General features: G+C 33.8%; 3 protein-coding genes across 6 annotated transcripts; 1 reads left to right on the top strand and 2 right to left on the bottom strand.

Moving 5' to 3' along the window:
- Window positions 1-21,221: 21,221 nt before the first annotated feature.
- Window positions 21,222-24,438, top strand: LOC142629609 (calcium-transporting ATPase 12, plasma membrane-type-like). The gene has a single exon (XM_075803620.1). The coding sequence runs from the start codon at window positions 21,222-21,224 to the stop codon at window positions 24,267-24,269; it is 3,048 nt and encodes a 1,015-aa protein (XP_075659735.1). The 3' UTR covers window positions 24,270-24,438.
- A 9,851-nt stretch (window positions 24,439-34,289) lies between these two features.
- Window positions 34,290-40,318, bottom strand: LOC142628574 (disease resistance protein Roq1-like). The gene is made up of 8 exons (XM_075802644.1): window positions 40,244-40,318; window positions 40,080-40,159; window positions 39,865-39,984; window positions 36,462-37,575; window positions 36,146-36,291; window positions 34,833-35,397; window positions 34,480-34,662; window positions 34,290-34,394 (listed from the first exon to the last, which is right to left on the bottom strand). The coding sequence occupies exons 1-8, from the start codon at window positions 40,316-40,318 to the stop codon at window positions 34,290-34,292; spliced, it is 2,388 nt and encodes a 795-aa protein (XP_075658759.1).
- Window positions 39,568-50,646, bottom strand: LOC142629660 (TMV resistance protein N-like). 4 transcript variants are annotated; one of them, XM_075803689.1, is made up of 9 exons: window positions 50,040-50,646; window positions 45,795-46,914; window positions 45,369-45,629; window positions 44,603-45,247; window positions 43,694-44,462; window positions 43,260-43,548; window positions 40,117-40,258; window positions 39,887-39,984; window positions 39,568-39,802 (listed from the first exon to the last, which is right to left on the bottom strand). In XM_075803689.1, the coding sequence occupies exons 1-5, from the start codon at window positions 50,531-50,533 to the stop codon at window positions 43,719-43,721; spliced, it is 3,264 nt and encodes a 1,087-aa protein (XP_075659804.1). In that variant the 5' UTR covers window positions 50,534-50,646; the 3' UTR covers window positions 39,568-39,802; window positions 39,887-39,984; window positions 40,117-40,258; window positions 43,260-43,548; window positions 43,694-43,718. The 4 variants fall into 4 exon arrangements, with proteins under 4 accessions (XP_075659804.1, XP_075659802.1, XP_075659805.1 ...); XM_075803687.1 differs by having other exon boundaries at window positions 39,568-39,984; XM_075803690.1 differs by lacking the exon at window positions 40,117-40,258.
- Window positions 50,647-72,089: the final 21,443 nt, after the last annotated feature.

Genomic DNA, 72,089 nt, shown 5'->3' with positions numbered 1-72,089 from the left:
CTAGACTTGAACCTTGAAACACGCACATTTAAGCATTGCCTAAACACTTATACTAGACATATTTTGTTCTCAGTTTGCCAACACAATACAATAATGATTCTAAATATTTAAATCTAAATCTTTAGAACCTAACAATCTCTCCCTCTGGCAATCCGTGATAAAACACACATACAACATGTAATGCTTAAATCAAATACTAGCCCAAATACAAAATATTGCCTTAATACAATTCTTACACAACCACTAACTATTAGTTGCTAGTATAGACAGTAGCTATAGAAAGAATTAACCTGTAAATTCCTGAAACACTGAAAACAAACCATAAATACATATGTGAAAAATACAGTATAACAATTTAAATCAAAATCTAAACTTTGAATTCACAAAACATATAAATGGACAGTGAACACATCAATATGAATAACCTCATCATCATCAACTATCATAATCAATAACGACATCACATCAATGTTTGTGAATCAAAGACATAAACAACAAATATAAAGATAGACAAATAAACACAAAACCAAAAAAAAAATATATATATATATATATATATATATAATCAAAATACATCAAACTCCCCCTAAATACAATAAATCTATTCCCCTTATGTACAAAAACTCCTAAACTCTACTATCCCTTTTCGTTACGAATTGCCAAAGGCAAAATCAGTCCTCAAAGGGTGGAGGGGGTGGAAAAGCACTCCTATACTCCACAAAATCCGCTCTCAAAGAGGTAACCTTTGTCAATAACTCATCAAAAAGCTGACCATGAGCAACTTGTATAGTTATGATGGACTGCATCATAGCACAGAGTGATAGAGAAGAAGCAACTGTAGGATCAACATCCTCAGCACCACCAACAGGATCCATAGTAGCCGTTAGATCCACAAACATCTCCTCAGTAGCAGGCATAGCACTAGAGGTAGTAGAAGCATCTCCTTGTGGTCTCTTAGAAGTCCCAGTGCTTGGCTCAACACTCTTCATCTATGCTTGTCACTGTCTAAGGTAGGTGGCTCTTATAGGGGCAGTAATATGCACTTACTCTAAGGGAGGAAAGTTCGACAAACTTAAAAACCCCAAAATCCTAAAGATAAAGATAGGAAAAAACAACTTTTGACTCTTACTAGTACTCCTAGAGACATTAACAATGGTTTGTATAAACATGGATGGAAAACACATAGAACCATCAGTAATAAAAGCATAAAGGAAAACACATTTGTCTATGGGAACAGTATGAACATGAGAAATGGGATAGATGTTATGACAAGTAATCCGTATATACAAATAATTAATCTCAGTGAATTCACATGAGTTAATTCTTGGATCAGTACCCCAAGTAACAGGAAGACCACAAAAAAGAGACATCATGTCATCAACAGTAGGAAACTCAATGTATGAGTAAGTGGGTTTACGAACTAAAGGTACACCTAAGGCTTCAAAGACATTTTGTTTAGTGATTGTAAAATCTTGACCTCTAATCTAGGAAGTTAGGTAATAACTACCTGTGACCTCAGAATATACAGAGAGATTAGAGTAAAACTCTCTAATCAAGGTAGCAGGAGGAGGATCAGACACCTCACACAATGAAACCCAGTTCCTAGACACAAAGTTCCTACGAATAGAAGGATCTAGCTCACTCAAAACTATTTCCCTCTCACCCCAAATAGACCTTTACTTAGTTAAGGTCTTATACGTTTCCTCACACTTGGCAGACAGAAAATGATCTCTATCACCTAGGGCTGAACCTTAAAAGGAAGACCCAGGGTTCTTATTGGCTCTAGTTTTGAACTTCCTACCAACCTTAGGATCCATGACTAAGAACCAGAAACAAAGAAAACAACAAAAACCAAGGGTAGACTGCATAAGATAGGTTAGAGACAAGATAACATGCAATTTGAAAAACTATATGATGCATGACATTTAAACTCATATGATGCATGATTTAATGCTTTTAAACAGTCTAATTTCATCACAATTTTGAAAATTGAAAAAGGAAAATTAAGAATTTTAGAAAATTCCCAATTTTGAAAAATCTAATTCTCAAAAATCCTTATATTGACCTATTGAACAACACAACAAGTATAAAACAAGTTATAATTACTCAATCCATTAACAACATAAGCCAATTTTGCCCAATTTCACAAAATCCCCAATTTCTCAAGAACTAAGAACCATAATTAGAGGTGTGCAGAAAACCCACCAACCCGCCAAACCTGACCCAACCTACCGGGTTGGATCGGTTTTAAGGCTTGGTGGGTTGGGTTGGGTTATAAATTTTTTTTTTTTGTAGTGGGTTGGATTGGGTTTGGGTCATAAAATTACAAACCCGACCTGACCGACCCATATTTTAATATATATTTAAAATATATTATATATTTAAATATATACTTTATAGATATTCTTTTAAGTTAAATATATTATATTTAAATATATATTTAATAAATATATTTCATCAATTCTTACAAATATATATAATATAAAATCCTATTACTTTCTTTAATATATATTTAAATATATTATATAATTAATAAAAAAAATATATGGGTTCAATTTAATAATAATAATAAAATATCAAACCCATGGGTTCAACCCGACCCATGTGGGTTGGGTTGGACATATGTGATGGGTCGGGTTGGGTCGAATTTTTTTTGACCCACCATGGTGGTTTGGGTCAAAAAATTCTCTCAACTCGACCCAATCCGACCCATGCACACCCCTAACCATAATTTTGAAATTTTCAATTAATAACAAAAATTTTAAAACTAAAGCATGTGAAACATGTTTATATGATGCATGAACAAAAACCCCATAAACATCAAAAACCTCAAATTTGAAAAAATGTGAAAATCTCTAAAAATGCATGGAAAATGTATGTAAACATGCAAAAAGATGAAAAATAAAGGTAAAAAATGTCTTACCTTAAGTGTATGATGAAAACCTTTGAATCTTTGACCAAGAAAACGACAAAATTTTTTTTTGAGAGAAGGGATCGAGAGAGAAATCGAAGAGATAGACAAAAAGCTTCTTTGAAAAAGTCAGATCTGATTCCTTTTTTTTTTTTAAATTTGAAATCCAATCAGTTGAGAGTAATCGAGTAGGAATCAAATTTCACATGAAAACAGGTTCGACTGATTGAAAGGAATCGGGTAGGAATCAAAGGAACTCGAAACTTTTAAAAGAAAAAGTTGTTTTTCTTCTTCACATTTCGATCGGTCAAAAAATAGACTTGATCGGTTGAATTACAAAGAACTAGAAATTTTGAAAAATCTTGGAAAATTTTTCTGCAAAATCATTTGAAAAAACTATTTTTATGATATGACATGAATGTTCATGACTTCAAATGATATTAAAAACCAAAATTTTCAAAGAAAAATTCAACTTTATCAAATTTCCTTACTCTTTTCTTTTCTCACTCCCCAAAAATGCATTAAACACATCAAGAAGTATAATTTTGGAAGGCCACAAAACTTAACACACAATCACATGTACCAAATTTAACAAGGTCTTGCAGATACTTACAAGGTGATATGTAAACAGTGAATAAACACACTTTATACATTATTCATCACATAAGTTTGAAAGTGACTATCACCTAAAGAGTTACATCATATAACTTCCACATCTCCTAGAAATCACTCTTGCAACCATGCAACTTTTTTTTTTTTTTGCTTTTTCTTTTTCTTTTGAAGCATATTTTTCTTTGCTTTTCATTTTTCTTTTTGCTTCTTTTAACTAATGTACAATAACACCTTAAGTATTTTGCTGTGCAAATGCTACACCTTATCGAGCACAGCTTTTATGATTTACACATAGGTATTCATGATTGGCCAGCAACAGTGGTGAGATGGTTATTTATGCTTTTCTCCTAGAATATTTTAGTCCTTAAAATCAAAAGAATGTGACTTCAAAATCAAGAGTATGTGATTAAAAACCATAAAAAAAAAAGACTCACACAACATAAGCACTATATAGCACAAACTAGCAAAGTGCAGGAAAAATAAAGCTCATCAAAGCTAAACAAGGTACATAGTCATGAAATGTAAATTTCATAGGCCAACCTTAATTACACATCTTGAAGATATATAATACAATTTTTTTTTCTGCTTTTTTTTAAAAAGAAAAAAACTAAAAAACAACACAAAACAAACCTAGAATGCAATGTATGAATGTTATGCAAATGCAATCCTAAAGAAAAACAATTTTGGTCACAAGAGATAGAAAGAATTAACGCAAGGACCATGTCAGATAGACTCACTAAGGCTGAGTCTTTTGCATCCAGACTCTGTTAGATGCAAACTTGGAGTCAGGATTTCTATTGGAATTCGCCCTAATTTCAGCTCTAGTATTGGTATGAAGATTAAGAACCTTTACCAGTTCATGAATAAGTGCCACAGGATCTTGTGCTTTTGGCACATGTACTTTTTTTTTTTTTGAAAGATTGCTTTAAAGCTTGCAACTTAAGGCAATTTGGTTTGGTATGTCCATCTCTACCACAAAAGTGACAAAACCACTAGGATTTGTGGCTTTTCTTACTTCCAGATTGATTGGATTCTTAGATTTAGACTCACTCAGATCTATCCTATTTCTCTCAGAAGTTGGAGCTACTTCCTTTTGAACCTTAACTTCAAAAAGAGTTGGATGAACAACAAAAGATGATGTAGCAGGAATAAACTTAGGAGGATTCACCACAGAAGTAGATCCACACTTAACAAACCCTAAACCTGTCTTATCAGAAACAGACTTTTGAACATGTAACATCTCATCTAGTTTAGAAGTAGAAGTTCTATCTATTTGTTCTCTAGAAACAAATTATTCTAATTCTAAACTTTTAACTTTTTCAAGCAAAGACATGTTCTCAATCTTAACAGAGTTCAAGAGTTCATTAGCATCAAACAATTTTAACAACAAATTCTTCTTTTCTTGTTCAAGAGTGTTTATCTTTTTCAACCTTGATTCAACACTCATAGCGTCTTTAGCTGCTATCTTGCAAATCTTGTTGTAAGCTTCCTGCAAATCTGCATTCATAGAGAGTTCCCCATCAGAAGGATTCTCATCAGCAGTTTCAATTTCACTTACTACAGCAGTAGCAGTGAAAGCCATGAAGTTTTCTTCTTGATCACTTTCAGACTCTTGATCAGAAATTTCATTATCACTCAAAATAACAATCATAGATTTACCTTTTGATCTCAAGAAAGTTGGACTCTCAGATTTCAAATGACCAGAATCCTGATAACCATAACACTGTTGTCCTAAAGAACTTTTGGAAGATTGACCTACTTTATCTTTTGATTTTTCAGCATTGTTGTTTTGGGCAGTGTCATTCTTCTTTACATTCTTAGTATCAATATTGTTTATATTTCTTGCCCTCCTATTATTATTTCTCAGAAAATTTTTAAAGTTTTTGGCAAGATAAGCAATCTCAGTAGATGAGAGTTCATCATCAAATCCATAATGATCAACAGATTTTAAAGCCATAGATTTGGATTTATTAGTCTTTGGTAAATCAGATTCATAGGACTGGAGAGATCTTACAAGTTCATCTATGGGGATAGAATCAACATCTTTACTTTTAGTTATGGTAGTCACTTTAGATCTAAAATCCTCAGTTAATGATCTAAGAATTTTCCTAACGATTTTAGGTTGATCACAAACTTCACCCAAATTAAAAACAGAGTTGACAATATCATTCAACTTAGCATAGAATTCATCAAAAGGTTCATCATTAGACATTCTAATACTTTCAAACTTATAAGTCAACTACTATAATTTATTGATTTTTACAACCTTAGTGCCTTCATGCACTGTTTGCAAGATGTTCCATGCAGTGTGAGCAACCTTAACATTTGAGATTCTTTTAAATTCCTCCATAGAAATAGCATTGAATATTGCATTCATAACCTTATTATTAAAGCTTGCTGCTTCCTTTTGGGTAGTAGTCCATTCACTAATAGCAGCGGTTGGTCTTTCCCAACCTTTCTCAACAGACAACCACACTCTCTCATCAATGGATTTCAAGAAGGCTTTCATTCTACTAACCTTCTAGTAAGCATAGTTTTTTCCATCAAAGCGGGGGAGGGGGGATCACAAGAGAGTGACCGTGTTCCATGACAGCAGGGGTCAAGGATCAACTCTAGGTTAAGAAACCTAAAAACAAGAGCTAACTTGCTCTGATACCAATTTTTTGTAGGTTTAGACCCCCCAAACTAGATTGTTTAACCTAATTTATTACCCAAGTGATTACTTAGAGTAATTTTCAGATCTAGGTTAAATACAAATAAATCATATCATGCAAAGATGCAGAAAAGTAAATAACACTCAATATTATGACCCAGGAAAACTAATGAAACGAACCGTTTCAAGGTAAAAACCTAGAAAGGATTTGACTTGCTATCCTCAAGGTAAATCAAATCCACTATAAGAGAATTGAAGTTTTTACAAAAGATTTAACTCTAAATCAAATGCTACCTCCAGTAGTAACTTACTGACACGACCACGTGCAAGTTCCGAATTCTCGGACTCCTTATCTTCTTGGATTTACAACAACACAAGCTGTCTTGCTTGTGACTTTGAGATCCCACTCAAAGGTTTCAGATCACCTTCAGTAATGATCTTGATGCAGCAACTATGTTATACCAATGATTGATTGTAGTTTTAGCTCCGGTAGATTCTTGTATAGTTAGAAGGTATAAAACCTCTCAAATCTCACAAAGAGTAACATACAAGACTTCTCCAGCACCTTCAAAACGTGGCTAGGGTTTCCTTTTTATATTTAGAGAAGTTTATATGAAACCCTAAATGTTTTCACGGGCTTAGGCCTGTTTAAAAATCTACAGAAAAAAAAACTATGCCTACGATTTTCAATCGGTCGAGTCTAATTCTCAATTGGTCGAGCAAGGTAGAACCACACTTCTTTTCCTGAACTCAGCTGGACTTGAACCTTGAAACACGCACATTTAAGCATTACCTAAACACTTAGACTAGACATGTTTTGTTCTCGGTTTGCCAACACAATAGAACAATGATTCTAAATATTTAAATCTAAATCTTTAGAACCTAACACACCCTTCAGCAAACCTTTAAATAATTTTACTTATAAGCTCAACATTATTGCAAAATTAATGCACCACTTAATCGACAACTTCAACTTTCATTTAATGTATGACATATTTTTTAAGGGAAAAATTTCATGTCACCCCTTGAACTTTAGGGTAGTAACCATTACACCTTATAACTCCTATTTTAGCCAATTTGCTTCTTAAACTTCACACACATGCCATATTAGAAAAGTACTGAAACCAATTTACAAAGAAACCGATGAGAGAAGAAAGGGAAATCTTACTTAAGAGAGAGAGAGAGAGAGAGAGAGAGGTAGAGTGCAATTACTGAAGAATAAAATGGAAAACTCATAAAATGAGATTGTGAATCTTATTTAATTAGAAGCTTTCACCCTCCAACAAAGTTTTAAATAAATTTCATTCTAAAGAGAGAACCATTTTTTTCAAAGTAAATGCACCAATTTGACTCGCAGTTTCAGCTTTCGCTTATATATATAGTCTATGACATATTTTTAACACATAACCAAAGAGCCATACAATGGGTAATAGAAGCCTTTATAATGTACCAATTGTATTTTGGTCCTTATTGACCTTGCTTGTTCACATATGCTCATTTGTCTTGGAACAAATGGCTTTAGCCTCAAGCTTATCCCAAGATATTCCATTGATTCAGTGCTCTTGCCCAAAAATTTAAGTCAACATGAAAAGTACAAATAGAATAATTGAAATTTCTAAAGATTGAGCTTTTCATTTTCAATCCATGAATTTTGCGAATGCAACAAAGCAACGCATTAAAGCACTAGAACCGACAATAGTGTATCATCCCGAAAATTTCTATATAGCTCTAATGAACATTGGCACAACATCATATTCTGCACTATTGCTAGTGGATATTGGTTCCGATACTACATGGGTTCAAGGTGAAGGATGCATTAATTGTTTCCCCCTAAGTGTTGGAAATTTCAAGTATGCAGAGTCTAGGATAAATAGTCTTGTATCTTGTGATGATCCTCATTGTTTTCTTAGAATGTGTCAAGATAACTTATGCGTTTTTGAAAACAACTATAATGATAAAAGTCACTCTAGTGGTTTTCTTTCATCTGACACATTCACTTTCCCTACACATTGGGGGGGAGAGGGGACATGTAAGCTACCAAAATGTAGTTTTTGGGGTTGGCTTAGAGCATCCACAGCAGTGGAGCTAAAATTTTAGCAATTTAGCTCTACAAAAAGTTACTTTATCTATTTTACTTATTCATTTTACAAAACATGTTGCAGCAGTGGATCTATTTTAGCTTTCAACACAATAAAATAATATAAACATCACAATAAAATAATATATCTACTACAATAAAATAATATATCCCACTACCCAAAAAATATTCAACCACAATTTAATTGGAAAGGTGAATAAATTTTTTTTTTTTTTTTTTTTTTATAGCTCTCAGCTACAGTGCTCATGTATTGATACATGAGCACTGTAGCACTTTAGCTAAATTTTTTTGCTTTACCTCAGCTGCTGCAGGAAGATTTTTTGTGTTTGAGTGGAGCTAAAATAGCTATATAGCTATTTAGCTCTACTGCTGCAATTGCTCTTAGGCAACCAAAATATAGCATTTAGTAAAATTAGGAAATCTGAAAATACAGTAGCAGGGGTGCTTGGTCTAGCATGCGGATATCGATCAATCCTAAAGCAACTATAAGCTAACACCGACCTACGTTTCTCATATTGCCTTTCTTATTGGACCGATAGATAGCATACCCACACATATTTACATTTTTGCAAAGATGCACAAATTGGAAGAACTGGTCAAGCAATAGTACAAACAACACCATTATTACCCAACCAAAATAGGTACTATGTGGAAGTGTTGGGTATTAGCATGGAGGGGAAGGAGCTTCCGGTAGATCCAGTAGAGTTTCAATTAAGAAGTGATTCTGTGGGTGGGTTTGCTATTGATTCAAGATTTGCATTAGCTTATCTTGTTCAAAATGCATATAATGTTGTCAGAGCTGAGATAGTTAAATACTTACAGGCATATAACCAGAATCCTATGGAGCATCCAGAACTACCTCAACAACTTTGTATGATGTCCAGCTAGCTGAAAATCAACCATTTCCATCATTAACAATTCATTTTCTCGGAGCAAAACTTGAGCTTGGTAGTTATCGAGTCTTCCAATTATTTTATGATAATATTTATTGTATGTTTATCATGCCTACTTCTCAACGGGGGACAAATATTCTAGGCGCATGTCAACAAGCAGATTTTCGATTCTCATTTGATGTTGGAACAAGTTAGATGAATTTAATTAAGAGAAATGTCATTTTAATTAGAATGACTCAAATAAATAGAACAAAATAAAATAAGAAGTTTTAAGTCCTTTTCTCATTGGGGTTATGGTGTTATGGCATGATCTGGCTCCAATATTCATTCTTGTTTTCTTTTTTATTTAATGAGAGTTTCCCAAGTTCTTTGAGCACCAAAATATTCCTATAGCATAAGGAAATTGTCCTCAATATCATACTGACATGAATACCAAACACTACTACACATTACCTTTGTTATTTGGTTTTAGATAATTCGATAGATTAAGAAGGAAGATTTGAATCCTAAATATTTTCGTTATAAACATACAGAGATATCTTTTGAGAGTTGGTTCTAAGATTGTATTTCATATTGTCATGGTTGATAGCTCACAGCTGTTAGCTCCCCATATTTAATAGCTAGAGTCGCCCAACAGAACCGCAGAGTGGTAAAAAGACATTCATTAGTCATTACTGGATTCATGACCAGCAAAAAAAAAAAAAAATCTAATTGTTACATTGCTGAAAATTTATTGCCTTAAACGTGGAGCCGAAGACGGCAATTACGGGGATTCTAGCCTTTTGCCCCTATTTTTCAAAATATTTGGCAATATGCCCCTGTTTCAAAACTCAATTTTATTAAAATCGAGTTTCAATCAAAAAACTCTGTTGGTAAAAATTTGAGTATAGAGTGATCAAACTTATAAAAATAAAAATTGCATGGAACTCAAGTTCATTAAGCTCAAGTTCCATACCTATAGCTGCGTTTTATAAAACCTATAGCGGCGTTTTATATGGAACTTGAGTTCCATGAACTCGAGTTCCATGCAAATTTTTTTTTTTTTTTTTTAGTTTGATTGTGCATAACTCGATTTTAAACCAATCGAGTTTTTCATTGAAACTCGATTTTGAGAAAATCGAGTTTCAAAACAGGGATACGAACCTAAATAGTTTGGAAACAGTGGCATATTGCTAAATAGTTTGAAAAATAGGGGTAAAAGGCTAGAATCCCCCGGGAATTACTGCTGTACTATTTGTGTGGGCTTTACTAAGCCCAAACTCATTAACAATAATAGACGAGAACAACATTGGGTCTCCAAATCCAATAACACTTATGGGACCAAATGATACACATTCGGTTAAAGATTTGATAAGAATGGCAGACTAACCACATGGTATTTTAGGCCTCAAAACCCAACAAAATTCAAAGTCTCTAGTGGACATTATTAGGCTTTTCTGGCCCAAAATATTGACAGGCTACTCAAGGCCCATGTGTAGCCCTTGAAGCGAGTTCTAGCATAAGCCCTAAGCTTCCTTTTTGATATGCGATTTGCAGAGTAGAGCAGACTGAGCTTCCAATACATCCAACTCAACTTTCAAATCTCGGTACTATAGTTCAACTCTTAATACAACTTATAACGTATAAGGATACCATTTAATCTAAAGCATCACTAAAAGAAAATACCACTAAGTTTGGTCCAACTAAACTAAGATTAAAGATTGGTGCAATTTTATCTGTGATTAATTATTAAAGATCATAATGGGAAGTGGTGGCTGGCAAGGTCATCAAAATCATAGCTGTCTCAGTGTTAGTGGCAAAAACATTGGCAATGAGAGAAGCCGGTTAATTATCTACTACATACTTGCACTTGTTTTTTTTTTTTTGTAAAAGATAAAGATTAGATTAGGTGAGGGGCGAGGCTATTCTCTATACCAAGATAGACTTATAGATTACCCAGCAAAGAGAATTGTTGGTAGAGGGACTCGAACCTAGGCCTTTTGGGCGAAGTGTTCGAGCCTAGCCAACTAAACCATCTCTCATTGACTGTACTTACACTATTTACATTATATATAAAGAAATAATGTCTCTCAAAGTATTTTGCCTCCGTTCAGAGTGACATGTTTATTCTATTGGTGTTTGTTTTGTTGCTTCATACTAATGTTAGATTTCAAATTCATAGACCCAAGTCATTGGCATAATCTTGGATTCCTTGTTTCATCTTTTCAACCAAAAAAATAATGAGCTACCCTTCTCAAAAAGAAAAGATGCATTGAGTTCAGACTTTACTTAAGAACCTTTAGCTTAGTTAAAAAAAAAAAAAAAAAAAAATCACTTTCGATTGAATTGAAATCCAAATTTTTAATTTGTGTTTCTCCGAGAGTTCAAGTTAAGTCACCAATTCCTAGAAATCCAAAATTTTACGTGCATGTTTCTTTGAGTTCAAGTAATTGAATTGCAGAAGGAGAGAAAAGAGGGCCGGGCGGATTGCCTTTGCGATCTCATCCTTAGAAAAAAGAGACAGTATAATGAGCTTTACTTTGGCAATACATTTTCCTGATTGGTTGAGAATTTTTTTTTTTTAGAAAGTTACAATATGCTATTAATCTTGCAATTTGAATAATTTCATACTTAAATCTTCAAACACTGTATGCATAGAAAAACGTGCTAACTAAACTATAAAGCTATTGAAGAATAAATGAAGCTTCAATATCTTCTACGAGATCAATGCGAGCTAAACATTTTGATTAACTAGTCTATCATGTAGCAATATAGGATAACACAATGACTGAAAATAATCACCTTAATTTGAAATTGGCTTCATTATTCAAATTAAATTAAATATTATATATCTAAATATTTACAAACTGTCACGTGATTTAAAATAGCTATCTATACGTTAACATCAACGAGGAAGAGTATCTTGAATTAAATATATATATCTATACGCATGCAAATTGTTATAATGTATCTTCTTTTGAAATGTATGGTATAAAAGGAAGAAACTTGAGCATTACAATGTGAAATCAATAAAGATGTTTTACAGAAAATCTTTTCCAAAAGTGAATAGAAAACAACAAAATATAACATAAAAATTTGTTCTTTTTTCTTTATGCCTAAACAAAGTATTTATGATTTTAAAAAAGAATTATTATAGTCTGAGTTTTGTAAACCCCAAGCTCTAAGGCAAACATAAAGTATTCCACTAAAAACAAAAAGTATAGTCAAGCTACCGATTGTCTATTCGAACAACTTAAATTTCAACGAACTGACTAAAACTTTGCACTAAATATCAATTATAAATCCTTTTGCCTAACAAGCCTAAACCAGTGATCGTGAAGTAAAAAGGATGTGACTCGCATTTGCCTGTATAGAAAGTAAATAATGATTCCCATGCACCCTAAAGTGGCCTAATGCTTTGAAGTAACTTCTTCGAAATTATTATCACACGATAGCGTGATCGATGGAAAAGAAGAGAAAATATACTAATGGAATGTTTTAAAACGAGTTAAGGAATATATCTCTTGCTTCTGAAAAAAATTTATTGATTTATTTTTATTAACGAGATGTTATAGGAATTTGCATGAGCTCCTTCGCCTCCAATATTCCCACATATTTCTATGCATTTTAAATGATTCTCTCTTTTCATTATGTTATATATGTAAATATAGCTTGAAGAATATAGGATAAATAATACTTTATTTTTAAATACGCCAAGTTCGTAGTTTGAATTCAACTAATTGGCACTAGAGGCTTAAAGCTCACTCAATTTGACTCAATAATTTTCCTTATTGTCCCTAGAAAAAATCACTAGATTGTAAATTACCTCCAATTGATTTGGTCTATTGCAGGATTCTTCCTAGTATGAATTATCTTTAAAATGTTAATTCTCTTGTTAAGATACAATTTTCTTTTGAAAGCAAGACGGAAACTTTATTAAGAACAAAGAACAAAACAGTTCACCCTCACATGTTATGTTCTCTACCCCATGCACATGCTGCTATATTTTCTACTCCAAAAATCTCAAACTTACATTCTCTATCCCATGCAAATGTTATATTATTTCGAAACATTTTCTTTAAAATAAAAGAAAGTGCATTTAAAATATTAAAAAAAATTGATAAAAGTAATTAATATTATCAAATATCAATTTATATTTCCTGCTAACAGATTCCTTTTACATGGACTAAAGTTTGATTTAAAAGAAAATATATGTTTATTCATTCAGAACCATTGGAATCTAGACTGAATTTGCCTGATTAATTACTGAACTCTCAATGAAATAATTGTCTATTGATTCTCAAAAAAAAAAAAAAAAAAAAAAAAGGTTTTGCGGGGAAAGAAAGATATCTCATTGGTCGTTCGTAGAATTCGAACCCAATGAAACATAAGATTTGGTATAAAGGAATGTGAAATCAAAGAAAACATGTATATTTTTTCCTTTAAGAATTTGGTCACATCATATTATTTTATAGTAAGCACTACCAGTACCAGCTTTAATTAACAACTATAGAATGTAAGTCCTTTTAAAGTAATTAAGCACTAAGCAGCATACGGAGAGCGCATTGTTATTGTTAGGTCTGTGCTTGTGTGACATGGAGAAACATGGTTAAGAAAAATTATTGTTTCCGTTAATGCATTTTATTTGGTTTTTTTATAAAAACCATAACTATTAAAGTATGAATTAATTAGAGCACCCGTATTAGTTGTGCTAAAACAAATGCTAGAACTAGATATGCTTGATTAATTATTAAGAGTCTCACTGAAATAATAGTCTATCGATTTTCAACAACCAAAAAAAAAAAAAAAAAAGAGAGAGAGAAAAAAAGTCTAGTAGAAATCGGATCCCTTGAGGAAACATAAAATTTGGTACAAAGGAATGTGAAATCATAGAAAACATGTATTTTTTTTTTCCTTTAAAAATTTGGTCACATCATATTATTTTATATTAAGCACTACCATTACCAACTTTCTAACAACTATAGATTGCAAGTCCTTTTAAAGTAATCAGCATACGGAGGGAGCATTATTATTGTTTGGTCTGTGCTTTGTATGATACGGAGAAACATGCTTAATGAAATTATTGTTTCCATTAATGCAATTTATTTAGTGTTTTATAAAAATCATAACTATTAAAGTATAAATTAATTAAAAAATCTGTAGAATATAGCTTGATGGTAGATTTGTTTTACAAAGATGGGATTCTCAACCTCCAAGGAATATTTGGGTGGCCATTTCATTGGTTTAGGATTTAGCATAAACTCAGAAGTTTCATGTTCAATCCATTACACTATTGATCTATTGTATTTCGAAGTTGTTTTTTGGGTGAGATGATATCATATGAGACCACCCTTCCACACAAGTAGTAAAATAGTCTCGTTAAAAGGCTAAAGTTATACCATTTTCTTATATAAAAAAGAAAAAAAAAAAGATGGGTTTCTTAAGTCAAATTTGTATTAAGTTATGTAATTAACTGACTCAACAAAAATGAACAAGTTAGAAATCAACTTCTTTTCTATTATTATTATTATTATTATTATTATTAGTTTGAGAAAGAAGTTAAAGATCACTTGAAAAATTAAGGAAAGGCATGCATAAAATTTGGGTTCGGTCTTTAGCTCAAATTTGACTCAAACTCAATAAAATAGTGAATAACCAAACTTAATTAAGCACCTTTGTACTCATCTAGATTAGTTACGTTTACAATTAAACCTAATGGTAGCATAGACATTTCTTCTCCCCTCCAAACTCAACTACAAAGTGAATAACCAAGCTTTTTTCATTGGTTCTAACTAGGAATAACCTTACTTGCACCATAACTTGTAACTTCTCCAAAGAGAGAAATGGAACAAAAGCAAAGCACCAAAAAAAAAAAAAAAAGAAACGAAAAATTCCATATCTCGAGTGCAAGACACTCGTAGTCATAGACTTGACCATAAAAGATTCCGCGCAATTGCCTTTCTCAAGCAAGTTACTTCATCTTGCCAAAACCATGCTATTGCAGGAAATGTGATGCATAAGTTTGTGATTCATGCATCACTCTCCACTGGCAGTAAAATGACATTATACATTACACTTAGGAATTAACTATAAAGAATGTTTTTAATTTTGCAAGGTAGCATGAAACACAAAAAATTGCTTCCAAGAACTTTTTGTTTATATAATTGATACCATTTGAATCAAATAGTCATTCTAATCCATTCTACATCTTTACCTATAAAATATGGAATCTGTTTCTTTAACCATGGAAAATTGAGATATTGATTCCATCTTATCAAGACGTTAGGAATCATAAGCTTTTGCATATAATGCACTTCCTTGCAAAAAAATTGATTCTTTCCTTACTCTTTTTCGTGAAACACGTGCATGGCAACTGCTATAAAGTTCACCCTTTTATTTATTTATTATTTAATTGGTAGATATTAGGGGAGGAGAGATGTGAGGTTAGAATCACATCCATAGAGGTCATTTGGAATGGTATTTTAAGCAATAATTTTCAGTTTTTAAATAACATTACATGTATTTTCACACACTTTTTTACTCACACGTATTTCCAAAAAATACAAATAATATTACTAGAATAATGTTACCAAACGGGCCCATAAACACTACAAATAATGTCATATTACTGCTCGACAATTAATTAATTTATGTTCAAACCATAGTCATGAAACACCATAAAATTTTGCTCATTACTTATAGAATTCTCGACAAACTATATGCTTGACAATTTTAACAAATCTTTAATCAAGACCTACTCTAAATTCATCCACTCTCTTGGATCAAACTGCACGAACTAACCATATTCTTGAGATTGTCTATACAAATTTAAAATTAAAATCTCTCTTAGTGTTCACTATTCATCTTTAAATGGACAAATGAATTATTGAGAATATCGGAAGACTTGTTTTATATAAATATCAACTTCCACGCACTTTTCTAAATTAGGTTAATTATGGAATTTCAACTTACTTGTCAATTAAAATTGTTATAATTAGAAACCCCTCCTTTAATTTCTAGCCTTCAAATCAATTTGGAGAAATCCTAGCTTTACATGTTTTGCTTTTCCAACACGAAAAAATGACCTAATTTTTTTGAGTCACATTATATTTAAAAATCAAATTTTAATTAAATTGTAGTTAGTATTCTTTCATTGGTTTAGGATTTAGCGTAAACTTGAAAGTTCCATGTTCAATCCATTACACTGTTGATCTATGGTATTTCGAAGTTGTTTTTTGGGTGAGATTGTATCATATGAGATCACCCTTCCCAAATAGTAAAATAGTCTTGTTAAAAGGCCAAAACTGTACCAATTTTCTTATATATATAAAAGCGAAGATGGGTTTCTTAAGTCAAATTTGTATTAAGTTATGTAATTAACTAACTCAAAAAAAAAATGATGAACAAGTTAGAAATCACCTTCTTTAATTTTTTATTATTATTGTTGTTGTTGTTGTTGTTGCTGTTGTTATTATTATTATTATTTTTTTTTTTGAGAAAGAAGTTAAAGATCACTTGAAAAATTAAGGAAAGGCATGCAAAAAATTTGAGTTCGGTCTTTAGCTCAAATTTGACTCAAACTCAATAAAATAGTGAATAACCAAACTTGTACTCATCTAGACTAGTTACGTTTACAAACCTAATGGTAGCATAGACATTTTTTCTCCTCCAAACTCAATTACAAAGTGAATAACCAAGCTTTTTTCATTGGTTCTAACTAGGAATAACTTTACTTGCACCATAACTTGTAACTTCTCCAAAGAAGGAAAAGGAACAAAAGTAATGCACCCAAAAAAAAAAAATGAAAAGAAAAATTCCATATCTCGAGTGCAAGACACTCATGGTCATAGACTTGACCGTAAAAGATCCCGCGCAATTGCCTTTCTCAAGCAAGTTACTTCATCTTGCCAAAAGCATGCTATTGCAGGAAATGTGATGCATAAGTTTGTGATTCATGCATCACTCTCCACTGGCAGTAAAAAGACATTATACATTACACTTAGGAATTAATTATAAAGAATGTTTTTAATTTTGCAAGGTAGCATGAAACACAAAAACTTGCTTCCAAGAACTTTTTGTTTATTTAATTGACACCATTTGAATCAAATAGTCATTCTAATCCATTCTACATCTTTACCTATAAAATATGGAATCTATTTCTTTAACCATGGAAAATTGAGATATTAATTCCATCTGATCAAGACGTTAGGAATCATAAGCTTTTGCATATAATGCTTTTCCTTGCAAAAAAATTGATTCTTTCCTAACTCTTTTTCGTGAAACACGTACATGGCAATTGCTATGAAGTTCACCCTTTTATTTATTTATTATTTAATTGATAGATATTGGGAGAGGAGAGATGTGAGGTTAGAATCACATACATAAACACTACAAATAATATCATCACTGCTCGACAATCAACTGATTTAAGTTCAAACCATAGTCATGAAACACCATAAAATTTTGCTCATTACTTATAGAATTCTCAACGAACTATATGCTTGACAATTTTTACAAATCTTTAATCAAGACCCACTCTAAATTCATCCACTCTCTTGGATCAAATTGTACGAACTAACCATTATTCCTAAGATTGTCTATCCAAATTTAAAATTAAAATCTCTCTTAGTGTTCACTATTCATCTTTAAATTGACAAATGAATTATTGAGAATATAGGGAGACTTGTTTTATATATATATATATATATATATATATATATATATATATATATATATATATATATATATATATATATATATATATATATATATATATATATCAACTTCCACACACTTTTCTAAATTAGGTTAATTGTGGAATTTCAATTTTCAACTTAGTTGTCAATTAAAATTGTTATAATTAGAAACCCCTCCTTTAATTTCTAGCCTTCAAATCAATTTGGAGAAATCCTAGCTTTACATGTTTTGCTTTTCCAACACGAAAAAATTAATGACCTAATTTTTTTGAGTCAAATTTTATTTAAAAATCAATTTTTAATTAAATTGTAGTTAGTATTCTATTCAAATATTTGTATCACCAATGAAGTGACACTCGTTGGATACCTTGACTTATGATTGTGAGAGATGGTTGGGATGATACTGGTAGTTTGGTGAGCTGTGTTGCGTATATGCTAAACATCATTCTGCTTTTCTTCCCGCAGCTAGGGTCTTCCTCACAAAGTCTTCTCAACTTCTTCAAATATTCATCGAAGTTGGATCTCAAACACTTTACTAGAGTCATACGAGGAAAGAATAATATGTTATTATTCCCAAAAGTAAAAGCGAAAAAATATTTTAAAAATAAAATAATGAAACTTTCTACTAAATTTTATGAAAGTTTTAATAATAGTCTTATGTAGGAAATTTTTTTAAAAATTTATTAAAAAAATTAGTAATATAATAAAGGTCCATGTAAAGTAAATTACCTTAATAATTTACTTTAATAACGTGTTGTGTTTTCCCTACATGAAAAAATTAAAAGAAAAAGAAAAAAATATATATATATAATATTAATCTGGTTGTCATTTTTTGGTGTATTCATAACATTTAAGATTCAAATTTTTCCTCCCATTATAATTATTGAATTATTAACAAAACAAAAAAAAGTATAGTTTATATGAATCTTGTATACTTAAAAAAGACAAAAAGACTAATATTAAGACTTTTTTTTCCTGAAATGACTAATATTAGGATGTAATATTAACATTAAGTAAAATAATGCAATTTCGATTATCTTTGGCACATAGTGGACAAACGATAGCATTTTTTTTTTCTATTATACTAAAGGGAAAAAATCTTATTTAATTTTGAGGGTTCGTTTACATTTATATAAAATAAATATAATAAGATTAAATTTACTACTCGTTCATATAAAAAAATGGAAGTAATCTATTTAATTGAAAATAAAGGGACATAAAAAAAAAGAAAAAAAAAAGAAAAAGGAAATGAGGGGTTAGTTTACATTTATATATACAATAAATATTATAATATTATTTTTCTGCCATAAATATAATAAGATTAGTTTTACATCTTATTCATGTGAAGAAAAAAAACAAATAACGAAATTAATCTAATAAATTGACAATGAGGGGGTAGTTTTTTAGTTTCCACTTATATAAATAAATATAATAAGATCAGATTTATATCTCATATATCCATGAAAAACAAATTATGGAGTCAAACTAGTAAATTGAACATTCTCAAAAAAAAAAAAAAAAAAACTAGTAAATTGAAGATGATCCAATATGTATCTTGTAATTTATTTTTTTAATAATCAGTAATACTTATTAGAACACACTTGAAAATAGTAATATTAGTATTTTAAACCAGGTTTATAATATATTACATAACCTATATGTATCTTGTATGTGAAAGAAGCATCAAGTTTATATATTCAACAATAATTCCTATATAAAAATTAATGATACTTTATCCAATTCATGGGTACGTAGCACCTTATTATAATATATTTATATCATCTCTTACTTATAATATAGATATATAATACATAATCTTTATATATATATATATATATATATATATATATATATATATATATATATTATCATTGGAATAGGATTATTGGGTGTTCATTTTTCTGTACTCTCCAAAGTACTCTAAGACGTTTTTAACATTAAATTAACAATAAATAAGAAAAAAAAACCTTAATAAATTAATAATAAAAAAATTGAAATTTCTCAGAGACCACGCCATATTTCCGTAAAAATTAGCACACTCACTCCATTAGGACTTAGGAGTGAAAGTCTCTCACATTTTTCCCCATAACAGTAAAGTTTTCACCTTTATATTGAATTCTTTTAATGTGACCGTGAAATCTTTTTAAATTTCGTATATTTCCACGTTTATATGTGTATGTGTGTGTGGTTTTTAGAATTACAAATGGTGTTAAATTTTTTTTTATTTAAATTGACAAGAACTAATAGTTTAATGCCAATAAATTAGGTTGGATCTCATTAGAAAATTTTAATTCAATTTCCAAATTAATTTATATCAAGATATGTTCAAATTTGAAGAAATAGGTAGTATTCTAAATGTAGCAAAAGAAACAAAAAAAAAGGGTCATCAAAGACATTATATTTCTTAAAAAAAATGAGAAACGAATTCTTAAAAATAAATCTATTATTATTATTTGGATTGAAAAAAAAATAGAATTATATGAATTGATTGAAACTCGAAAAGGAAAAAAATTCAACAATTCATAATCAAATGAGTTACTAATCGTCCATTAAAATTTAATCTATGGATTGGGAAAATAAGTATCATGTGAGGGAAGTTTGTGGTGTGCTTGTATTAAAATCAGTTTCCCTGTCCCTTTTGTGTGTGTGTGTGTTCATTTCTAAAAACAAAAGGAGTAGTATAACACAAGTATAAGGGCGAATCAACATAAAAAGTAAATAAAATAAAATAAAAGGTGGTGTGTTATAACTTCCCTATACATGTTAAAGTTTACACAAAACTTAGAAAAGAACGATGCTGGTATTCCAAAACAAAAGTTTCAATTTAGAATATATTTATGTGTATTACTAAAACATAAAAGGCAGCAATAATATTAAGTAAGTTATTACTTTTTTATTAATGAATAACAAAGAGTTACATCGCGTAATCCTGTAAATTCTATGAAAGTTCCAATTAATTTGTCAAAATAAATTAGAAACTTTATACTAATTATTAAGAAGTTGCACTGAACTTTATAGTTCAATGGAATTATTCAGTTTTCTCTACCAAAAAAATCTTGGGTACAAATCTTCACTGTCACTTATGGTAACTTTGCAAAAGGAAAAAACAAAAAAACAAAAATAGGAAGTTGCCATGCAACTTCTTATCAAAAATTTTTAAAACAATATATACAAGAAATTGTTATAGGTTCTACAATCTACAATATCTACAAAGTTCTCCAATTGTACTTAGCGTTACTCATGATTTCCTATACCTTCCTCCCAAAAGAAAAGACATTGATTCTGTAAGTGCACTCTTATTATTATTTTTTCAACTAAACTATCTTTCTACATTTTAGCCTCCCCCTCTTTCTCTGTGCACTTATTAACCTCCATTGTCATGTCTACTTTGGGGTTGCCAAAATCTGACGAGATTGTCATATGTGATGAAGTCTGGTCGGTCTCCAATAATATCCCCAAGCGGAGATGGCGGTTGGCTATCACTGTCATATACTTCACCACGGTTCTTGTTTCTTTGACCAAGAAAGTTCTTGACAAAGATGGCCCTATGTTGCGCACTCTTTCTTATGTTGCTATTGACGTGCAGGACAAAACCGTTCCTTCCTTGCTCAGTGTTGATCCAAAAAAGCTCAGTGACATGGTAAGGAACAAAAACTTTGAGACTTTGAGTAAGTTTGGTGGAGTTAAAGAACTTGCTTTCATTCTTCAAACTCATGTAAAAAATGGTATTAATGGTGATGAGGCTGATCTTATTCAGAGACAGAATATTTTTGGTACCAATAAATACCCAAAACCACCAGCTAAAAAGTTTCTCAGATTTGTGTATGAGGCACTTAAAGATACAACAATTTTAATACTTTTGGCATGTGCTATGCTCTCTCTTGCCTTTGGAATCAAGCAACATGGCTGGAAAGATGGTTGGTATGATGGTGGGAGTATCATTGTTGCTGTGTTCTTGGTCGTTGCTGTCTCAGCAGGGAGTGACTATAAGCAATCAAGGGAATTTCAGAAACTCTCAACAAAGAGCAGTGATATAAGAGGGGAAGTTGTGAGAGATGGGAGGCGCCAACCAGTATCGATATTTGATGTCGTTGTGGGTGATATTGTATGTTTAAAGATTGGTGATCAGATTCCTGCAGATGGGTTGTTCTTGGAAGGACATTCCTTGAAGGTGGATGAGTCTAGCATGACTGGTGAAAGCGATCCTATCCAGATTGATGAAAGGAATCCCTTTATGTTATCAGGCACAAAGATCATGGATGGCTTTGGCTTCATGCTTGTCACTTCTGTAGGCATGAACACCGCGTGGGGTGAGATGATGAGTTCAATAAATCGTGAATTGAATGAGGAGACACCATTGCAAGCACGCCTCAACAAGTTATCTTCTTATATTGGGAAAGTTGGGCTGGTGGTGGCTGCACTTGTCCTTGTTGTTATGCTCATTCGCTACTTCACAGGGAACACCAAAGATGACGAGGGAAACAAGGAATTCAATGGTAGCAAGACCAAGTTTGATGATGTGATGAATGCAGTACTGAGCATTGTGTCTGCTGCTGTTACTATCATTGTGGTGGCTATTCCTGAAGGCTTGCCTTTGGCTGTTACTCTAACTCTGGCGTATTCTATGAAATGTATGATGGCTGATCATGCCATGGTCAGAAAACTATCTTCTTGTGAGACAATGGGCTCGGCCACAATAATTTGCACAGATAAAACAGGCACTCTTACACTAAATGAAATGAAAGTTACAGAATTTTGGCTTGGGAAGGAGGCCATGGAAGATGACAATTATTCTAATTTGGCAGGTAATATACTCAAACTACTACAACATGCAGTTGGCTTAAACACAACTGGTACGGTTTACAAACCAAATTCTACATTAGTTCCTGAGGTTTCTGGCAGCCCAACTGAGAAAGCCATTCTTTCTTGGGCTGTATTTAATTTGGGTATGAATATTGAAGAAGTAAAGCAAGATTATCACATAATCCATGTAGAGACATTCAATTCTGCGAAAAAGAGAAGTGGGGCTTTGGTGAGGAATAATAATGAGAAGACCATTCATACTCATTGGAAGGGAGCTGCTGAAATGATATTGGCTATGTGTTCAGCTTATTTTGATAGAGCAGGGGTGTTAAAAGTAATGGATGAAGAAGAAAGGTTACAACTTGAGACTATTATCAAGAATATGGCACAAAAAAGCTTACGATGCATTGGCTTTGCCCACAAAGAAGTTATAGAAGAAAGTGGACAACCTATTGAGGAGCTTGAAGAAAATGGGCTAACATTATTAGCGTTAGTTGGCATGAAAGATCCATGTCGACCAGGAGTTAGTACAGCTGTGGAGTCTTGTAAAGCTGCTGGGGTGAATGTCAAAATGATCACTGGTGACAATGTGCACACAGCAAAGGCAATAGCTTTTGAATGCAAGATTCTCAAACCTAATGAGGATGTAGGTGATGAAGCGGTAATAGAAGGGGTACAATTCAGGAATTACTCACAAGAAGAAAGAATGGAAAAAGTTGATAAAATCCATGTAATGGCCAGGTCATCCCCTATTGACAAGCTTCTGATGGTACAGTGCTTGAAGCAAAAAGGTCGTGTGGTTGCAGTCACAGGTGATGGAACCAATGATGCTCCTGCTCTAAAGGAAGCAGACATTGGGCTTTCCATGGGGATCCAGGGAACTGAAGTGGCAAAAGAAAGCTCAGATATGGTCATCTTGGATGATAATTTTACCACTGTGGTGACAGTATTGAGGTGGGGAAGGGTTGTATATAGCAACATTCAAAAGTTTCTTCAGTTTCAGCTCACAGTGAACATTGCTGCCCTTATCATCAACTTTGTTGCAGCTGTTTCTTCTGGTAAGGTCCCACTAACTGCAGTTCAACTATTATGGGTGAATCTAATAATGGACACATTAGGAGCTTTAGCCTTGGCTACTGAGAAACCTACTAATGATCTTATGTCAAAGCCGCCTGTTGGTCGATCAAAGCCACTTATAACCAAAATCATGTGGAGGAATCTCATGGCACAGGCTGTGTATCAGGTAACCACCTTATTGGTTTTACAATTTAAGGGAAAATCCATCTTTGGTGTAAATGAGAACGTAAAGAACACCCTCATTTTCAATACTTTTGTCCTTTGCCAAGTTTTCAATGAATTTAACGCAAGAAAATTGGATAAGAAGAATATATTCAAAGGGATACTTAAGAATAAGCTATTTTTAGCAATTGTTGGGATCACCATAGTTCTTCAACTAGTGATGGTGGAGTTTCTGAATAGGTTTGCCAATACTGAGAGACTTGATTGGGGGCAATGGGGTGCTTGCATTGGACTTGCAGCTTTGTCTTGGCCGATTGGTTGGCTTATAAAGTGCATCCCAGTTTCCGGCAAGAAGTTGGCAAACAAAAGAGCTTCTCCATCCTGAACGACTAGCCATGATCAGCTCTTAGCAAGACATACTTTTCATATCTTCCTTTGTTTAATGTTAGTGGCAGAAAATATTTAGGCACTCTACTATTCACCATTCTTCCCTCTCAATAGTTTCTTAATTTTAGCTATGTAAATATCAATTTAGTTACTGCATACTACCAGTTCATGTCGTGAATTGTAATTTCTTAAATAGTACATTATAAAAAGATATATACCTTAAAGATGTCTATGGTGCGTTGCTATTGTTTTCATTTCGGTATTCATGATGGTCTTAAACTTGAGATAAAGTAATTGCTTTAAGATCTAACCAGCAACTACCTTTTGTAATAGTTATCTTTTTCTTTTCTTTTCTTTCTTTCTTTAATACGTGCGGATATAGTGCTAATTATTTGACTAGAAACTTCCAGTTAGCCTCTAATATAAGCTTTAAACACACCAAGGAGGGAAGAATGATTAAACCAGGGTGAACTTGACAACCTTAAACATAATGAGGAGAAAGAATCATCATTAGTTTGAATTAGGGAAAGGGGAAAGGGGAAGTGATGAGCCACATCCTCTGAAGATAATTCAAGATTGAGACTGCAGGAGAGGGTTCTTATATAACTTTTTTTTTTTCTTTTTTTTTTTTTGCTTTCCCACCGGGAGATGAGATTCTGTTTAAGCTAAACCTCCTCACACTTATTTTGAATTAGGGTCTTGCTTTTTCCTCTCTCTCTCTATCTCATGTCCATCTCCTGTCAAGTGCTAGGTTGCACCAACACACCATTTTTGGCGACGTGTCGGTGTCCGACACGTGTCAGACATGGATATCGGCACGACTTGCCGAACTCCGGTGTCCGAGCGGTGTCCTCTTTTTTTTTCGCTTCTCTGACACGGCGCTGACGCGGCTCCGATACGGTGGACACACTAGCAATGAAAAAAAAAAAACAGAAAATCATAGATCAACCCTCCCTTTGGCCTCTGCCCCGCTGCCCTCTGTCCCTCGCCGGTGCTAGATCGAGCCAATCGGCGAGCCGGCGAGCTCCATAGACAGTCGCCGTCAACGCCGTGTCTTCCGATCTCTCTCTCTCTCTCTCTCTCAGCGTGGACGAGACACACAAGCGAATGGTCCAATCTCTTCTCTTCTCTCTCCCTGTTTTTTTTTCTTTCTTTCTTTCAGGCGAAAGGCCCTCTATTTTTTCTCTCTCACTGTCACTGCGTTACTTATAGCGCTTTTTTTTTTTTATTCCTGCTCTCACTGTTACTGTGTTATACTGTGTGTGTGTATATATATATATATATATATATATATATATATATATATATTTTTTTTTTTTTATTTCTTTACTTTTGGTTTGTACTCTAAACATTTTTTGTGTATTATTGTACTACTTTGAGTGTTAGTTTACTTATTTATAGTTCTTACATAATTTAGATTCTAGACATAAATGTATTTTATGTCTAAAAATATTAAAAAATATGCCTAAATATAAAATTTAATTAATTATTTAATTGCCGTGTCCACGCCGTGTTGTGTCCTTATTTTTCAAAAATTGCCGAATCCCCGTGTCCGTGTCGCATCCGTGTCCGTGTCCATGCATCATAAGTCAAGTGTGCTCCCTGCCACTCTACTCTCATGGCAACTGTATACAAGCAATGTATTATACACATGGTAAACTGGAAAATCAGTTGATGTTGAAGAAACGATTCAGTGATTTGGTTGCAAATGGTGTTTAGATTCCTTCCAAATAAACAAGCCATCTTGGGCACCATTAAATACTTTATAACAAAATTGCCAATCTAACAGGATATCCATTTTTAAGCTTCCTCTTCAAAGATCATAGTCGTAGATTATGATTACTTTTTCTTATATTTCGTTGTTAGTTCCCTAGTCTTGAGCTAAAGCTAACTAAAAGTATCGCACGGTTATCTTCAGCATTTTGTAATATGAACTTGCAGGGTTACTGATAATTCATATTCCACATTTATTGCCAAGACTATAAAGAAAACTATAGCAAACTACATTTGATTATCATTTTGCATAAGCCAGAGGAAAATCTACTTGCCTAGTAAAAATTTGTGACAGATGGTCTTGATTTCCCAAAGACAGAGGAGAAGCACAACCCAACTATCATAGCAGTCTGGCACAAGATGAGTCAAACAACTTGCTTTAGCTTTCATTGAATATTAATCCAAACCATGGTGCATTAATCTGAGCCACATTTGGAGTACCAAACCTGCACACATAACCTAGTATTTATTCATAATACATGCCTAAAAAATTATTCATTTTCCCCCAACCACATAGTCAAACATATAATAGCATTCATTGAAGTATAAGACACCTCAACAACCAATTTGGAGCACAATCTGATGATTATGACTCTTCCAGATAAACCCACAAGACAGAAAAATAGGTGATTCTACACATGGAGCAACCTCTTTAACACTGTAGGTATCAACAGACCAACAAGGCAACAAGCTGCATAAGGAATGCTGCAATCCATGAAGATCCTGCAGTCCTTCCTTGGCTTTGAAACAAGTATGATGCATAGCTCCCTCAATCATCTTGAAAAAGGGCCCACATTAAAAAGTCAACCTCATGTATACTTGGGCAAATAAGTTGTTAGGAGTGAATTAGTACTGTCAATTCCCTCATTGATTTCATTTCTGTCCAAAAAATCAATTTCCATCATTAAGAAGTTGTTACTCACCAAATCCAGATTCTGTAATTCCTTCTTTGCTTATAAACGTCAAGAAGAAGAAAATAATTTTATGAGCCATTTCTATTTAGGATCAAGTAGCACACAATTAATTTTAGAAGCCATGTTTATTTAGGATCAAGTTTTACAGTAGTGCGCTATGATATCTAAAAAAGGTATGACTAAGAGTTCATTGACTCGAACTATAAGGGGGCACTTTCTCTTTTTCTTCAAATTTTACAAATAAATGGTTATTAACATTCCATTATAGCCTATTTTCAAACAGAATCAAGGATTAGATAAGAATACCGTTAATATGGTACAAATGTATCCAAATGACCTGAAAATAACCAAAGACACAGTAGCACAATCTGCAGTTCAAATTCTTCCAAAGTAGGATATCAAATAAAGGTTTGCATATGGCCAAAAAATGAAAGAACATATAAAGAGATGCCTACGCTAAAAATCTTGTTAACTCGTCCAAAACTGTGTCAGCCTGGGGCTAAACATATAGCCATCATGACACGAAGATCCCTATCTTAGTTTCCCTAGCCCTCACTTCATAAACAGAATTCAGCAATCACATTGTTGTTTAGATTGGTAAATACTAATTATTTGCACATTTCAGATTAAACCCACGACTTCAGCATCCATCCTTTGTTTATGACAGGCAAAGGAGAAGCCCTTTGGTACAAAAACCAATGGTCATACTGATTATCAATCTTAACAGAGATATAAATGAGTAGCCCAAGGAAGTGAACAATCAAACACTTTTTTTAAAGTACTAATGAATTTTCTTAAAGTGAGGTGCTCAAAATGTAGAGCTCTTAAAGAATTGCAGTCATAAATGTATTTATTCCCAAAAAAAACACAGTACAACATTCAAATTGCAGATGCAAGAAAGTATATTTGATCTTTTTAAATGATTTCTTCATGCCTCCTATGGTTCTGTAATTCCAGTCCCTCCAAATTGTCCACATAAGACAGTGAGGAACTACCAGCCTAATGATGATATTTATGTAATGACTATGCGTGCCTTTCTAGCAAGAACAGACACCTATCACCTTCTTGGCATCAACCAATGTACCCCAAAAGGAACAGAACAATAGACCACAATAATGACCTACTAAGCAATGAACCAAAGATGGTCTATTGATTTACAACTGCCCTTGCATATATACAGCACCAATTGACCAAGACTTGAATGAAAAACCTGTTTCCTTTCTCGTTGTTGATCTGAAAAGGGTCTGTGACACTGAGGAATGAGAACTCTAAGGCTTTGAGTTACTCTGGTAGAGTAAAAGCACTGACTGTGATTCTTGAAACAGACATAAAGGGAGATATTAGTGATAATATGGCTAATCTTATTCATAGAAAGAATGTTTTTGTGGCAAATAAGTACCAAAAGGCACCTGCAAAAAGCTCCTCAGTCATGTCTTGGAAGCGTTTGAGGACACCACTGTTATTTTACTTTCGACCTGCGCTATACTCTCTCTACCTTAGATATCAAACAGCATGGTTGGAAAGATGGGTCGTATTATAGTGGGAGTGTTATCGTTGTTGTCATTCTGGTTGTTGCTATTTCTGCTATCTGTAACTTCAAGCAATCCAACCAATTTGAGAAGCTCTCTTAACGAGTAGAGACATCAGGGTGGACGTATTGAGGGATGGACAGCACCAACATATTTCAATGCACTTGTTGGTACTGTCACTAGTTGTTTCTCTAATTTGGCTTATTCTATGAAGTGCATGATGGTTGATTATGTGTGACTAGTCACAATCTGGGTCAGACATAACAATCTGCACTGACAAAACAGGCATCCTTACATTAAATGAGATCAAGGTAACAAGATTTTGCCTTTAAATAAGCAATGGGGGAAGGTAATTCCACAGAATAGTATCATATATTCTTGATATAATGCAAGGGGGAGTTGGTTTAAGAACAACCAAGTAATATTTACAACATAGATTCTCAATCACTTGCAAAGAATTCTGGAAGCCCTACCAAGAAAGCAATACATTCTTGTGTTGTTTTTGATATGAATATCAATGAAATTTATAATCCATGTTGAAGACTTTAAGTTAGAGAATTCAGAGAAAAACGGAAGTGGAGTTTTGGTGAAGAGGAAGAGTGAGAAGGCTATTCACACCAACTACAAGGGAGCTCTTGAGACTAAGGAATATAAATTCTAGAAACTGCTTCTAGCTAGCCTTTAACATGACATGAGGGTAGAAAAAAAAAAAAAAAGCAATCCCCCGCCCACTTCATTAAATAAAACTACAAAAAAGCGGGCTATAGCCGTGTTTTTTTAGCTGCGTTTACAAAAAACGCGGCTATAGAATTAATCTATAGCTGCATTTTTAGAAAACGCGGCTATAAATAACCTATAGCTGGGTTTTGAAACGCAACGATATGTAACACCAAAAAAAAAAAATTCTTAAGCTTCCCACGTGCCCCCCACTTTCCCACCTACATCCCCACCTACCCCCACTTTCATATATATATATATATATATATATATATATATTTTTTTTTTTTTTTTTTTCTTTTTTTCACTCTTCACTCAATGCAACTCTTCAGGTTCTTCTTTCTTTCCTTCTTTTTTTTTTTTTTCCTTTTTCTTCCTTCCTTCTTCACTCCAACGTAATTCTTCTTCTTCTTCTTTTTTCCTTTGTTTCTTTGGAGCTGCTGCTTCTTCTTATTCTTTTTTCTTTCTTTCTTTTTTTCTTCTTTTTTTGCTCCTTTCTTCTACAAGTCACGCCAGGTTCTTTTCTTTTTTTTTCCCTTCCTTCTTCACTCTAGCACAACTCTTTTTTTTTTCTTTGTTTCTTTGTAGCTACTTCTTCTTCTTCTTCTTCTTTTTCTTTCTTTCTTTTTTTCTTCATCTCAAGCACACTGATTTGTCTATAGATCTAGTTTTTTTTTTTTTTTTTTTTTAATTTTATTTTTAGTTATTAAGAAAATGGAGGAAATGCTGAAAATTTTGAATGAAGTGGATATTCTAGCAATATTTGTGTCTGTCTTGATTTGGATTTGAGTCTTGATTTTGAATTTTTTGGATCTGTGCTTGAATTTGTGCTATTGTGTTGTTGATATTGTGCTTATGTTTAAATGGGTTTGTGTTCTTGAGCTTGTTCTTTTGTATTTCTGATTTTGTGCTTTTGTGTTCCTTGAATGGATTTAGTGTTAGATTTGAGTTGGCTTTGTTGAATGAGAGGAGATTTATGGGTTTGTGTTCTTATATTTTGGAGCACGTTGTGTTTGTATTGTCAGTATGTTGTGTTTGATTTTGAATTTTTTGGGGAAAAAAAACCCAAAATTTAAATTTAAAAAAAAAAACTGAGGCGTTAGCCGCATTTTAAAAACACAGCCAAAACTGTACATATAGCCGCGTTTTAAATGCAACCCAAAGCGGGTCTATAGCCGCGTTTTTTACAAAATGCAGCTACAGGTCTCAGCCTTCGGGGGTGGAAAAACACAGCTATAGGTCCTCGCAGGGGTTTATTGTCACATAGTAAAAGCCACGTTTGTAAATGCTGCCATAGAAACGCAGCTATTGTCCTATAGCTGTGTTTTTAAGAAGATGAAGATTTATTTCTACCTAAGTAGGATATTAAAAAAAAAATTATACATGATTAAAGTCAAAGCGAAGGGAGGCCAAGGTGGCTGTTGCCTCCCATGGGATTGATTTTTTAAATATATATTTATTTGTATAAAGATAATCCTTTGTGTTGTATGCCCCAATTCTTCTAATTTAATACAATGATCCCATTAGTTTTTGCAGATATCATAAACACATAGTCCCATTCAAAAGCCACAGTTTTTTATGGTATTAACATAATATCAATAATACAACAGAAAAACTATTGGTCTTTATTAGAGAATTTTTACTTTCCTTATAAAATATATTTCTAGACATACCTTATTTAAAATATACATATATTTTCCTTCAAATAAAGAAATTATTGTCTCCCAAAAAAAAATACAACCCCAAGTTATATTATAAAGAAAACAAAAACAAAAGTTTGTTCATTAGAGAAGCAGGCAATATACATAAAATTGGCCTCAATAAGGCAGCTAAGGAAGTAGAGAGTAATTTAAGAATGTATCATCAACCTTTTATAAACATATTCCACTGTAGATATAAAGAAGTTAATTAATTTGGTGACATTTACAAGCTAATGCCTTAAATTTTGTGTGCACTAGCTTCCACTAAGATATACATGGCCCGGCCCAAGCACTAACAATCTCGTGTCCAAGCTACATATAGTTCCATACAAGTCACTTACAAGCCAACTTGTGGACAAATCACCTTAGACAGGGCTTGTGTAAGGTGACTGTTTTATCAACCTAAAGCTCAAAATAAGTTTTAGTTCAAATTGCTAGATGGCAAATTATAATTGTAGAGATTCATTTGTATAATTCAAGAATATCCCAAGAAGAGTAACATACTATACTCATGAGCATACCTTAATGGACTAAGCCAATACTGAGAAGTTGGAGTGAGGGCAATGAGATACTTGAATTGAAATTGCAGCTTTGTCATTGCCTTTTCACTCACTGGTTAAGAGCATTCATCTTTTCTGCAAACAAGTTTGCATGTTTCTTAAGCATAAAGCTGCTTCACAAAAAAAAAAAAAAAAAAAACAAATAAAAACATCAAGATATAAAGTCAACAGCTTACTTTATCAGCTTTTGTCCTAGTCAAATATTTTCTGTCAAGTTCAGTAATTTTCAATTATTCAAAGCACAGAATCAGATTTTCGAAACCCAAATCTTAGCTTCTTCAAATATAGTCCTTCTATTTGGTCATTTAATATATTTCACAATACATACACATTTTATATGTGATTTTGTTTATTAAATAATGTGGTTAAGCTATTAGCATAGTGATTCTTCCATATGTACAAGCACCCACCAACAGCCTTATGGCACATGTAAATGGGGTCCATTTCTACAACTGCAATATAAAAATGCCCTAGAAATTAAATACATTCTACATTGATGTATTTCACTACAAGAAAATAGAAGCATTTAAAATTCAGTGTATTTCCCATTCCCTCATTGTAACTCATAAAGATTATAACACAATCGTTGTATAGGTAAAGAATGTTGAAAATGGCATACATAGCTGAATAGAAAGTAAATGACAACAAATTGACTCAACTACATGGGCTGCATGTAGGGACTTAGGAACCTTTCTAGAGACATTAAAAACCAATCTCCTAAGGGGTCTCCACAAAAGGCAAAGCCAGAGAATAATCATTGATGATGTTGTAACAATATATGAAAAAAGAATAAAAGAAATCGATATGTAACTCACTAATTTATGACTGCTAAATTTCACATATGTATGCATTTACAATGAAAAAGAATTGGAGATTGAAACATCATAATGAGAATTATAAAATTGACCAATCGCATCTCCTCTACTATGAACAAGGTGCAGCCCCCTTCTTTGAGAGTAACAGCACAAGATAAGCAGCTTGGTCATACTTAAGCATGACTTAAAGCAGCAATATTTTTTTAAGCTATCCACTATCCATTGATTTTGGTTGAAATCACAGTGGAAAGAAATGAATAGAAAATTAACCTAAAAAAATCACAGCATGCAAATTTTAATAGATGAAATGAGAGAACATTTGTTGCTCCGATACTCTGAATCTTCTTACTCATAGACATATTTTAAACTCAAAGTATTAGAGATGAAATGTAGGATGGCTGATCATGCATGTCACTGCAGCAGTCACAATTGGTAGTGGCAATTCTAGAAGGTCTGCCTCTAGCAGTTACTCTGACATTTGGCATATTCTACAAAGTGCTTAATGGCTGATCACACCTTGGTTCGGGAACCTTCTGCTCTTGACACAATGGACTCAGCAACAAAAAATATGCACTCACAAAACAGGCACATGATGGCATATGAGATGAAGCTAACAGAATTTGGCTTGGTTAGAAGCAATGAGAGAATGTACTTCCTAAGAAAAAGCACCAAATGTTCTTGATCTAACCAGATTTCCAAATGAAGAAGAAGCCAAAGCCAAAGCCAAATCAGAATTTGGCTTGCAAGTTGGTTTTACAATGAAGTTTGTTGCAATTCAAACTGAACAAGCCAAAAGATAAATACTCGACAACAAGCTAGCAAAATAATGAGTATCTCTAGAGCAGATTCATCCAACTACAAAAAAGAAAGAGAAATAGCAATCCAATTGTTTAATCTTTTAACCATATTTTACCATTACATATATATACTGAAACTCCTCTTTAGAAAAGAAAGAGAGTGAGTTCATTCATTCAGCCCATAGAAACATTTTATCAAATACATGGGATGCTTACCTTTGTACCCTCTACCACAATTTGCACTCCTCTTTGGCCAACAGCATTCCCATCTTGCCGTTGATATTTATGCCACGTCTGATAGCTCTCCCATTCCCATCTTGATCTTTGAGAACCACAACCAAGCCTACATTGTTTTGATCACATGATGCATCGAAATTAAGCTTTTACCAATTGATCAAGTGGTTTGGCCCAAGAATTTCCCCTGTTTTGTGCTTTGGTGAGTGATCTTAAGTAAAACTCATATTGTTTGTTCAGACGATGGGCTAACTGGTTTATGCTGGCTTTAGTGTTTGAAAACAGAGCTTCCTCTCGTGCCATCCAAAGGATTTTCATTGCCACTACTGCATACAGTGTGAACTCATCTTTGGTAATTCTTTTGGCAAGTAACTCACTTGGGGGGTCAATTATATGTTCAACCAATTCCACAACAGACTGAGCTTGGATCATTTCGACTCGAAAACCCCATCCACCACCATACCATACTCCTTTGGCGTAGGGACAAGTTTGAAATAGATGTAAAAGAGAATCTTCTCCTGTTTCACAAAGAGGGCAATGGGCATCTTGGGTTTTTGAGCACCTGACGAGCTTTTTCTCAAAGGGGAGGACTTCGGCAGCGACTCTACATAAAAACATTTTAATCTTTCATCAAAAGAAGGTTTGAGTCTTTCATGAATTCTTATTTGGGCCACCTTATTTGCTGCGAAGTTGCCAGGAGGACAAATGCATGATACATGGACTCCACACCTTTCTATTGTAATTTTTGCCATCTTAGGATCATAATTTGAACATTTAAATAGAATCTCAATGTCATTCCAATCCCCTAGAATTATGTCTTCCAAAGACCTATCTCTTCTATAGTGGAACCACATAAAAGATGAAGGATCTTAACAAAATTTAGCATCCGCAAGACATCTTTCAAAACCATTGATGTACATGTAGATAGAACCGGTAATTATACGCAATTCAAATGGCACATCATCCTTCAGTTCAACTTTTAGAGCAACACAGAAAGCAAATGATGGAAGTTTCCGACCGACCGAGAATGATACAGAACTTCCAACACTTTGATGGTTGAACCACCACTTTGGAATCTTAGTTCCTGGAAGTGCAAGTGAATAAGAATCATAAAGTTTCCATGTCAAGCCCGTTTCAGATGTAGCTTCATCGACTTCAAATTCTGATACAGATTCATTGTCCGCTTCAGGATTAGAGTTCGTTTCGAATGCAGAGCCTGTTTCAGATGTAGCTTCATTGAAATCAAATTCTGATTCTGATTCTGATTCAAAGTTTGTTTCAGAATCAGAATCCTGATGCCATATTCCCCTTGCACATATGATATTTTGTTGAAGCCCTATAAATTCTCCAAACTGCTTGCCATTAGCAAAATTAAGAAACTTCAGTTTAGCAAATTTAGTAATAATCTTCAATTAACAAAAAAAAAAAATTCTATAACTTTGAGAGAAAGAAAGAGAGACCTGATTCAATAACCTTCTTCTTGATTGTGAATTCAACGAATCACACCTATTGCATCTACAACCTGTATACAATGAGGAAGTCTTGGAATTTTCGGAAGGTTCCAGCAACACTTAAGCCCTAGAATCTTTAATTGGGGAAATATGATAGCAATTTCAGGGAGGGTAGTAAAGTTGCTGTAAAAGATATCTAGATGTTCTAAATTGGGGAAGCAACCAGGGGTATCCATAACTTTTGGAAATTCTTCACAATCAAACATAGAGAGCCTGCACCTAAGATTTTGTAAATGAGAGATGCTACTTGGAACATCTTTCACGTTTTTTGAACTTATTGATAAGTCACGAAGGCTAGTGAGGTATCCTATTGATGAAAGAAACGCTAATCTTTCCGTTCCTTGCTCAAGACTTTTAGAGCCAAGGAGATAAAACCTTTTAAGAGATTTCAACTGGAGCTTTGTTGGTAAAATTCTAAGATTTCGGCATTTACTGAGATTCCATAATTCAAGCTTTTCAAGAAGTCCCACGGACTGATGAATCTCAACTAAATTTATGCATCTAAAAAGGTTCAACTGCTTTGTGTCTGGGGCAATCATTGATAAGTCGAGTACTTTTGTAATTTTTTTACAATATCTGAAATCCATATATTTCATTGTTTCAAACGACACCTCTGCAAAAGAAGAATTTTTTTTTTAAAATTTATTAGTAAAAAGAAAACAAAATAAGGCCATGAGCTCATTTCAAAAAAGAAAAAAAAGCTAAGAGCATATGTTAAGAAATAATAACTGTTCAATTATGAATTATAATACACACTTTTAAAATAATAATGCTAAAAGTACTACAATTTTATAAACATAAAGCTTTCAAATTAATGTGGCAATGAATGTGATTGGTGGGCTTCAACCACCTCATAAATAAATATTTGAATGTCTCTTTATAATTTGTGACACTTGAATTTGAATGTTCAATATAGTAAAACTTGTAAAATCTAAAGCACTACTCTTTTTTTTTTTTTTTTTTTAAATAACATTTGTCAATAGTTCATTGATTTGCACCATAAATTCTTTATGGTTATGTGTACATTTTAAAATATTTTTGCACAATTTGGTTTTATTTATTAAAAAAATTTATAGAAATTTTATTTTATATAGTAATAAATGCATGGATTGGTTTTAGCACCAAAAAGAAAAAAAAGAACGTTAACTTATTCTCTAAAGGTACTCATTAAAAAAAAACTAATAAGAATTTATAAATGCTATGATTATACCTCGAAATGCTTGTCCAGTTCAATGTGGCTCCCTAGCATATTAAGTGCAACGAGTTTTGTGGTTCAAAGGTGGATGGCAAGGATGATAAAGGAAATTCATTCCAATCAAGTAACCTTAACCCATTGGGAAGAGATTTAAGGTCTTCACAAATTACATTGCGAATTGTTAAATATTTGAGACTTTTCATCTTTCCAAAATTCAATTGCATCTTTCTTGGTTGTGGCAAGGAAAATGTTATGCCTCGAATTTCATCTAATCCCTAATTGGACAAAGAATCACATGAATCACGTTAGACTACAGAACATATGATTATTAAATTTAAAACAAAATCATCTTCAAGATGAAAATGATAAACCAAACATAATGAGAAAAAATTAATTACATTTGCATTGTGAGAAAAGGGAAAAGGTAAATCAAAAGGACTTATACCGTATCTCCATTTAGTACTTCAAGAGCATCCTCATAACACGATAGCCTTTTATGTTTTTTTGACACTTCTAATTCTTGTCGAGCAATTTCCAAACCCATTTGTTGTATCAAGTCATGCATCAATAATTTGTCATCATTTGCAACAACTATGAGAGATTTATTGATAAGTTTTTCAATATCATAGTATGGGTCATGAAAATTGATACTTTGTAATATATCTACAACCAAATTCTTGTAGAATCCTTTAAGAAAACATGCAATATCAAGGAAAATATCCCGTTGAATTTGGTCCAATCCATCATAGCTTATTTTAAGTACTTCTTGAATATCCGAATTAGGAATTCTTTTGTACTTATCTAATGCACTTTTCCAACAACGTAAATTTTTGTCATATAAATCAGCACCTATTATTTTTAGAACTAATGGAAGTCCTTTGGCATAAACTACAAATTGGTGTATGAGCTCCAAATAATCTTCTGTAGGCTTGTTTCTTTTGAATGCATGTTGAAAAAAGAGTTCACGAGATTCATGTTCATCTAATTCCTTAACCTTATAGTAAATTAAATGACAATCTTCTCGTAGAGTAGATAGCAACGATTTCTCTCTTGTTGTGATAATAATTCTACTTCCAGAAGCAAACCAATTGCATTTTCCAAGCAAATTTTCTACTTGGACTAATTTGTCCACATCATCTAGAATTAAAAGAATTTTTTTGTGATGAAGCTTTTCCATTATCACATTGATTCTTTTAGATATACCATGCACTTTCAAATTTCTACCCCCTAAGATCTCATGATAAAGTGCCTCTTGTAGTTGGAGTACACCATCATTTGTTTTTGAGTTTTCTCTAATATCCTCTAGAAAGCTACTTCCTTCAAAATGATATGCAATTAAGTTAAAAATAGCTTTTGCAATTGTTGTCTTACCTATTCCAGGAAGACCATGGATCACTAACACACGAACATCATTTGACTCAATATCTAAGCAACAACTTATTTCCTCTACACGAGAGTCTATTCCAACTGGGTATTTAACAACAAATACTTGTGAACAATTTAATTTAGCACTTGAGATCTCTTCAAAAATTTCTTGGATAAATGTAAATTGAGGGAGGCTGCCAATCACAAAGCATTAAAAAAAAACATGTTAGAAATAGAAATATGATCCTAAATTGAATTCAAAATTGTTAATTTTGTTTAGCTTTTGAACTACAACTGAAATTTTGTTAATTAAATTAAATGGCACGTAATTCATAGATCTAAACTGTCAATACAAATATATTTTTTTTATTTTTTATTGTTGAGCTAGGATATCAATATTAGTCTTTTTGCACAAAGATGCATGGAAAAGAAGATTTTCTAAATATTATGTGAGAGAAGCTTTTAATTAATTGATAAGATTATCAATAATATATTCTTCTCTTGCTATCGTTGACCGTTGTAGTTTAACTAGCCCCGTAATAAAAGATATGATCAAATATAATAGTTTCATAAAAAAAAAATTTGAAAACAAACAATATAGCTTTTGGGAGTTGTTTTTTAGTAGTAAAATTTTGTGGTGATAATAAAGTAGTGATTAAATACATACTCATTTTTGTAATCCCAACCAGATAAATTGCCGGCTTCATTTAGAGCGGCCCTCCATCTTTGCACCTTGTTTGTGTCATACTTGAAATTTTCTTCATATTTTGCTAGCGCTTCTCCAAACTTTCCCCCCTTTGATTACGTACATCTGATGGATCTACCTCATAAAACACTGGAAACACCACTTGGCCATTCTTTTTACACTCAAGAATTTTGACAAGTTCATCCAAACACTAAGCGAAAGTTGCATAGTTTTTAGAGAATACAATTATCGAAATCTTTGAACTTTCAATAGCTTCGAGAAGTTCAGTGAAAATTTTCTCTCCTCTTTGGAGCTCATCATCCATGAAGGTGTTAATACCATTATGATGCAAAATACCGTTTAAATTGCTAGTAAAACCGTTTCAGGTATCTTCTCCTCTGAAACTCAAGAACATGTCATATTTGCATCGTTGGGTAAAAGAGGAAGAGAAGGCTTGTTTGTTGGTTAGAAGAGCCATTGTAATTTGGATATATAGACAGTTGAGAAGATCTAAAAGAAAGAGGAGAAAGAAAGAGGTGATGAAATTGGAAATGTTTTATGACTTTAAGAAAGCCAAGGGAATGAAAACTTATAAAGATGTATTTCTCAATGGTTTGAGAGAGAATGGGTACGGCAGAGTGAAGGAAATGAATGTTATTTAGATTTTTTTTTTTTTTTTTTTTTTTGAGCCACATGTTATTTAGATTTTAGGTAGCTGTTGTGAGGCCAAGAAGAGTAGAAGACTCAGAGAGTCAAATGTGAAATTACAGTAGTAGCGTACAACTTTCGTAGTTGGTGGCCCAAACGTGTAATGTGATAAAAATAGAAAATTGGTCGCTTTGCTTATCATTCTGATTCACTTTCAAACTGTTGGAGTTTAGCTGACACGTTCTAATTCATTTTCAAACATTTGGACCCAGAGGAAATTTCTTTGTTGGGTATGCGCTAACTTTAGGAAATTTGGATCTAGGAAAGTTTCAAGCAATCCCTTGCCTACAAAATTGTAATCCGCTTCTAGATGACTTGCAAGACCAAAATTAAGAGCATGTCGTGACTCGTGGGCCTAAAAATAAAATTGTTTGGATCTGAATCAAAGTTTTCATTAGTACTATTCAATATTGCCCAGTATGGCAGGTTGATATTTACACAGCAATTTCCCGTTTCCTATCATTCAAAATACCAGACCATAAGCAATATTCTCTTCATGAAAAGAAAAAAAAAAAAAAGAAAAAAAAAAAATCTAATCAATACAACATGGTTTAAGGTTCTGTTTGTTTCGTTATAAAATGCTTTTGTTTCATTATAAAATGTTATCGGATGTAAGAAGCAGGTTTATGACAACCTTGAAGAATACCCTCTGATATGTAAGTACACAATTAATTTGATATAGAGGTGGCTGGATGATTCAAGGGCAGGAATATCAAAGCAGTGGCCGGTGACATCAGAAACTAATCATCATAAAAGATCACAACAATGGCAGAATAAAAGAATCTTGATACTATTGTAATAAAAGAACAGAAAACGTATTGAAGTCAATGTGCAATATGTCACATTCCAAATTTGTATTGTGCTAAGGCTACAAAGAAAAATATAGATAAATACATTTCATGAAAGCTTTACACATCATTTTGCATATTCCAGTAGGAAACCTGCTTGCCTAGAAACAATCCGTGACAGACGCATATGATGGTGCATATGAGGAGAAGCATAAAATGACTCAAAAAACTTGCTTCGGCCTGTGTTGAGTATTAATTAAAATGATAGTGCATCAATCTTAGCCAAAGTTTGGGAAACAAACCATGTGTAAAGAGCATACATACCATAAAAATAAACGAATTTGCTACAAAAGCCAGCTAACGCGAGTATTCCAGCGTATGAGAACATAGTAATGGAGAAGGTAATAGCCAAAATTCTCAACCTGCACGCATAACCAAGAATTTATACATAATACAAGCCTGAAAAAGGAAATCATAAAATCTTCAGGAGAGGGATCCCCCAATCATATTCTCAAACAAGAGCAATAATGCATTCAATGAAGTATAAGATTCACCTTGACAACCAATACAGAGCACAATGTGATGATTATTCTTATTCTGTATAAAACGACAAGACAGAAAAATAAGTGAATGTGAACGCGGCTTGGCCTATAACGCTGTAGTCTGTAGGTACCAGCAGACCAAAAATGCAAGAAGCTGCATAAGAAATGTTGCAACCCATGTTAGGAGTTCATTAGTACCATAAAATTCCCTCATCGATTTTATTTCTGGACAAAAATTCAATGTCCATCATCAAGAAGTTGTCAATCACCAAAACCAGATTCTATAATTCTTTTTTCTGCTATCGAACTTCAAGATTTATAAATTACTTTTATGTCCTAATTTTGTTTAGGATCAAGTTTTTTTTACAAAAGTACACAATTAGTTTGATATAAAAGTAGATGGATGACTCATGGACAAGAATAGCAAAGTAGCATATTGTTGTCATGCAACTCAAATTTTCCTTGTGGGATTTTGAAAACAGGTCAGACTGATTTTATTCTCTACCCATGCTGTGGTGATTTATCTTTTTCCTAAAATTTTACGAATGAAAGATGATTAAAATTCCTTTATATCCTATTGTCATAACCAGATTAAGGTTAAGAGAATTATAGAGTTAGTATTGTATAAAAGTAGCCAGATGACTTGAAAGTAAGGCGCACAAACAGTCTGTAGTTTAGATTCTTCCAAAGTACGATATGAAATAAAGGTCCACACTATTTGTTGAGGATCCATAACTGACCCCAAATATTTGGGATTTGTTGTTGTTGTTGTACAATGGTCAAAAATATGAAGGAAAATATAAATAAATAAAAAAAATAGTGCTCACACCAAGCATCTTCTTGACTCATCCTGAAAAATGGCAATCCAGGGCTAAACATTTTTTCTTTTGATAAGTAAATTACAATTGGGAGCAGTGGGGCATTAATTAGTAGCCTTCAAAAAGCAGAGCTCCCTATCTTAGTTTTCTCGTCCCGTGCTTCATAAACAGAATTCAGCGATTATGTTGTTGTTTTGATTGGTAAGTACAAATCATTCACACAATTCATATTAAACCCATCACTTCAACATCCACCCCTTGTTTATGAGAGACAAAGAATAAGGAATTTGGAACAAAGACTAATGGTCGTGCTGATTATCAATCTTAACAGACAAACAAACTTGGAATAGCACAGGGTAGAGAACAATCAAACAATTTATTTCTAATAAGTAAATGAGGAATTTTATCAGAGAAGAGGAGTGCTTTAAATATAAGCCTCCTAAGAATTACAATTATGAATTTAAAATAATCCTCAACACCAGCTATTAGACAAAACAGGAACCCTTACATTAAATGAGATAAAGGTAACATAATTTTATCTTTAAAAAAGCAATGAGGGAAGGTACTACCACAGAATACTATCAAATGTTATTTCACTAGTTTCAATTTTTATTTACATTAATTTTCTTTCAAATTGGATGGTTCCCAATCTTATGAATGAGCTAGTTAAGTTATACTTAGAGAAGCAATAAAAGCTATCAAAAGTGCAGACAAAACAATCAAACTAAAGAATAAGACATTCTTTGATACGAAATGACATAATAGAAAAACGTTTCAAGGTAATAATATAAGCTTGTCATATTTCTTTGAATTTGAATCAAGATGTTCTCATTTCTACGGTAGTAGACTTGGATTGAGGTCAATGTCCATGGATCATTTTCTTCTTTTTTGCCCTATAGCTTTGAGCTATGGACAATGACGTCCTGTTTATTTGGACTTCAATAGATTATACTGATATTGAATGTTCGCAGCTTGGCAGGGTTATTTCGGCAGACATAGAAACATAGATTTCTGGAATGCTATGCCTCATTGCATTATGTGGTGTCTTTGGCAAGAACAAAATTCTCGAAGTTTTGAGGGTCGTTAGTGGACTATCCTTGAATTTAAAGCTTTTTTCTTTCATACTTTGTTAGATTGGAGTGCTTCTTTTCATTCTCCTCCTTGTTTTACTCTTTTAGATATGCTTGAGCATTCTAATTTGAATTAATTGTACTTTTCCCTGGCTACACACCCAGTGTACTTGTTATGTTTTCTTTTTAATAAAAATTTTTCGTTACTTAACAAAAAATAAAGGCCAAGTTGGGGAACGTTAACAGGCAACATTAGACTAGAGTGATTAGACCCCATTGCCCATTTTACGAGGTTATGGGCTACATTATTATCTAATCCCATTTCCAATTGAAGAAGAAGCCAAAGCTGAAATATCCTTCTTGCAAGCTGGATTTACAATGAAGTTAATGACATTTGCTGCATATCCTTCTATTGGCTCAGAATATAATGGCAAAATTGAAATAGAGCAATCCTAGATGTATCCTTAAAAACCAGCTAACAAGATAAATATTATCTCTAGATTGGATTCATCCAACAACGAAAAGGAAGATAAATAAATAAGTGTGCTTTTGGCTCCAAATTAAAAAGCCAGCTTATTTTACTATTTATTCACTCAAAATTAAAACCAAAACCTAAATTCCACCTCAAATCATCCAATGGCCCAAATTCAACTACAAGCTATAAGTAACCTCTTGAGTGTGACCCATTAGATATTGATCTTCGTCAATATATATATATATATGCCATTTGAGAAATAAAAGGATTTAATATATTATGTTTAATACATTCAATGAGCAAATTCCCTTGGTGCGGTGGTTACTCTGCAAGTATAAATGCTTGTGGGGTGTGGGGGGCAAGGGCTGGGGTTCAAGTCTCCAGGAGGGAGCTTCACACACATATACACTTAGATTAGGCTAGAGTAGAATTCTATCTTGTATCCAAAAAAAAAAGCAAAGATAATTGTTTCCTTTATTAGCTGCCCATACTTTACTTGTCCACTGACCTATACAACTTTCAAGATTTTTTCAAAAAGAAATTTGAATCCTCAACACCATTAAAATAAATAGAATTTAGCAGCAAATCAAATGACTAATTTCTTTCATTAATTCCAATTTTTCTTTACATTAATGTGCTCAATCATACGAATGAGATAGTTAATTTATAGTGAGAGAAGTCACAAAAGCAGTCAAACTCAAAGATGCAAACAAAATAATAAAACTAAAGAGAGAGACACTCCTTAACACTTAAAAACATAATAGAAAAATAGTTTCAATGTAATAATAGTACCTCGTCATATTTCTTTGAATTTGAATCAAGAGGTTCTCATTTCTTTGGGCTTGGATTGAAGTCAGCGTCCTAGATGCACCATCAAGTCCGAGGCCCTCTCTACTGTTGGGGGAACGTTTACAGGAAACACTAGACTATTATGAGTCTGTGGGCGACATTATTATCCAACCCCATTTCCATATGAAGAAGAAGCCATAGCTGAAATATCCTTCATTTTGCTCTTCCATTCACAGCTTCCTCAACAACCAGTTAACAAGATAAAGATTATCTCTAGATCAGATTCGTCCAACTACAATAAATAAATAAATAAATAAATAAAAGGGAAGAGAAATAGCAATCCAATTGTGTAATCTTTACCGTTTTTTATAGATAATAGATATATTGAGTTATTTCATTCAGCCCACAGTAACGCTTTATCAAATACTTGTGCTTACCTTTATACCCTTTATCACAACTTGGTCAGGTCTCTCCTCTTTTGCCAATGGCATTGCCCATCTTACCACAGAGCCTTATCCCACGTCTGATTGCTCTGCCATTACCCTCTTGATCTCCGAGAACCACTGCCAACCCCACTTTCTTTTGATCACATGACACATCAAAATTAACTGCAGTGGAATTTTGCAGGGGACAGATGCATGCTACATGGACCCCGCACCTTTCTATGGAAACTTCTGCTAATTTAGGATCATAATTTGAAACTTCGCATAGAAGCTTAACATCATTCCAATCATCTAAAATTATTCCTTCCAATGAGCTGTCTCTTCTATAGTGAAACCACAGAAAAGAGGATGATGGACCTAAAGAAAAATCAAAAAACACAAGCCATTTTTCATAACCATTGACCAAAACATGGATAGAACAATGAAACACTTCACTTGCATATGGCACATCAACCTTCATTTCCACTTTTAAAGCAACACACAAAGCAAATGTTGGAAATTTCCGACCAACCGAGAATGATATGGAGCTTCCAATATTTTGATGGTTGAACCACTTTGGAATTGTAGTTCCTGGAAGTAGAAGGTTACAATTATTTGGAAGTACAAGATCATCAAGTTCAGATGCAGAGCCCGTTTCAGATGTAGCTTCATCAAGTTCAAATTCTGATTCAGATTCAAAGTTCATTTCAGATACAGAGTCTTGTTGTCGTATTAATCCACTTGCACATACTAAATTTTGTGGAAGCCCTAGAAATTCTCCAAACTGTTTGCAATTAACAAAGTTAAAAAACTTCGGTTTAGCAAATTGAGTGACATATTGTATTTGGAAAAGTTAACAAAAATTGTTTCTTTCTATAACTTTGAGAGTGAGAGAGATGGAGAAAGAGAAAGAGAGGGAACGACCTGACTCAATAACCTTCTTCTTGATTGTGAATCCAAGGAACTGCACCCTCTTACACTTACAAACTCTATACATGGTGGAAGCCTTGAAATTTTCTGAAGCTTCCAACAGCCTGGAAGATCAAGGACCTTTAATTTAGGAAATTTGCTAGCGATTTCGGGGAGGGTATTAGTATTGCTATTAAGGAAATACAAACGTTCTAATTTGGGGAAGCAACCAGGAGTATACATGTCCTTTGGAAAATTTTCACAATGATCCATACGAAGCACCACAAGATTTCGTAAATTAGAGATGCTACTCGGAAGTGTTTTAGAACCTATGCTTAACGTACGAAGGCAAGTGAGACTTTCAGCACCTTGCGGAATATCAGGAAACTTCTCAAGACTCTCACAGCCCACAAGAGAAAAAGTTTTAAGAGATTTCAACCGGAGGTTTCTTGGAAAAATTCTGAGATTTTTGCATCTGGCGAGTCCCCAGTATTCAAGCTCCTCAAGAAGTCCAACAGACTCATGAACCTCAACTAAATTTTCACACTCGTAAAGATCCAACACCTTTAATTTTGGGGCGATCACTGATAGGTCAGGTACTCTTGTAATGTTTTTACAACTTGAGCAAAGCATATATTTCAATGTTTCGAACCGACAACTCTGTAGAAGAAATAGAAATTTTTTGAGAAAAAAAATATTGTACAAACTTTAACATAATAAGGTGCTCTCAACCAAAGTTAACAAAAGCCTAATAGGAATTTATAAATGCTAATGATCATACCTCAAAATGCATGTCCAATTCAATTTGGCTTTGTGGCATGTTCAGTGTAACGAGTTTTTCAAGTTCTAAGTTGGATGGTAAGGAAGATAAAGGAAATTCATTCCAATCAAGTAACCTTAACCCATTGGGAAGATATTTAAGGTCTTCACAAACTACATTACGAACTTTAAGATACTTTAGACTTTTCATCTTTCTAAGATCCAATTGCATGTTTCCTGGTTGTGGTAAGCACAATGTTATGCCTCGAATTTCATACGACCCCTGATTGGACAAAGAATCATGTTACACAACAAAAATTATGATTATTAAATTTCAATAATATCAGCATTAAAAATATAAAATTAAAGAAAACAAATAAAAATTTAATAAATTTGCCTCATTAAAAAAAAAGGAAAAAGGAAAAACGTAAATCAAAATAACTTATACCGTATTTCCCGTTAGTATTTCAGGTTCATCCTCATAACACAATAGTCTTCTATGTTTATTTGAACCATCTGATTCTTGTCGAGCAATTTCTAAACCCATTTGTCGTATCAAGTCATGCATCAATAATTTGTCATCTTCAGTAACAACAATGAGAGATTTATCGATAAGTTTTTCAATATCATAATATGGGTCATAGAAGTTGCAACTTTGTAATATATCTACAACAATATTCTTGTAGAATCCTTTGAGGAAACATGCAATATCAAGAAAAATATTCCGTTGAGTTTGGTCTAATCCATTGTAGCTTATTTTGAGTACTTCTTGAATATCTGGATTAGGAATTCTTTTGTACTTATCTAATGAACTTTTCCAAAAATGTATATTTCTCTTGTACAAATCAACACCTATTATTTTTAGCGCTAATGGAAGGCCTTTGGCATAATGGATAAATTGGTCTACAAGCTCTAAATAATCTTCTGTAGGCTTGTTCCTTTTGAATGCATGTCGACAAAACAGTTCACGAGATTCATGTTCATCTAATTCCTTAACCCTGTAGTTATAGTAAGTTAAATGACAATCTTCTTGAAGGGTCGATAACAACTTTTCCTCCCTTGTTGTGATAATGATTCTGCTTCTAGAAGCAAACCAATCGCACTTTCCAAGCAAATTTTCTACTTGGACCAATTTGTCGACGTCATCAAGAATTAAAAGAATCCTTTTACATTGAAGCATTGCTATTATCACATTCATTCTTTTAGATACACCATGCACCTTCAAATTTTTACCCCCTAAGATATCAGAATATAATGCCTCTTGTTGTTGGATTATGACATCCTTTGTTCTTGAGTTTTCTTTAACATCCTCTAGAAAGCTGCTTCCTTCAAAACGAAATGCAATTAAGTTAAAAATAGCTTTTGCAATTGTTGTCTTACCTATTCCAGGAAGACCATGGATCACTAACATGCGAACATCATTTGACTCAATATCCAAACGCCAAATGATTTCCTCTACACGAGAGTCTATTCCAACTGGGTATTTAACAAGAAATACTCGTGTACTGTTTAATTTAGCACTTGATATCTCTTCAAAAATTTCTTGGATAAACCTAAATTGTGGGTAACTGTTAATCAAAAAACATTTAAAACATGTTAGAATATAGAAATATGATCCTAAATTGAAGTCAAAATGTTTAACTTGTGAACTACAAATTATTTTTTGTTAATTAAATTAAATTGCATGTAATTCAAAGATCTAAGAACCTATTATCGGTATGAACACTTTTTTTGTTCAGTTAGGAAATAAATTTTAGGATTTTAGCACAAGGAGTTATGGAAAACATGCTTTGGAAAGGAAACAAATTTATTGAATATCTACTTCTAACACTTCAATGATTTTATTAAGAAAGTTTTGGAAAATATTTTAAACATTACATGAGACAAGCTTCAAATTAATTGATAAGATTGTCCATCATATATTCTTCCCTTTCTATCATTGAACCTTGTAGCCTAGCTAGCTCACTAATAAAAGATATGATACCATCACGCACCCTTGGCGTGATGGTCATTCAATAAGTACAAAGTTCTTGTGGGGTGTGGAGGGAGGGGGCATGGGCCAGGGTTCAAGTTTTCAAGAGAGAGCTTCACACATATATACACTTAGATTAGGCTAGAGTATAATTTCTATCTTGTATATAAAAAAAATAAAAAAAAATAAAAAAGATATGATCAAAATATAATCTATCTATATATATCTAAAAGTTGAAACGTAGCATTTATTGTTACTACGCTTCAGTTGAGTAACATCAGCAGTCACGTCATTATCTTTCTTATTTCCAATTTCTCCTATATATTTTTTTAAATAGTTTCTCATTTAAGGTAACTTAAAACTCTATTATTTAAGAAATTATTTAAGGTAACTTAAACTGTTTTTCTCCAAAAAAAAAATCTATTATTTAAAAATTAAAATGTTTTTTAACCATTATTTTTATTATTAATTTTCTAAAACTCTCCCTCCATTTTACCTCTTCATCTTCCCACTACTTTCTACCTTAATATCATTCTCTTTCTACCCTTTTATCTTCTTTTATTTTGACTATTCTTATTCTCAACATCTTACTATAAATTTGACTCTTTTTTCTTCTCATCTTATTTTATTCAAGAATAAAATGGCTAGACACACACCTGCCTTCCTTTAAGAAAATCAAAATATATGTGTGATAAAGGATCATATAAAAATTTATAGTTTAGATAACACTCTTTGAATGTGTCTAGGCCCATAGATTAAGCAATTTGTAGACCAATTTTTTTTTTGTTAAATAAAAGCAATTTGTAGACTTAAAAGGCTATTGAGAATGGAATTTTTTTTTTGCCATATATATCATTTAGATAAAAACCTTTATCATAGATTTTTTTTTTTTCTGCCACAAATTTAAATCATGCAAACTCAATAATTTTATATTATATGTTAGCATCGTCTTTGTTTCTTCTTCTTCTTCTCAAAAATATTATGTATCATCTTTAAAGGATGCCAACAATATTGATCTTATGGAAAAAGTTACATAAAAAAATTGAGAAAAAAACGTTTTGTATTACAATCTACTAAATTTTTTTTAAAATAATTAAACATTTTCTACTTTTTATATCATTGACGTATTTTAAAGCTACCAAATGTGGTAACTTATGTCTTAATATTCTTAAGTTGTTTTAGAGAGAAAAAAAAAAAAAGTTGTCACACAAGAGGAGTTCATGTAAAAATTTTTGCAAAATGAAATATCTATTCTGTAAGACTACCAAACTTGAAAATTTGCAAATGATGAAACCACTTGCAACAGTATTTGCGTAGTTATATAGTTCCAACTAAAGCAATCAAACATACTTTTAGTTTTCAAATACCAGTAGTTAAATGTTTATCTTGGGTAGTTTTAACTTTTCATATAATTTTACCTTTACATATTCATCTATTTTAATTAAATTTTTAATTTTGATATTTATAAATAAAAAATGAAATAATGATTCTTGAATAATCAAAAACAAAAAAAAAAATTATATATATATATAAATATTATCTATACATATTTATCTTGTGCAGTTGTAACTTCACATATAATTTTGCATTTATATATTCATCTACTTTAATTTAGATGTTTATAACAAGGAAATTAAAACAATCATATTTCTAAAATTCAAAAAGTCACAATTTCTTTTTTCAAAAAAAACCTTTTGGAATTTTTTTTTTGATTTTTTTTATTTTACTTTGACATACCACTAACCTAACCACTTCATACATTAAAAAAAAAAAAATTAAGGCTCATTACTACTTCCATTAAGATATAATGGATGTTTTAATTGATTGAGACCAAACTGGAGAAATGACTTTCATATTTCCTTGAAAATTCAAAAGGGGAAAAAAAAAAAAGACCTTTGACATACCACTAACGTAACTTCATTTATAACTATTTAAGTCATCCATGATATCTATTTCTTATTGATAACCATAAAAATTACAACTAGGGGAACATACAAAGTAATAAAGCATAAATGAAGAAAGAAAAAAAGTAATGAAATAAAACATCAATTAGTAACCATTATTTGGAAATTATAAAAGTGGTTAAGAGGAGTAAGAAATAATATAGAGATGAATATACAAAGGACATTGAAGACTTTATAGTGCAATAAAATCAACCATTACATTCACTTAATTAAATCAATAATCAACAATTAAATATAATAATATAAATTTTAAACTTAAAACTAATCAAATTCTAACTAGGGAAATGATTCTTATCATAACTAAAAATGAGATGTTCTTTAGTAATTTAGAAATCATATTAGAAATAAAGTTGGAAAATTTTATAATCTCATTTTTGACATTTCATTTAACCTTATATATATAACCATAATTTTCATATACCATGACTTTAAAAAAAATCTAATGAACACCCCTTATTTAATGTCTATGTTATGCAAATTATTAACTAGTAAATATATGATAGTGGTAAGAAATGTTATAGACAAGATTATGAAAAATATGATAAAACTATTTTTTTTTTTTTTTAACTCTTATAAAGTTTAGGGAGTAAAATAGTATTTTACCTAAAAAATTATCACGCACAAAGCAGAAGTTTGCGACTAGTAATTTTATAATACCCAAATAAAAAAGATTCAACAATAAGGTTTTTCTTGGGAGTTGTTTAACAATAAAATTAATTGGTTCTAAGTGATAGCCAAATAGTGATTAAATACATACTCATTTTTGTAATGCCAACCAGATATATTGCCAGCTTCATTTAGAGCTGCCCTCCATCTCTGCACTTTGCTCATTTTATCCTTGAATTTTTTTTCATGTTTTACAAGTGCTTCTCCGTACTTCCCTTTTTGATTACGTACTTCTGAGGGATCCACCTTGTAAAAAACTGGTAGCACAATTTGACCATTCTTCTTACATTCAAAAATCTTGACAAGTTCATCCAAACACCAAGACGATGCTGCATAGTTTTTAGAGAATACAATTATTGAAATCTTTGAACCTTCAATGGCTTCAAGAAGTTCTGCAGAAATTTCTTCTCCTCTTTGGAGCTCATCATCAATGAAGGTGTTAATACCATGATAACGCAAAATTCCATTCAAGTTGCTGATGAAACCATTGCGAGTATCTTCGCCTCTAAAACTCAAGAAAACATCATATCTGCATTGGCGTGTGAAAGAAGAAGAGGAGTCTCCTCTGTTGGTCAGAAGAGCCATCGAGATTTCTGAACAAGAAGAGAGAAAGATCTGATGAAAATGTAAATGTAATAGATGCAGCAAATGAAAATGGATTTCTAGAATATATTGGAGAGAGAATGGTTCAAGAAATGGTTACGTTTTGTAAGACTTTTAAGTATTTAATATTTATTTCTCAGAGACTGGGACATAAAAATATTAGCAGAGTCGTTAGAGATAATATTTTATATTTTGGGCAGGTGGCCGCCCAAGCTGGCAAATGCTTATCTGCGTTTGGACTTTGGAGCGTAGCTCAGTCAGCGCTGATGCATTAGGATCCGGTGCAATGTATAGCACCGTACAATTCACCTCCTTCTTTCTCACAAATATTTTTTAGAATTTATTTTTTACTTTTATTAATTATTATTTTAATTTTTTTAATTAATGATTGAAATTAAAATTACTTTTTGCAACTATTAACCTCAACCATAGATAATAATTACATACAGTACAATACCCTAAATATTACACCAGACTACCGTCCCAAAATCAAATGTGAAAATACAGAATTAGCGTGCTACTTTCGCAGTAGGTGGCCCCAACGCGACTGCCGAGAAAATTGGTCGTCCATTGTTGTGATCATGAAAGAGTATACTTTTTGGATTGTCGCTTAGCTTACCATTCTGATTCACATTCAAACTTTTCAGGAAAGGGTCCGCGCTTTGTGCTTATTTTTGTAGTGTAGTAGGCTAGTAGCTGATGCATTCTGATTCCTTTTGGAACTTAAAAAGAAAAGAAAAAACTTTTTTCTTTTCTTTACACCCTTTTTCAACGGCATCCTCTTTATTCTTTCTTCTTCTCTCTAATCAAATCTCCTTATCTTCCTTTAAAACATATCTTGTAGTAGTGGTACAAGTAGCGGTGGGTACCCACCTCCCCTTCTTTTCTCTCTCTACCCTCGTTCATTCACACACACCCTCGAGTCCGTTTGGATAGAACTTATTGCTGAAAACTGAAAACACTGTAGCAAAATAATTTTTAAATGTGTAAATAGTACCGTGTGACCTATTTTTAATAAAAAAAATTCTGAAAAGTGAAGTTTGTGGGTCCTGTGAACAATACACGGGACCCACAGATGTGCTAAAAAGAGCTAAAAAGTCAACAAAATGCGGCTACTGTTCATGAACAGTAGCATTTGTCCCCTCAGTCTGAAACGCGGCAGAGAAAAAAAAAGAAGAAGAAGAAGCTGAAACGTGAAATGCAGACGCAATAATTCCTATATATCCAAACTCAGCCTAAGTCTCAAGTATCAACCCTCCAGTCCATGTCACGAGGGCTACTCTTCAGTGGCGATGGTTACCCTTCTCACCTTCTTTTCTCTCTTTACCCTCATCCATTCACACACACCCCCTAAGGGTCCGTTTAGATAGAACTTATTTTGCTAAAATTGAAAACTGAAAACACTGTAGTGAAATAATTTTTAAATGTGTGAATAATACCAAGGGACCCATTTTTAATGAAAAAATTGCTGAAAAGTGAAGTTTATGGGTCCCGTGAACAGTGCAGGAACCTATGGGTATGATGAAAATGGGCTGAAAAGTCAAATATATACGGCTACTATTCATGAATAGTAGCATGAACAGTGAAATTTGTCCCCTTGACGCGTGCTGCAGCAAAAAAAAAAGAAACGCAAACGCAAAACGCAACAAACGCCGAATCCAAACAGATACTAAGTCTCAAGCCTCAAACCAGTCCATGTCATGAGGGCTACTCTTCAGTGGTGGACCCACGCCTCCCCCCCAAAAATCTTCTAAAAAATAAATTAGTATTGTAAAATATTAGCATTGATACACCATGTTGAATATATTAGTATGGATGCGGAAGCGAAAGCATAAAGTATAGAACATAATAACACACGAGGATTACGTGGTTCAGCCTAACGGCCTACATCCACGGAGGAAACCCTAAAGGGCTACATCAATAATATATTAAAGTGTAGTACAAATCCTTGTTACAATGAACCACAACATGTGTATATATAGTAGACTAAACCTTAGACTAATAGACTTCTAGTACAAGTAGGAGACTTGGCTTGCACACAAAGTAGAATTAGGCTTGGACTTATATTAATGGGCTAATATATCTCTAACAAGTATATATTAGTATGATAATTATCCCTACTAATTTACATTTTTTAAAGAAAATACTGGAACTCCCCCCTATCCCCCAAAATTTTTGGATATGATTTTTAAAAAAGAAAATGCTAAAAATACAATATTTTAAAAACAATTTGACAGCAAAGCCTAGGTTTCAAATAGGTAAAAAGGAAATAATGTTAATAATAACAAATGAGAACCAATAATAATTTACCTGGGCGTAGCCAGGAATAATTCAACTAATTTTCATGTGATTCAAACCACAAAAATTGAAAACTACGACGATAATTTTTCGTTCATTTGTATGAATACTCGACGTTTCTAGGTTGATATGAGCTTGTTATGAGATAAGCAGGTTGAATTTCATCTTGTTCATTGATAGGGAATTCATATATTTATTTACATGATCTTGAATCATGGTCTATCCCTTTGGATTGAATTCTTGAACATTTGGAGGGACATTCATCAGACATTGAAGTATCAACATTTGTTTCTACAGATTACCTAAGTTTTGAATGACATACAACTTTTTCTTAAAAAAATGCATTAATTGTTTGTCATTTGCTCATTATTTGGCACCTAATTTCAATCCCAAAAAAAAAAAATTAATTCAAAAAATGATAAACTAACTTGGAAGAGAGATATAATAAATTATCATATAAAATTCATTTTTACACAATCTCCTGGCCCTCACCCCACCCGAACCCACTCAAGAGACAAACAACATAAAAGCCAAAAAGGCTTAGTCATAGAGTCACTGGGTCAATAATAAAGAATCCAATAACAATAAACACAAAAAGATAAAGTCAAATAAATATAAATTGCTTTACTGGCAAAAAATATCACATACACATACTTGATACTTCTATTATGCTATTTAGTATTTAGTTCAATTCTAGAGAAAAAGAGAGAGAACTGAGATGAGAATGACTGAATGAGATACCTTGAGGAATTGAGGGCTTTAGGATTTGAGGTTGAGCGATGAAGGTGTGACCGCATGATGTGAGGACTGAGAATTCAGGCAGCATGAATTGAGGCCGTCAAGCAGAGCACAAAGGCATGATTGCATGAAGACTATGAATTTAGGCAAAAGCATGAGGTGATGATTAAAGAGTTTGTTTTGTTTGATTAGGATTAGGGATTTCAGATTTGGGGTTGGGCTAGGCTAGAAGTGCTTTTAGTTTAGAGGAGAAGAATTTTGTATGATTAAGGATTTTGGGCTGGCCAGCTGGGCTGCATGTGGACAAATATTTTTGTTTTATTTGAAGTTGTATTGGACTGGTTCTTGAAAATAATTGGGGGGGGGGGGGGAGGCATTTAATTCTTGGAGGGGCCATGTCTTTTATATATATATATATATATATATATTTATATATATATATATATATATATATATACTCTAAGGGAAAATTTAAAATTTGGGGGGGGGGGGGGGGGAAGGAGCTAAGTAGCTCCACCCAATACCACTAAGTTTTGTTTTGAAATTATTATACCTACTCAAAAGATTAAAAAAAATAATAAGATTCTTAAATTTTGCTCTATTTTCATTGAAAAACCTTTGTACTTTGCAGTTTTGGATTGAAAAATAATATACTAGATATGTAACATCTTAGCGGCACCCACCGCAGGTGAGTCTTTGACTCTTTTGTTTCTCTACCCCTCTCTCTTCTCTCTATCTGGCTTTGTAGTTTTATTTTTTATTTTTATCTTCTTTAGTTCTTTGTCCCACGGTCTCAGGTCCTAGCTAGAATGCCAGATGTTTAAACTTTAAAGACTTGAAGTGTAGATAAGATTTTTTTTTTTTGACAAATTTGAGATTACAATTTGGTCCATGTCCTACACGTGTATGGTTTGTCTTCAAAAGCAAAAGCATTACTATTAAGTTAGCAATAGTAGATTAGTTTTGAATTTATTCTCTTTGATTTGGGGGTTTGAGTAGGTAATATATTCAGCTCATGCTATCTTCAGAATTCAAAGAGTAGAAGGATTGGCCCAAAACATAATCCAGTTGGATTTTTGTTCTATTAGGAAAAGGGCTGGAGAGGAAAAAGAAATGGTTTCTTTTTCATTGGAAAGAAAAAGGTTTCTCTTTGTTGTGAAGATTTTTGTTCCTAATCCTGTGCAAAGCAAGAATGTGTTCATATTCATTCTACTGCGAACAAATCTGAAACTTTGGAATTTAAAATTTTCAATATGTTAGGTTATAAATTGACCCTAGTTAATTAAATTCAATTTCCCAAGTTAATAATTAGTCAAATTACATGCAAATCATAGAGAACCAAAAAATTCACCAAATAAACTAAAGTACAACAGAAATTAAATTTGACACAATGATTTGTTAACTATAAGGAAAAACCTCTCACAAGGCAAAAACCCCACAGAGTGATTTTTAGATCACTATTCCCAAGAAACCACTAATCAATAATCAAGCGGTTACAAATACAAGAAATTTTACCACTACCCTAGTCTATCCCAAAATAACAACTTACAGTTGAACCTTCATTCCAATACCAAATTGGTCTTGATATTATAGAGACTTCTTCCTTTGCATGAATCCTAGTATGTGATTAACTTCTCGGTAACTGATGTTTGTTGTTGGATTCAAAGTTCTTCAATTCAATACACGTTGAAGATTTGGAAGCACTTAATTACAAAACCCTAAAACGCATAAGAATGCAATTGCTTCCCCAAAAGTACATGAGTTCTCTAATTTGAGTCTCTGTGTCTTTGATGACTTTAAAATAAAGCTTTTATACCCTTCAAGAGTTTAGTGAACAAAACCTTAGCAATCCAAGTCATCATGGACCAGAATTCTAATTTGTGATTTCTGGATTTGCATAGCTCGATAGATCGAGAGGTGTCGAGCTAGTGTAGAGGTCCTTCATTTAATCTCAATAGATACTAGTGTCGAGCTTGTGTCAAGACTAGTGTCGAGGTTAACTATTTCAGCTTTTATTCCCTTGTTTCTTGGTGCAATCTCCATGTCTTCAATAATACCACTTGTTTTAAAAACCAAGGCATTATGTATGAAATATAGACAAGTTATATAAACAAGAAACATGTGTATAAAGAGAGAAAAGAAACAACACATGTGAGATAATAGTGAAAAACATACATCATTATCACACACACACACACACACACACACACACACACATATATATATATATATATATATCAATAAGGCATAATGTATGTAAAAGGTTACAAAACCAAAAAGTACAAGTAGTAAGTACCTATACTATACATAAAAAATCTCACTACATCCCTCAAACTAACTCACTCTCCTCCTATCAACTAAGTCCACTGCTCTCATAAACATTACTCCCCCTTTTTGTCATGAGGGACAAAGGACATAAAAAACCAAAAAACTTGACCGGAGACAGACAGAAAATTGACATAAGGGGAATGAGGAGAGCAAGAAACCATAGACCTACATGAAAAACATTAAAACAAAATACTATGGACACAAAGGGGTAACAAAAAAAAAACACAGAAAATTTTAAAACATATGAAATGCATGCAAGAGGAGCTCGATCTATCAAGAGGTTTCATGGGAGGTGTTAAGGAAGACTTCAATAGATCAACATAAGTATCGAGCAAACAAAACGATGAGCAAATAGGTTCGATGAAATGGATTGTTGGTTTTTCGACCCCTTAAAACAACCAGATTAACCTAGTTATTTAGACAAGTTATTAACTTAGATAAATTATGCAAATCTAGGTTAACACAAAATAATCATATCATGCAAAGCAGCGAAAATATAAAGAACACAATGATATGATGACCCAGGAAAACCAAACCGGTAGAAAACCTAGGGAGAATTTAACCTAGCTATTCTCAAGGTAAAACAGCAAATCCACTATGAAAGAATTGAAGTTTGTACAATAGCGACTTAGACCACTAACATCCTATTGCTACCCACCAGTAAAAAACTTACTGACACAACCACGTGCAAGCTCCGAGACCACGGACTCCTTCTTTCTTTGGCCTTTGCAAAACACAAACACCCACGTTTGTGACTTTGAGATCCCACTCAAAGGCTTGGCAACACAAACTCTCCTGTTTGTGACTCCAAGACCACCCTTGAAGGTTTAGATCATCAGCACCTTTGATGACTAGAGAAGGCAATAACTTCTACAACACCGGATCTTGAGATTCTTCAAGTAATAACATCGGTAGAAGATATAAGAGAGCTTTTTAGGAACAAAACCCTAAATACAAAAGAGGCACACTCTTCTCTCTCTAAAAAGCCTTATAAAAACATGCTTAAGGTTTTCTTTATATAGTGGGAGAAGTAGATCTGAAACCCTAATCCTTAATGGGCTTGAACTGCTGTTTGGGCCAACTTAAAATTCTGCAGATACGACTTTCGATCAGTCGAGCCTATTTCTCGATCGGTCGAACCAAGAAGTTTCTAAAATCTTCTTTCTGCAGATTACTTGTTCTTGTGTGTTCACGATTTGCCAATTGTTCTAAACTTTTAGAACCTAACAATCTCCCCCTTTGGAAATTCGTGACAAAACATTCATACAAAATGAAATGCTCAAATACAAGAACAACCCAATACAATAAAATGACCAATTACATCACAAATCTCAATCGAAGACTCTTAACCTAGAAGTTGCAATAAGAATGTAGAAGATCTTGATCAGAGTGTACCTGTCTTTCCTGAAAACACTCAACAAACACATAAACGCATGTGTGAAAAGAAAGACATATTAACAATAATATTAAACACAATATAAAAAACAAGTAAACTAACTCTCCCCCTAAGTCAGATACATCAAAAAGTTTTTATATACTCCCCCTTTCAAAAACAATTTTATCTCCCCCTAAACAAAACAAACAGGATTCCCAAAGACATTTCATTTATTTCTCCCCCTTTTTGTCACGTGTTGACAAAGACAACCCAAACAGAGAGTAAACAGACAACATATGCAACAAAAGTCAAGAAAATAAAGGGAACACAAAACAATTTAGCTCTATAAAAAATAGAGACAACTCCCCCTATGAACAACAAAGTTTAAAAACAAGCTTCTCCCCCTATAAAAATAAGAAAAACAAAACAAGTTTTGGGAAAAACAGTTTTGGGGAAAATATAGGAGGTGGGGAAAAATAAAAACACACAAACCAAACTTAAAAATTAAGTTGAGGATACACATGAAGAAAAATATTCTCTCTTTCAATAATGCAAACTTGACACTATGTGACCCATAAACAGTTGAATGAGTAGAGAAAATATTTGCACATTGATCATCCATCATATCTCTTAAGAAAAACATTTTCTGCAGTTCACACATAAAAAATAGCATATACTAAAAGTATATAACTCAAAAATTAATCAATCAATTTTTAAATCAAGTTGAGTACCCAATTTAGCAAAGTGTATGCATATTATGTGTGAAAACAGTGAGAGATATGATTGCAAAACTGCAAGATGTATACAAAAAATAATGTAATGCATGTGAATCCTAAACACAAATGATGCATAATTTTTTTTTTTGGTCAAAAACTTAAAAACTGAAAATTTTTCAGTTTCAATCGATCGAGCATCGATCGAATACTAATCGAGTCAAGCAGAAGCTAACCAAAAATTTTTATCGCAATTTCGATCGGTCGAAAAACACCCTCGATCGATCGAAATTCTGGAAAACATAATTTTTTGAAAAACAGCAAAAGACTTTGCAGAAACCACTCAAACCAAGTTATTTCATGGATGAAATACATGAGAATAAGTTTAAAAGTTTTTCAAAAACATGAGTTTTCAATCCAGAACTTCAAAACAAAGTTTTTAATCATCAAAAACATAATTTTTGCCAACCCTTAAACATATTTTGCATCAAACACCATGGAAAACAGAATCTTGGATGGCCACAACAAGATCACACACAATATCATGTACTGAATTTAACAAAGAGTAACTTGTGTTGTGTGTGCAACTAGCAAAATCTTGAGATACATGTGAGGTGATAAGTAGATAGTAATCAACCACAATTTCTACAAAATCCATCACATAAATTTGAAAGAGACTATCACTTAAAGAGTTACATCATATAATTCTCACATCTCCTAAAAAACAAGCTTGCAATCATGTAAGTTTCTTGATTTTGCCTCTATTGTACACACAAATTTTAATTGTTCAGAAACTTATTAAAAATAGCTGGGATAATGTACATACCAATTTTATTTATTTGATTTAGCATTAAGTCCAATAATGTACACACCAATTTTAAGCATTTAAACCGAGGCTACACCTTATGTTCTCTCTGTGCATGTACTACACTTTCTCGAGCACAAAATCTTACGATATGCACTAAGGTGTTCATGATTGGCTAGTGAATAGTGGTGAAATGGTTATTTATTCCTTTCTCATTAAGATCAAGTCCAACAATCAAAGGCATGTGACTTCAAGATCAAGACAAAGTGATCAAAAACTATAAACATCTTCCCACACAACATGCACTACAAAGCTCAAACTAGTAAAGTGCAATAAAATTAGCTCATCCAAGCTAAAAAAAATACATAAACAAGTTATGTAAAAATAATATGGCCAACCTCAATTACATATTCATGATGTGTAATACAAAACACTTAAAAATCTTTTTGGTTAAAAAAAATTTATGACCAAAACTAAAAGCACACATTTATGCTTAATGTATAAATTGCAAAAGCAAATGCAATGCATGACAATGCTAAACTAAGCTATAGAGGGTACACAAACAAGAAATATTAATTTCTTAATTAACCCATAAGTATATGTACAAACTAGTACATACTCATACAAGATTAGAAATAGCTTAGCACATATATAACACATGCTATTCAAGTTTCTCCACAATGTCAAGTATGTTCTAAATCAAGAGAGAGACATTATAACTCATGTAATCCTCAAAACAAATAAAACAAGATACAAAATAAAATATTTTTGTCTTTTTGAAATTTCTCAATGTTTTTGGATTTTTTTTTCAAAAAACAAAATAACCTAAGAAAATAAAACAACCAAAAAATAAAAGAAAACATGTCCACAATTAATTGAAAGAATTAAATCAAGGACAAGTAAACAACCCTCACCTTAGAGAATCTTTTCTCACCCATATAGCACGAGTCTTCGGCTTTGTAGGTGAATTTCCATGAGAAGCAGAGTGTATTTGAGGGATTACACCAATCTTCTAAGAAAGACTGAAATCCTGCAAATTCCTTTCACAAGCCAACAGGCTTAAATTTTTCAAAAGAATATGAAACAATTTGTATGGACTTATGGCAGGAGAAATATCATCACAGATCCTAGATTGAAATATAGAATGTTTAAATTTCAATTTATGACAATTAGAACGAATGTGACCGGAGACACCACAAAAGTGACAAACAGGAACAAATTTAGAAACATCAGTATTCTTAACAGCAAATCTAGTCTCAGATTTTGGTTTTTGCCTCAACAAAGAACAATTTGGTCTAATATGACCAACAACACCACAAAGGTGACAAGTAGGCACAAAAACAGATTTCTTATGCTCTCTAATAGTAGGTTTAGACATAGGTTTAGAAACTTCAGCGTCTATATCAGAACTTTTACCTTTGTCTAACCTAGCAAAATCAGCTTTTTCTTTATTATTCCTCTTGAAAGAAGGGATATAAAATTTCTCAGTTTTAGGCTTAAGAAAAACAGAAACACTTCTGCTATCAACAGCGGGCTTGGTATTAGTCAAATTTTCAATTTTAGCCTTAGATTCAACTAATTCTTGTTCCAAGCTTTTCATCTTCTCATCTTGAGAGGAAATTTGATTTCTCAAAAATTCATTCTTTTTATTAGATTCATCTAATCTAACAACCAATTCCTCTTTTTCAAGATTAGCCAATTTTAACACTTCCTTAAATTTCTTAGCAATTTTCAAAGATACCAATAATTCCTTACAAAGAGTTTCACAAGCATCAAAAAGATCAGCAGAAACAACAGTGTCCTTTTTATTCAAATCATCACAATCAAAAACAGTAAGACACTTAAAATTATCCATGATAACAGGGATCAAGGATTAGCTCAAAGATCAAAAGATCTTCAACAAAAGAGCTACCCGCTCTGATACCACTTGTTGGTTTTTTGACCCCTTAAAACAACCAGATTAACCTAGTTATTTAACCAAGTTATTAACTTAGATAAATTATGCAAATCTAGGTTAACACAAAACAATCATATCATGCAAAGCAGCGAAAATATAAAGAATACAATGATATGATGACCCAGGAAAACCAAACCGGTAAAAAACCTAAGGAGGATTTAACCTAGCTATCCTCAAGGTAAAACAGCAAATCCACTATGAAAGAATTGAAGTTTGTACAATAGCGACTTAGATCACTAATATCCTATTACTACCCACTAGTAGAAAACTTACTGACACGACCACGTACAAGCTCCGAGACCATGGACTCCTTCTTTTTTTGGCCTTTGTAAAACACAAACACCCACGTTTGTGACTTTGAGATCCCACTCAAAGGCTTAGCAACACAAACTCTCATGTTTGTGACTCCAAGACCACCCTTGAAGGTTTAGATCATCAGCACCTTTGATGACTAGAGAAGGCAGTAACTTCTACAACACCAGATCTTGATATTCTTCAAGTAATAACATCGGTAGAAAATATGAGAGAGCTTTTTAGGAACAAAACCCTAAATACAAAAGAAGCACACTCTTCTCTCTCTAAAAAGCCTTATAAAAACGTGCTTAGGATTTCCTTTATATAGTGGGAGAAGTAGATCTGAAACCCTAATCCTTAATAGGCTTGAAGGCCAACTTAAAATTCTGCAGATACGACTTTCGATCATTCGAGCCTGTTTCTCGATCGATCGAACCAAGCAGTTTCTGAAATCTTCTTTCTGCAACTTACTTGTTCTTGTGTGTTCACGATTTATCAATTGTTCTAAATTTTTAGAACCTAACAGAGAGGTATCAAAGAAGATCTTAATGTATCCGGGTAGTGTCGAGAGGTATCGAGATGCAAAAAATCAGGAATTTTTATGCAAGTGCTATATGAAACATATGCAATAATAAAAACTCAACACCATGAACAAACCATGATTAAAAAGAGTTAAACATATTAATGAAAAACTAATTGCTCAAAACTCAAAACTCCAAAAAAAAATTTAAAGCAAAAACACAAAATTTTGTTTTTAAAAAAAATATACTCACACTAGTACAAGAGTAACTTTAGATGGGCAAATCATATTGTAAATGTACATTGTATCAATAGTAGCAAAGATTGCATGTTGTGTGTGAAATGTTTGTAAGTAAGTATACGTGTCTCATCATGCAAAGATAATATTACAAGAGAATCAAAAACACTCGCACACAATCATAACCTTTTGATGGGGACTATCACTTTGAGGTATATCTTATAGCTCCCACATCTCCTAGAAACACGCTTGCAAGCATATTTAAAAGCATTTTGATTCTTTCTGCCTTTGCTTTTCTTTTGATCATATCTTTGCAAATTTTCTTTTAAGCACAATGAATCATATCATGCATGGGTATATAAGAAAGAGAAAAGAAAATACCCTTTATATGAAAACACATTTTTCTTGCTGTGCAAGTGCTACACCTTATTGAGCACAGCTTTTTTGAATTGCACACAAGTGTTTATGATTGATGAGTTTTATTGGTGAGATGATTATTTATGTCTTTCTCTTAAGATTTTCTAGTCTTTCCAGTCAAAAAGAGTGATATAGATATGAGTAAGATGCTCATCCAAGCTACAAGAGATACAAAGTTATGAAACATTGTTTCATTGGCCATTTAAGGTAAACAGGTACCAATGTACACAAACACACACAATTTTTTGTTTTTGTATTTTCAATTTTTTTCTTTTTTCTTTTCTTGTAAGAAATAAAAGAAAAAAACACACACACACACATGCAAACATAAATGCAAAACAATACAATACATGAGAACAAGATTCCAAAAATAGATAAGAAATCAAGCATAAAAGTCCTACTTTAGATAGAAAGAATTAAAGCAGAGAAAAAATAGGAAGACAATTAAATCTTAGGATCCTTGATCACCCACACAGCACGAATTTTTGGCCATGAAACTGAAAAGGCACGTGTCCTAGTATGTCTACTAAAAAACATAGAGGATTTAGAATTCTCCTAAAATTGAGTTAAAAAACTCAAAACTTTTAGTTACTCACCAAGAATAGGTATAGAGCCTTTAGACAAAGGATGAAACCTATTTGACACTCTCTTATGAGGGAATAACTCGAAACAATTAGAACGAGTGCGATCAGAAGCATCACAATGGTGACAAACATGAGTAGTTTTAGAACTACTAAATTTCCTAATAGGAAGTCTAACCTTAGAGGTTGACAGAGATCTTAACTTAGGACAATTTGGCTTAATATGATCAACAATATGACAATGATGATAAGGGGGGACAAATTCAGATTTTTCTTTTATCATAGGAGGAGTTTTAACCATCGATATAGAAACTTCAGCATCAACATTAGAATTTTTACCTTTGTCTATCCTAGCAATATTTTCCTTCAACTCTTCATGATTCCTTATAAATGGAGGAATATAAAAGTATTTTTCTTTTGACTTAGGCTCAACAACAAGTTTGGCACTAGTTAATTTTTCAACTTCAATTTTAGATTCAACTAGTTTCTCTTCCAAACTTTTAATTTTTGTCCACATGAGATGAAAATTGAAATTTTAAAATCTCACTTAATTTATTGGTTTCATCCAATTTTACAATCAATTTTTCTTTTTCAAGTTTGGCCTTCTCAAATTTAGCCATTAATTTTGTAAAGCTTTTAACAATTTTGACATGAAATTTATAAAGCTTACAATAGGCATCTTGTAACACCCCAGCCTTTACAAAATAAATAAACAAATAAAAGGGTTGTTTTGGAAATTATTTAAGTAAGGGTATTTTTGTGATAAGACCCAAGCCTAGCCCTAGCCTTATATGTAACCCATGTTGGCTTCCTCCTCTATTTTTTCTAAAGTGCCACCTCCCATCACCTTTCCTTATTTCCTTTGGTGTTCCCATTCCTCATGGCCGAAAATCCTATCTCTCATTCTCATGTGAAGTTTATTCACTTTTGCCTCTTAAATTTCTATCTTCGCCGACTCATGGAAGGTTCTTTTCCAATCAAAATCAACCACCAAGAGTTCTAGTAGCTATTTTGGCAAATCCATTTGAAAGACCATCCCTCTAAGTTTGGTTAATTCAATAGATGAGGTAAAAATCTAAGTTTTCTGTCATTTTCTTCTATGAAATCCTTTGGGCTTTGTTAGTTTATGAAGTTTATGGTATATACTTGATTGGTTTGGTGAGTATTGGCTGTTTAAAGGGTTATGAGGATTTGGGCAGCAAGAGTTTTTATTGAATCTGAAAATTTCAAACTATTTGGGGGTGTTTGCTTTGATGGGGTGTTTTGGTTGTCTATTTTACTAATGGGTATTTGAGGTTTGGTTTCCTAGAGTAGCTACATGGGTTTTGTTGTTGCATGAATTGATTCCAAAGTGTTTCCTTTACATTTGATTGGCTTTGACATATGTGAATGTGGGCATATGCTTGTTGCATGTCAAGTGTTTGGTAAATTGCCTATATGAGTTAGGGGATCGAATTTCTTGACTCGTGTTGTGATGACTATTATATGAGGTTATTGGTTGAATTTATAGTTGTTGTTATGTGCTAAAACATGTAGCTTTGAGGTTAATCTAGTGTGAAAGTTTTTGGCATAGTATTAAGATTATAGTAATTTAATTTTGGAATTGTATATCTGTCCCTGACAGATTTGAGTCAAATGCAATACATGATTTTTAATAAATTACAGAAAAATCGTTTTGGCCTGAATTTTTTATGGTACATACTACACATATAAGAGCTTATCCCTATTTAATTTCAAGTTAATCGGATAACTATTCATGGACCAAAATTTTTTTACAAAATGGCTGACCTGCTGTGTATTGAATCTGAAAGCGCGATGAAAATGTTGGGATTTTGTGGAATTTACTTCAAATCTTTGTTGAATGGATTGGTTTGTAAATTTATGTGCTTTCTCTGACATGTGTTTTATTTAGTTAAGTCTAATAATGGTTTGGTTTAATCATTTAGTGCTCTAAAGGGAAACTCATGAGATATGCTACTCCTACTATGAATTGATGTGTTTTATGTTATGTTTATATGTGCACATTGCTTGTAGTGGAGAATTAAAATGCTTTGGTTTTGTGCTGTGGCACTATAAGTTTGTATGCTTGTTTGGCTCCCATTTGGGAATGGATACTTGTCTTAGGTTGGGTAAGCTAGGCTTTAGTGCATTTGATTTGTTTTAGGGGATCCTATTTGATTTTGGAGACAAACATGATGATAAACTTTGCGATAGGTCTTGTTATTAATAGGCTTGTCCCTTATGTTTCTAGATTTTGAGATTCTTGGTGATAGACATAGTGACGGGTTTGGTTGATTTATTTTATTTTGCAACTAAGAGGTAAGTGGTGTTTACTAATTTTGGGGGTTTTCCCAAAATAGTGTTGATTATTAAACTATTCTATATCAAAGAAATATGTTGATATTCTATATATAAATTGATATTTTATAAATGTTTGATGTGCACATTGACTATTCGTTTTATGAAAAACTTGTGGGACAACTTAAATTTATTTAAACTTGTATGTGTGAATATATCTTTATATTTTGAGAATTATGAATGGATTATTTTTGCGAGCATATTGAAATGTGTTTTGAAAACATATGACAAGTCGTAAATAAAAGCTCAGTATTGTATTTAGTCCTTAGCAAGGGACAATCATACTGCAGCTAGTCTTTAGCAAGGGGACGATTCCAAAAAAGGGGATAGTGCACATTTGATAGCTCCTTAGCAAAGAAGTATACTATTGAGGATCCAAAAATTAAACTCCTTAGCAAGGGAGTGCACCTTTAGGTTTCAAATGAGTCATCCTTAAGAAAAGGGATGTAAATGAGGTTCTAGTCCTAAAAGGGGACAATACAACTCTATCAACAGGGCATAAACGTTGACCATGAGAAAAGCCTAGGAAATTATTTATATGATGGTATTGGTATATGTATTATAATGGCTCACAATATAAAGATATTTTCTTTTATATGAAATATTTGATGATAAATATTGATGAGTTACAAGTTATGAATTTGTTGTAAGAACTATTTATTTGAAAGGTTTGTTCCCACACCCCAATGTTAGTGAATTTCATTTATTGAGTTATCTCACCCCCCCCCCCCTTTTATTTCCCCTTATAGATACATTAGAGGGATTATTGGAGTAGAGATTCATGAAAGACAACTGTAGGGGTATTGGGCCCAATAGTATACGAAGGACGGCCCAACGAAGTATTTTGGGCTGGAAACCCAAATCCGAAGACATCAGAATGATCGTGGACTATTTAAATATCCAAATACGTCCGAGGAGTAGATTTGTCCTCGGATTACTAGGCCGAGGACATAGGAAGAGAAGTTTAGTATCCCTGGGTTATATTATAAAGAGTCCTACAATTATGGGGATACATAGTATACGTGGAGGACGATAGAAAGAACGGTGGAATGTCTAAAAATAAAGCTGCTACCACCGCCCATACATTAAAAGCTCTGTAAATTGATACGCAGACTGTTTAGATGGAAGGATGGGACCTGAGCATAGAGCTTGGAACTTGGTCCCTAATCCCAGCGGGCTTTAGGGAAGAATGGATGGGACAAGTATCCGAAAATGAGGATTGCAACCAGAAAGTGGAAGGTGATGAAGGGAAAGGAAAGGATATAAATAGAAGGGAAGGCATACGAAGAAGAAGGGGACTTTTTGGAGGAGAAGAGATAGAGTCAATAGTAAATGATAATCAACACTTGTATCCAAACTTGAGAAATATTATAAACCATCCTCGGAAACAATCCGAGGACGATTTCTCAGTCTTACTCTTTCCAAACGATTCTTTGTATTATTCCATTGGGCCCAAAGCCCGTTCTTTTTGTAATTGTCCAAACCATCCTTGAAATCTAAATTACAAACCCATCCTCTACAAATTCATTGTGAAGAAAGGCCTTTCAAGCTCATCTTTCTCCCAGTCGTGGTTTGGAAATTTGAATTGTGTCCTTACAATTGGCGCTGTCTGTGGGAATTTAGTCTTTAGGGAAGTTTAGGACATCATGGTAGGATCAGAACCACAACGCAGCGCGGAGTCCGTGGGCTCCCAGCGTGAAGATCACTCCTTGCATCCTGATCATGGAGAGAACCGAGAAGGAAGTATACATACTACACACACCATCAGAAGTGCAAGTCATTCGCAAGGAGGAAGCAGAGTTCCTTACGAAAGAAATGTCAGGGCCATGCAAAAGGAGATTGACGGCCTAAGGAGGAGATTGCGTCACGAGAGGAGAAGGAGAACTCCTCCGGTCTCTGACCCCTCTTCGGAGGGATCCGAGGATGACAATTACGGGCGGAGATCCAGAACTCCCCTAGGTGAATATGTCTCTTCCGAGGAAGACAATCTGCATGGAAGGCGTGGCAGAGACTACCCCCCTAGGGGCTTAGGAAATGACGCAATGGGAATGGCGTTACACCAAATCTCCAGGTCACCCTTCGCGTGCAGATTGGAAGAAGGAAGGTTACCTCGGCGCTTCACACAACCGGCCTTCACTCTTTACAATGGTCGGACGGATCCTATGGAGCACGTAAGCCATTTCAGCCAGAGAATGGCAGTGCATTCCAGGAACGAAACTTTGTTATGCAAGATTTTTCCTTCTAGCCTAGGGCCCGTAGCCATGAGATGGTTTGACGGCTTAAGGGCAGGCTCCATTGATTCTTTCAAAGAGCTTACTAGGGCATTTGGTTCTCGCTTCATCACGTGCAGTAGAGTTCCTCGTCCATTGGATTCTTTATTATCCATGGCTATGAGGGAAGGGGAAACCCTGAAAACATATTCGGACCGGTATTAGGAAATGTTCAACGAAATTGACGGGGACTTTGACGATGTTGCAATAAGGACCTTCAAGGTCGGCCTACCAACGGAGCATGACTTGAGGAAATCCTTAACGAAGAAACCTGTCAGAAGCGTACGTCGACTGATGGATCGCATCGACGAGTATAAAAGGGTTGAGGAAGATCAGCAGCAGGGAAAGGGCAAGGCGAAGGTTATCCCACAGGAAAGGAGGGATTTCAGGTCGGACCGATACAACAACAATAGGCCTGCGCGGGATTTTTTCAGGCAGGCTGGTCACATACCCCCACAAGTGGTCAACACCGTCTTCAGGGAGCCGGTGCAGCAGCTGTTGGAGAAAATAAGGCATGAGCCTTTTTTCAAATGGCCAAATAAGATGGCAGGGGACCCTTTGAGACGCAACCAAAATCTCCACTGCCATTATCACCAGGAGAGAGGTCATACCACCGAGGACTGTCGCACTTTGTAGAATCATCTGGAACAACTGGTTAAAGAGGGAAAGCTGAAGCAGTTTCTGTACCAACCCAACGGGCGGGGAAACCAATCAGGAATGGCAAACCACGACGGTCCTTCATCCAGACCACCTCTAGGTACTATCAATGTCATTTTTGCAGCACCTGGTAGGACTGGCTCAGCTCCTTTCAGGGTAATGTCAGTTGCTCGAACATTGGCCGAGGAGTCACGGGATCAGCAAAAGAGGATTAAGGCAAGTGTCCTGCCAGCCCTAAGTTTCTCTGAAGAGGACAAGATGGGGACCATCCAGCCTCATGATGATGCCTTAGTGGTAACCCTCAGGATAGGAAACTATGATGTAAAGAGGGTAATGGTTGATCAAGGTAGTGGTGCGGATATCATGTACCCTGACCTATTTAGAGGCTTGAAGTTAAAAATTGAAGATCTTATGCCATATGGCTCACCCTTGATAAGCTTCGAAGGGAGAGCTGTCGTTCTAAAGGGACAGATTAGACTGCCTGTGCAATCAGGTCCGGAGGTGGTAGATGTAGATTTCATCGTGGTCAATTCTTATTCTCCCTATACGGCTATTATGGCGAGACCTTGGCTGCATGCGTTAGGGGCTGTTTCCTCAACTTTGCATGTCAAAATCAAGTTTCATTCTGGAGACCAGGTGGTGGAGTTACTTGGGAGTCAGTCTGTGGCTCGACAGTGTGTCACGGCTGCAATTCTGCGTCGACCAGAACCAGATTCCCTGGCCTCGGCTAACGGTGAAACATAGCAATCAAAGTCTCTTCCCATAGCCGAGGTAGATGAAGCAGTATGTGAAGAATTGGAGAAAATTATCATAGACAATGATCCTGAAAGGTTCTTCCAGGTTGGAGTTCAATTGCCGCAGGAAGAGAAGACAGAGCTGATTTTATTTTTAAAGAAAAATATGAATGTATTTGCTTGGAACGCGTATGAGGCCCCTGGGGTTGATCCGAACTTCATATGTCATCATTTAAAGGTCAATCCAACTGCAGTGCCGAGGAGGCAACCACCTCGGAGGTCCTCAAAAGAACATTCTGAAGCCGTAAAAGAGGAAGTGCTCAAACTCAAAGAGGCAGGGGCTATCAAAGAAGTGTTTTATCCTGAATGGTTAGCCCATACGGTGGTGGTGAAAAAGAAGAATGGGAAGTGGAGAGTTTGTGTAGACTTCACAGATTTAAACAAAGCTTGCCCAAAGGACTCATTCCCGATGCCTCGGATTGATCAATTGGTTGACGCTACTGTTGGACATCCTCGGATGAGTTTTCTTGATGCATTCCAAGGTTATCACCAGATACCTTTAGCCGTTGAGGACCAGGAGAAGACTGCATTCGTCACTCCTACGGGAAATTATCATTATAAGGTAATGCCTTTTGGTTTGAAAAACGCAGGGGCTACCTACCAAATGATGATGACGAGGATGTTTGAGGCACAGCTAGGAAAAACTATTGAGGTATACGTGGACGACATGGTGGTAAAGAGTAAAGAAGTTTCTGCACATCTGGAAGATCTGAGCAACACTTTTCAGAAGCTAAGAGAGTATAAATTGCGGCTCAATGCCTCTAAATGCTCTTTCGGTGTGGGATCGGGCAAGTTTCTAGGATATATGGTGACTCACCGGGGAATTGAAGTGAATCCTGCTCAGGTAAAGGCAATAAACAGCTTACACCCACCTCGGAATCCTAAAGAAGTGCAAAGGCTAACAGTATGATCGTCGCTCTCAACCGATTTATATCTCGGTCCGCGGACGGATGCAGGCCTTTCTTTCAATTATTAAATAAATGGAAGGGTTTTGAATGGACCGAGGAGTGCGCAAGTAGCTTTCCAACAGCTAAAAGAATATCTCTCGCGACCACCGGTTATGTCTCGACCGAGGTTGATGAGATTCGTTTGCATATATTGCGGTGGCTAGCCATGCCGTTAGTTTGGTTCTTATCCGAGATGACAATAACATCCAGAGACCGGTTTATTATGTAAGCAAATCTCGCATGAGGCCGAGCTGAGTTATTTGCCACTAGAAAAAGCTATCTTGGCAAGTGGTACATGCTACACGAAGACTTCCCCATTACTTCCAGTCTCATACGGTTGTTGTTCTTACACAACTCCCTCTTAAATCAATTCTGCGAAGTGCAGATTATATGGGAAGAATTGCCAAATGGGGAACTGTCCTAGGAGCTTTCGATATCAAGTATATGCCTCGCACCTCTATAAAGGGACAGGTCATCGCGGACCTTGTGGCGGAATTTGCTGAGCCTTCGTTAGAAGACTATCAAGAAGGCATGGGTAAAAAATCAGTAGGCATGATTTCGTGTGAAGGGCCTCCATTATGGAAAGTCCATGTTGATGGAGCAGCAAATCAGAGGAGATCGGGTATCGGACTAGTTTTAATATCCCCAGAGGGAATTACTTTTGAAAAATCTTTGAGATTGGGATTCTCGGCCACCAACAACGAAGCAGAGTATGAAGCCTTCCTCGCAGGGATGAACATGGTTCATAAAATGGGAGGAAAGACGGTGCAGATGTTCTCGGATTCACTATTGGTGGTAGGCCAAGTAGAAGGGAAGCTAGAAGCAAGGGATTCCAGAATGCGAGAATACCTAACCCAGGTCAGGTATATGCAATCTAAATTTGAGTCTTTTCTACTATTGCATGTATCCAGATGTGGCAATACCCATGCCGACTCATTAGCCACGCTCGCGACGTCCTCGGCACAAAGTCTACCACGAGTTATCCTCGTTGAAGATCTGTTGAAACCCACTGGGACGGATGGTAACTCCACTCAAATTCTTCAAATTAGGACAGGGCCTAGTTGGATGGATCAAATAGTAACATTTCTCAGAAATGACATCCTACCTGGAGAAAAAGCTGAAGCAGATAAGGTTCACAGAAAAGCCACTCGTTTCTGGTTATCCGAGGACCAAAAATTGTACAAACGTTCCTTTTCGGGACCATATTTGCTATGCATCCACCCCGAGGCAACGGAGCTACTTTTAGAAGAGTTACACAAAGGGATTTGCGGAAGTCACACAGGAGGAAGGTCTTTAGCTCACAGGGCCCTTACTTAGGGCTATTGGTGGCCAAATATGCAGAGAGAAGCGCAAGATTATGCAAAGAAATGTGACCAATTTCAAAGGTTCGCTCCAAATATACATCAACCAGGTGGAGTCCTGAATCCTCTATCTAGCCCATGGCCTTTTGCCCAATGGGGCTTGGACATTGTTGGACCCTTCCCCAAAGCAACGGGAAACAGACGGTGGCTTCTCGTGGGAACAGATTACTTCACCAAATGGGTTGAAGCTGAGCCATTATCAAACATCAGAGACACGGAAGCAAAAAAGTTTGTATGGAAGAATATCGTTACCAGGTTCGGCATCCCTCATACTCTCATTTCAGATAACGGTTTACAATTTGATAGCAAAGCCTTTCGGAAATACTGCTGTGATCTGGGCATTATGAATAGATATTCCACTCCGGCTTATCCCCAAGGAAATGGGCAAGCCGAGGCTGTCAACAAAGTAATAGTGAGTGGACTCAAAAAGAGGTTGGGTGACGCCAAGGGGAGGTGGGTGGAAGAACTGCCACATGTCTTGTGGACATATAGAACTACACCACGAAGATCCACAGGTGAAACACCCTTCGCCATGACTTATGGAGCCGAGGCAGTAATCCCCTTAGAAACTGGGTTCCCAACCCTGAAGAAAAGCTCCTTTATTTCAGATAGCAATGATGATCTATTAATGAGAAACTTAGACTTAGTTGAGGAACGGCGAGAAAGCGCCATGGTTCAACTAGCTTATTATCAACATAAGCTCAAGCAGGGATATGATTCTCATGTGAAACTTCGACCTCTTGGACCAGGTGACTTAGTATTAAGGAAAGTTTTGGGCACGATGAAGAATCCTGCATGGGGAAAATTGGGGCCCAACTGGGAAGGACCTTACCGTATTACTTCGGTCGCAGGAATAGGGGCCTACAATCTGGAAGATTTGGACGAAAA

This window comes from Castanea sativa, chromosome 3, assembly GCF_040712315.1.
Source record: "Castanea sativa cultivar Marrone di Chiusa Pesio chromosome 3, ASM4071231v1".
In the NCBI taxonomy this organism is placed as follows: domain Eukaryota; kingdom Viridiplantae; phylum Streptophyta; class Magnoliopsida; order Fagales; family Fagaceae; genus Castanea; species Castanea sativa.
This window is presented reverse-complemented; position numbering and strand designations above follow the sequence as displayed.

Coding starts and splice junctions, on each gene's coding strand:
- LOC142629609 (XM_075803620.1), top strand. CDS start 21,222: ATGTCTACTTTGGGGTTGCCAAAATCTGACGAGATTGTCATATGTGAT.
- LOC142628574 (XM_075802644.1), bottom strand. CDS start 40,318: ATGAGGGAATTTTATGGTACTAATGAACTCCTAACATGGGTTGCAACA. Junction 36,292..36,461: donor AAGTACTAAATGGAGATACG/GTATAAGTCCTT, acceptor TTGTCCAATTAG/GGATTAGATGAAATTCGAGG. Junction 34,395..34,479: donor CTGAAGCGGACAATGAATCT/GTATCAGAATTT, acceptor TTGCACTTCCAG/GAACTAAGATTCCAAAGTGG.
- LOC142629660 (XM_075803687.1), bottom strand. CDS start 50,533: ATGGCTCTTCTGACCAACAGAGGAGACTCCTCTTCTTCTTTCACACGC. Junction 46,915..50,039: donor GGTTGGCATTACAAAAATGA/GTATGTATTTAA, acceptor TTTGATTAACAG/TTACCCACAATTTAGGTTTA. Junction 44,463..44,602: donor GAAGAAGGTTATTGAGTCAG/GTCGTTCCCTCT, acceptor AATTGCAAACAG/TTTGGAGAATTTCTAGGGCT.